General features: G+C 52.5%; 1 long non-coding RNA gene across 3 annotated transcripts; it reads left to right on the top strand.

Moving 5' to 3' along the window:
- The first annotated feature begins 22,262 nt into the window (after window positions 1-22,262).
- On the top strand, window positions 22,263-34,481 carry LOC133340406 (uncharacterized). Of its 3 annotated transcripts, XR_009754900.1 has the most exons (6): window positions 22,263-23,109; window positions 23,619-23,736; window positions 30,287-30,385; window positions 32,028-32,134; window positions 33,889-33,992; window positions 34,231-34,481. It is a non-coding gene; the product is annotated as an uncharacterized LOC133340406 (long non-coding RNA). The 3 variants fall into 3 exon arrangements; XR_009754898.1 differs by having other exon boundaries at window positions 30,287-32,134; XR_009754899.1 differs by lacking the exon at window positions 30,287-30,385 and having other exon boundaries at window positions 22,268-23,109.
- Window positions 34,482-72,089: the final 37,608 nt, after the last annotated feature.

Below are 72,089 nucleotides of genomic sequence, written 5' to 3'. Positions count from 1 at the left end.
CTGGCCTGCCCTGACGCTGTACTCAGGGATGTATGACTTATCACAGCTGACCAGGTAATTTTTTTGCACCCATACACTATTAAGCCAATTCAGGGGTGGTGCGATTTAGACTGCCCTGTTGGGTTGAGGCAAATTCCTGGTGTTAGGAAACCGGTGGACATTCCTCGGAGGAATCCTCGGAGTAAAACCCAACTGTTGGACCCGGTGATCCCAATCAGGACACTATGTGTGTGAGTGTATTTGTAGGAACAGTGCAGAGAGAGAGAGACAGGGCACGTTTGGAGACAGTGCGTGGAGAGGAGACAGTGCGTGGGGGGAGACAGTGCGGGTGCAGTGACAGTGCGTGGCCAAGTGGTCACGAGGGATAATTACAGGAGGGAACCATCGGGGAAGATCGGGATAGGCCGAGACAATTCCAGAAAGGGAGCGTGGCTGGGGGCAAGAGCGAGGCCATGCTGAGGAGAAATATAAGGTGGCGCGCGAGGGAGCTTGGGGCTGCCGTGGGATCGGGGTCGACTGTCTCCACACCTTCGCTGTCTTTGGGCCGTCACTGTCTTCACGTCATCGCTACTTGATGTTATCTGAGCCCAAGTATCTGTGTGGTAACCTAGCTCAAGTATCTGTATATTATACTTGCCAAGTATCTGTATATTATACTAGCCAAGTATCTGCATGTTACTCCTAGCCCAAGTATCCGTAGGACACGAGATCGAGTTATCTGCATGAAGCACCTTAATAAATAAATAAACAAAGACTACAGAAGTTGTACGAGTGGCGGAGGAGGAGGGGGCTGCGGGCCAGCAGCCTCGGGCCACGGAGAGGTGGCGAGAGGTCGCGAGGAGGCTGGACCTGCTCCTCGCGGCCGTCGTGCAGTTCTCCCTGCTACTGGGCATGACGGCGGCGCAAGCAGGAGCCGCGGAGGCCACGTGATGAGGGCCCGTTGAGGAGACGGGTCGGACGACGGTCACCATCGGCCACGTGGCGGGATCTGCGCAGGGGGCGGCCGAGGCCAGGCAATCACTGGCCACCACCTTCCAAGCAGCGAAGCCCGCGCCGTTGCCAGCCGCCACCTTCCACGTGGCAGAGCTCACACAGTTACTGGTCGCCATCTGCCTTGCAGCAGAGCCCGTGTGAGTGGGGACGGCCATTGCCCATGCGCTAGAGACTGCATAGGCAATGGCCGACTCAAGGGGCTGCGGTTTCGGCTCCGTCCCCGATGGCGCAGAGAGGAGCAACGGGCTGACCAAGGAGGCTGCCTCCCGTCAGAGAGTTCGTGGCAGCAGGGGGCAGAAGACGAAGCCTTTCGGGCCCAACCCATGGCCCTCGATGAGGATGCTCTTGTGGCATTCCGAGCCATCCCTCCGGAGAAGCGGGCCACTCTTCGCCAGATATATGGGGAGATGGCAGCTGTCATCAATCCTCCATCTAATGTGCAGAGGAAGTTCCTGCAATGGAGGCGAGGAGAGGCAGAGACGCCCCTTGCTTACCGCAGTGCACTGATGGCGCTGGGGCAGGCAGCATATCTGCGCATGGATCTAGCGGCGATTGACTCTCTAACAATGGATAAGTTGTTGGGGCTGGCACAAGAGAAGAGGATTGTGCTGCTTGTCATCGAACAGAAGATACAGACGTCCCTGTGGGTGTCCAGATGCCTGCAGGCCCACAAAAATATGATCCGGTGGACCCCATTGGAGGCATGGTCGGGTGAGCCTGGTTCGGGCGACAAGCCGACCCGCCAGGCAGCTGGGAGCAACCCAAGGCTGGCGGAAGAGGACCCGGAGCTGGAGAGGGAGATGGCGGGGGCGTTGCAGGGATGGCATCGACAGCGAGGGGACACCCAGTGATGACCTCGGGGTTGTGTCCCCATGGGAGAGGCGACCCCCCCCCCACTGTGAAGTTGGGTCCCCAGGGGAGAGGTGACCCCTCCACTGTGAGGTTGGGTCCCCGTGATAGAGGTGACCCCTCCACCTCAAAGACCTGCTTCCGTTGTGGACTACCGGGATACATCGTGTGGAGATGCCGGGACAACGTCAAGTATCCCCTGTGCGGCTGACGACCCCTTCCCAGCCCCAACAGGCGAGTCGCAACACACCAGACACTCGGCCCTCATCACCTCCACCTCACGCATCCAGGTCGCCCCACATTCCGTCGACGACTCTCACCTCCCCTTCACCGGCTGGGGAACACGAACAAGGGGATCAGAACATGGATCGGTGGCCAAATTATTTTACTCAGTGGAGGAAATTGGCACGTTGAGTGGTAGCAGCTGCGGGATAGAGGTGCGTGTCTTGGTTGACACAGGGGCCTCAGCTACCATCATTTCAAACGTCATTTATAATTTGTTGCCCTTGAGGAATCGTCGTATTATGCTGGTGGAAAATGTGTGTGTTGCGGCTAATGGGGGGAGTATGGGCATTTTGGGATGGATAGCCCATGCTAGTTTCAAAGACACTGGCGGTGCCCTGCCTCTTAGGAACAGACTTTTTGGGCAGGATGCCCTTGAAATCTTAACGGATTAACGTTGTGCTGAGATGCCATCAAAACAGCGGTTGTTCTTTTTGGATTCCCCGCATGGGAAACCCGTGGCGAATGTCATGGTTCAGGCCTTGGCAAAGGAATCTACACTCTGCTGAAACCCTGCAATCTTGTGTCGGCTCTCCTTTACACTTGTATTCACTCTGCTGCTCCGTCTCTCCATCCGCTGTCTCCTCCCAGGCGCGAACTCCCGTCTCCTCCAAAAACCCCTGACTTTATCCCCGAACCAATGAATTCCCAATTAATCAGGGCATCCCCCGCGAAACCACTCGCCCCCAGCCCCCGCTGCCACGTGGCATGTTTTTCCAGACACTGTGGCGCCTTTCTCCGACAACAACCCCTCTCGGCCAATCAGCGCCCTGCACCCTTAATTACCCCCTGCCACCTGCTATCATCCTTAGACATCACGCTACCTCAATTGGGACAACAACAACAACGACCAGCCAATCAGCGCCCTGTGTCCTCATTTTCTCTCACTGTACGCCGCGTGCGTGCACACCGACCCCAGCGCGTGACGCGTATCTCAAGCACTACATCACCCCCCCCCCCCATGCTTAAAGAATTAGCCGTCCCGGCTAAGCATAATGCATCACACGGCAACACAACAACCCTTACACAATCCCCCCCCTTGACAAGGCAACATAATTTCTATGCCACAAAATGTCATGAAAAAGTAACTCTTCGGGAGCAGGTTCCCGCAGCCGGCCCATCACCCCGGCCCGGGTGAACAGGGTACAAGGGCGGGGAGCATCTCTCCGTGGGCGCGGGCCAGCGTCCTGCCCGAAACGTGCACCTCTCCTCGTTGCACCGGTCGCTCCCCGGCGAGACCGCATTCCGTTCCCATGCAACCAAGCCCTGTCTCCCACTTGCCATGGCTCCCACGGAGGCTGTGTACCGTGTAGGCGCTCATTAGCCGCCTGCCTCCACTCCGTATTTCCCAGTGAGGCCTCCCTAGCCTCTTTCAGATGGTCCAATGCCACTTGCATGGGGACAGGCACCGCTGACAACTTTCCTTTAAATTTCGATTTAAAGCTTTCGTGACTGCAGGGATTCATCTTCTGGGTTCTTTCGGTAAAGTCACGTAGAATGGAAATAATAAAATAATAAAATAATAAAATAAAACGCTGTCTCCCCGACAGACCTGATCTTCACCTGAGGACGGCTGCTTGCGTTGTGGCCGAAACGTAGTGAGAATTATTGTATTATGTTTTATTTTATTATTTTATTTTTTCCATTCTACGTGACTTTACCGAAAGAACCAAGAAGAACTTTCCTTTAGTTTTTACCCCCAGCTTGACCAGGGCCGGGGCCTCCGGTTCACGACCATACATCAAATAGAAGGGTAAATACCCCGTTGAGGCGTGCGGGGCTAATCTATAAGCGGCCAGGGCCGCTGGAACATGTAAATCCCAACCTGTTTGAGCCGAATTAACCTGCTAGCACAACATAGATGTCAACGTCCTATGAAAACGCTCAACCATCCCGTCAGTTTGCGGGTGGTACGGGGACGTCTGAATTTTCCTCGTACCCAATGCGTCACACACTTCCTTTAACAGGCGGGAAGAAAATGTTTTGCCCTGATCAGTAAGCAGGTGCTCCGGAGCACCCTTATCAAAAACGTAACCCTGCAGGAAGGCCTTCGCGATCGATCCTGCCAATTGGTCCACTAGCGGCCATGCCATAGGCTACCAAGTGAGGTACTCAACCCCCACCAGCAAATATTTGTGACCCCGCGGGGTAACGGGGAACGGTCCCAAAATATCCAGGGCGACAATTTCGTTTACCCGTGAAACCCGTATCGATTGCAACGGTATTCGATATGGTTGCGCCCGGCGCCTTCCGCCATGCGTACCCTTAACAGGCCTTAATATACAAATGAACATCGTTCTGCAACCCCGGCCAGTAAAAATCGTTACTCAAAGTCAATTCTCACCCAAGTGCATCAAACGCTCGTGCGCATCGCAAATACGTTTTCCCCTCAAGCACAGTGGTACAACAATACAAAATTTCTGCAACACGACATCCCACCTCACTAGGAGGTCGTCTATGAGCTGAAGGAAGGCCCGATCCTCCGACCCTTTGGAACGGGAGGCCCGAAGCCTCATTCTGGTAAGCGAAGAATCGTTCGCCTGTAAGCGCGCCCAACAATCCCGTGGCAATCCAAGCAATCCGGGCTCTTTAACAGCGGCCCTGTCAATTGGGCCTGAATCGGCTGCGGCGGCCATGGCCGGAATGCCCTGCAGCAGTGAACCGCAACGCAGCGATCCTTGGGTACATCTACACGAGCCTGACGGCTGAGGCAATCAGACCTGTTTGATGTAAGGGAAAAAAGTTTAGCTGGAAGCATATTATATTTTTTGCGACATAGAATTGTAATGTATTACTTACTGTTAGTAGCTCAGCTTATTGGAGAGTATATTTAGTATACTGATGATACTATGAAGTTTATACTTTAGTTTTTTACGTGGTTGTTTGGTTGCTGCAGCTGCATATTATTCACATTCCTTCCCTTTCTTGGTGCTGCCCCTGCCCCCTGCCCCCTCCCTTTGATGCTGCTAATCCTGCATAATGCATGGGCATAATATGACTTTGAAAACCCCCCGCCCACCTCCCACGCATTTCACAATTAGCACTATTCGCATTCCTGCATTTCCCATAAATATGCTAAATTCCTCTTCAAATGCAAATTCTTTTGTCAAGGCTCTCTTCCTCCTCCCTCACAGCTTAAATAGACACTCCAAGCCTAAGACGTGTCATTTAGACTCTGTCTTATCGACAGACATGTTCTTCACCTGAGGACGGCTGCTTGCGTTGTGGCCGAAACGTCGTGAGAATTATTTTATTATGTTTTATTTTTATTATTTTATTACTTCCCTTCTACGTGACTTTACCGAAAGAACCAAGAAGATGAATCCCTGCAGTCACGAAAGCTTTAAATCGAAATTTCGTCCACCGTTTTCCGAATGCAATCCTTCTCCAGCGGGCTCACACGGTGAGAATTATGATGCCTCAACAGGGACGTGCGACCGACATCATGTTTCCCCGAGCTTAAATTCCCAAAGCAGACAACGAAGACGAGATTGCTGCTCGGGTGTCAAATCATCATTACAATCGTACAAATCCCGGAACCAGCCCGGTTCTTCATCATCCCGTGGCAGCGCACTTCCTTCCCCTGCTGCCAAGCACGCATCCCCATCTGAGTTCCGCGCCGCCGACGCGTGCGCTAACGTAGTCCCTTCCTGAATAACAACCGACTCGTGCCCCGTATTAACAATCTGAATAAATGGTTCGCAATTTGCCGGCACCATCGTAAAAGCTCCGACCAAGGAGGGCGTCCGTGCCACGTTGTTCGACGGTGTCAACAAAATACCTTCCCCCAGGTTATCCAATGGCAGGCCCTTTTTCAAGCATAACGGCACAAGCATCTGCGTCGCAGGCGGAACGCGTACCATGCGATTAACCACCGCCTGCACCACAGCATTAACATGAGCAAATTTAGATGGAGTTCCCAGAAATTTAAGGCACTTCTCTGATGGCAATTCCAAACGTCCCCTCTCAATTGAAATCTTAATGGGCATCTTTCGCAAAAACTCTGTGCCCAACAAACATGGCACGGCCAGAACAGTCGAAACCAAAATGTATCCCGTTACACACACCTCCCCAACTTGAATCGTTGCAAGCACGCGACCCAAAATTCCCAAACTGCCCCCATTTGCCGCTATACACGGGCCATCCACTGGTTCCAAAGCCTGGGGCGAGGTTGGCAATAACCGAAAAGTTTGCAAAGAAATGAGGGTCGCAGAAGCCCCTGTATCGACACTAACTCTAACCTGTACCCCTTGAACAAGCACCATTACATCCGACGAACCCGTCAGAAGTAATGGTGCTTTTCTGTGCGAATCATACGAAGGGGGATTTACAGTGTGTGGTGTCGCGGATGGGTGAGGTGAAGGATACGGCCGTGTATTAAATGTGTCATGACTCGCCTGTTGGTCCTGGAATGGGGAGAATCCGCAGTTGTAGTCTCCCGACATCCTCGGGAAGACGCCTCTCCGTCTCCAGCAGTCCCGTGCGAAGTGTCCTCGACGCCCGCACTCATAGCATGTCCGTGGGGCGCCACCTCCGTATGTCCCGAGGCGGCGAGGCAGGCTCACGAGCGGCCGTGCGGCCGCTGCTGCCAGCGACCCCGGTTCCTCCAACTCAGACGGGCCCCCGGCCGAGCCGGCGCATACCACCAGAGGCTGTGCCATCACCGCCGCTGGTTCGTCGCGAAGATCCAGGTTGGCTTGGATGTTCCTGGCGATATGCAAAGACGACTCGTCGTCGTCGCTGTTGCTGGGAAGTGAAAGGACGACCCGTAGCTCCTTGGCCATCAGCAACAGCTTCTCCTGGGCCAAGGAGTCAAGGGCGGCATGGTCCATCGCCGGGTAAGCCGCTTGGCCGAGGGTCACCAGCGCACTGCGGTAGGCGAGGGGAGATTCCGTCTCCGCCCGCCGCCTCAACTGAAACTTGTGCTTGGCGACCGATCGCGGCTCGTAAATGTCCTGCATTGCTGCGAATGTCTCCGTCAATGACGAGCGAACTTTCACAGAGAAGCCGTAGAACGCCGCCAGCGCATCGTCGTCCAGGGCCGTCAGCAGGGCCCATAACGTGTCACCTTCTGTCCACCCGAGCGACTCGTACGCTGCCTGAAACCGTCGTGTAAATGCCGTCCAGTCGCCAACTTTCGCATCAAAACGTTCCACGTGCAGCCGGCATCATGAGCTCGGAGTTGGCGATCCCTGTGCCTCATCGGTGTCCAGCTCCGCTCCTGGCATATCGGGAGACACAGCAGCGCCGCCAGCCTCCGCAGGTGTGGCGGGCTCGTGCGGCGGCTGATCCGATCCCGTCGGCACCTCCCGTATCGTTAGCATGAATCGTTCGAACTCCTTTGCAAGCGCCGTCATCCTGGCCTCCCACTCAGCCATTGCAGCCCTCCATACATGAGGCGGGCTTGGTTTATCATCGTCGTCTGGGTCGCCCTCCTCCCGCGGAGGCGCTCCATCAGCCAGGTCCTTCGGGAGCCTCCAGCCCCGACGGGAGTATCATGTCTGCATCGCTGCTGTCAGCCGACAAGCCCGCCGGTACGTTCTTCCTCTTCGTGACTTTCTTTGACATGTCGGCGCGGTTCTTCAATCACTTCTGACGCCAGTTGTAGTACTCGAACCGACACGACAGCTTCTTGTCTTTCCTCGTTACTTTATTTTGCGTATGTCGCTCAACATTCCTTCCTTCAACATCACCCACAACTCGCAAGAAGCCACCGCGATCGCTGAACCATTGGCGGGAGCCCAGTCGATTTCCTCGGAGGAGTCCAGAGATGAGCCTGGCCCTTCAGGGCCTTTATGCAAGCCCCCGTTGCTCGCAGAGGCACGGAAACCCACTACAAGTGATGTACCGGCGTTGAGGACCCGGTCTAAATGTGTTTGGTTCCACTGAACGTGTCTCCCATGCCTCACAGAGGCTGTGACGTCGTACATCAGCTTCTGTGAGGACTGCTGTATTCCAACACGCACCAGGGTGAACTTCAACAACAACAAGCCCTGGTTCTCAGCAAAGCTCAGAAGGTTGAGGTTGGAGAAGGAGGAAGCGTTTAGGAGTAGGGATAGAGACAGATTCAAGGAGTTGAAGAACAGGTTTAGCAAGGCGGTGAGAGAGGCTAAACGACTGTACTCAGAGAGACTAAAACACCAGTTCTCTGCTAACGACTCTGCTTCTGTCTGGAGAGGGCTCAGGCAGATCACCAACTACAAGCCCAGAGCCCCCCACACCACTAACGACTCCCGCCTAGCCAACGACCTGAACGAGTTCTACTGCAGATTTGAAAGACAATTGGACTGTCCTGAACTACCCCTTCCCACCCAAGAGGCCCCTATCCCACCCCACACTACAGAGACAACTATCTCCATTCAGGAGGGAGAAGTTAAAAAACCTTTTCAAGAGGCAGAACCCACACAAAGCAGCTGGGCCGGACTCTGTCTCTCCAGCCACCCTCAGGCACTGCGCGGACCAGCTGTCTCCAGTGTTCACCAACATCTTTACCACCTCCATGGAGACATGTCATGTACCAGCCTGTCTCAAGTCCTCCATCATCATTCCAGTGCCCAAAAAGCCAAGGCCAACAGGATTAAATGATTACAGACCCATCGCCCTTACCTCCGTGGTAATGAAGTCTTTTGAGCGCCTGGTCCTGGCACACCTCAAAGCCATCACAGACCCTCTACTGGACCCCCTTCAGTTTGCCTACAGAGCCAACAGGTCTGTGGATGACGCAGTTAACTATGGCCCTCCACTTCACCCTACAGCATCTGGACTCCACAGCATCCTACGCCAGGATCCTGTTTGTGGACTTTAGCTCGGCTTTTAACACCATCATTCCTAGCCTGCTTCAGGACAAGCTCTCCCTGCTGAACGTGCCAGACTCCACCTGCAGATGGATCACAGACTTCCTGTCTGACAGGAAGCAGTGTGTCAAACTGGGATCACAAGTTTCTGCCGCCAGGTCAATCAGCACCGGATCTCCTCAGGGCTGCGTCCTTTCCCCTCTGCTATTCACCCTGTACACCAACAGCTGCACCTCCAGTCACCAGTCTGTCAAACTCTTGAAGTTTGCGGACGACACCACCCTCATTGGGCTAATCTCTGATGGGGATGAATCTGACTATAGGAGGGAAGCTGACAACCTGGTGACCTGGTGTAGCCAGAACAACCTGGAGCTTAATGCTCTTAAGACCGTGGAGATGGTTGTGGACTTCAGGAAGAATACAGCCCCACTCACCCCCATCACCCTGTGCGACTCCCCAGTCACCAATGTTGAGTCCTTCCGCTTCTTGGGCACTATTCTTTCCCAGGACCTCAAGTGGGAACTGAACATCAGCTCCCTTATCAAGAGAGCTCAACAGAAAATGTACTTCCTACGGCAGCTGAAGAAATTTAATCTGCCAAAGACAATGATGGTGTGCTTCTATACAGCTATCATTCAGTCCATCCTCACCTCCTCCATCACCATCTGGTACGCTGCTGCAACTGCCAAGGACAAGAGCAGACTGCAGCGTATCATCCGCACTGCTGAGAAGGTGATTGGCTGTAATCTACCAACCCTTGAGGACCTGCACACTTTGAGGACCCTGAAGCGAGCGAGGAAGATTGCGGACGATTCCTCGCACCCTGGATACTCTCTGTTCCAGCTACTCCCCTCCGGCAGAAGGCTGCGGTCCATCAAGACCAAAACCTCACGTCATAAAAACAGTTTTTTCCCATCTGCTGTTGGCCTCCTCAACAAGGCCAATGGCTTAAAATGACTTTTACACTTAAAATGACTGTTACACTTACTATAACATTTTATCTACATAATTACACCTTTCCATACTTACAACGTGTAATCTTATTTGTATTTTTGTATTTTAAGATTGTTTAATACGGCTTATTAACATTTTACATTCGCATTTTTTAAGGTCTACTTATTCATAATTTGAAAGATTTTAGCCCTTTGGTATTACTTATACTTTGTAACGTTAGTATAGTTAGAGTGTATACCTTTTATATAAGTTAAGATTCCTACTTGTTCAATGTATGCACCGTCCCGCCATAGTGAATTCCTTGTTTGTGCAAACTTACATGGTGATTAAAACCGTTTCTGATTCTGATTCTATAGCGGGGTGATTTTTTGTATGCGGTGTTCCGCCTTAATGTTCGTCGGTCGTCATGTATTTTTTTTACATGCGATGTGCTGCCTTAACGTGCGTCGGTCGTTGGGTATTTTTTTTTTACATGCGGTGTTCCACCCTATTGTTGTCGGTTGTTTTTTGAGGAGGGGGTGATGTAGGGACAGTGCATGGGGGGAGACAGTGCGGGTGCAGGGACAGTGCATAGCCAAGTTTTAACGAGGGATCATTACAGAGGGAAACATCGGGGAAGATCGGGGGCATGGCCGGGGGCGGAGCGAGGCCACGCTGGGTAGAAATATTAGGCAGCGGTTGAGGGAGGTGGGGCTGCCGTGGGATTGGGGTCGACTGTCTCCATGCCTTCGCTACTTGGTGTTACATATGTAGTGCTCGAACTGACACGACAGCTTCTTGTCTTTCCACGTTACTTTATGTCGCGTATGTCGCTCAACATTCCTTCCTTCAACATCGCTCAATGTTCCTCCGCTCACACCGATCCACAACTCTTCTCCACGCTCGCTCGCCGCGTTCCGCCGGCCTCACTTGCTCCCCTTTACTCCTCTGTCGACTCTCCTCTCCGCTCTCTCCGCCACAGTTCGGCTGCTCTTTATGAGCTCCGCCGTCCCACTCCGTCGTAACAACAGCAGCTTCTCTTCCCACTGCTCCAGCCGCTTCCTACTCTTCGTCGTCTCACTGTTACTCTACACTTCTCCACTGCTACCCTACGCTTCTCCACTGCTACCCTACGCTTCTCCACTGCTACCCTACGCTTCTCCACTGCTACCCTACGCTTCTCCACTGCTACCCTACGCTTGTGTAGGGGTGTCAGGGGAAGGATTGCCACCAATAGGAGGGTTAGTGGGAGGGGTAATCTAGGAGATATAAGGGGAGAACGGGCGGGAAGAGGGGCCTTTGGCGGGAACAAGATTGGGACGGCTGGGGACAGGTGTGGATGGGAGAAAATGATTAAAAGACGAAACCTCTGCAATCTTGTGTCGGCTCTCCTTTACATCTGGTGGCAGCGGTGGGATTTACAATGGCTACGAAGAAGAACCCCCACGGAAAAGAGCCAAGAGAAGAGGAAGCAGGGGCCGGGGATCCTTCCCATCCCGGGCAACAAGAGGGCCTGCTACCAGAAGCAGCAGCAGTGTGGAGAGGGCACTCCGGGAGCTACTGCAGAGGCTCCCTATGGACGGCCCGCCAGCACCGGGACCCCCACGCGTACAATGGGAGGAGAGGCCACGGGACACGGAGGTCGACCAGATGGCCGGGCAGGAGCCGCAACCAACCTCGTCACGCCAGCCACCGCCGCTCCTGCCAAAACCTCCAGGGCTAAACACCCAACACGGAGAGCAGGTGGCAGGACGGGCACGTCGGCTGGGGCTCGTCGACAAGTTCGTGGCCGAGGAAGAAGATTGGGAGGCGTTTGTCCGCCGATTTGAGGCTGCCTTCCACGCTCTCGAGTGGACAGATGAAGAGGCACTCTCCTCTTACACCTCCCTTCCCTCGCACAGCAAGACCACGCTACAGGCAGCCTACGAGGCTTTGGGGGAGATCTACTGCCCGGCGGAAGGAGCCTTTAAACGGTTCCAGGACCGCCAGCGAGGGGCTAGAGAATCCCCTTTAGCCTACAGGGGTGCGCTGCTCATGTTGGCGAGGAGGGCTTTCCCTCGCCTGGCTGAAGAAGCGCTCGAGGACCTCGTGGTCGAGCACCTCATCGCCTACGCTTGCCGCGCTGGCGTTGTAATGCCCGTGGTGTGGGCTGCCTGGACCATCCAAGCCCACGAACAGGTCATGGGCCGGGCGCCACCCGTGGGCCAGGTGGCTGGCGTGGCGGGGGGGAACAGCCGAGACGTTGCCGCGGCGCTACTGGGTCCAGCGACACCAACCGCCGAACCTGCACCGTCGCCGCAGGCTGCCTGTGGGGCAGCTGGGAACGGACCCCCGACGTCTGAGCCGGAGCCGCCGCTGCGGGAGGTCTACGCGGCGATCCGGGGACTGGTGGAGCAGAGGGACCAGGGGCACGACCAGCCGCTGCGTTGCTGGCAGCCGCCTCTACAACACCGCGCCGAGCCACCCCGACGGAACGCCCCATGGGTCTGCCACCATTGTGGTCGAGAGGGGCATGTGGCGAGGGGGTGCCGCACGGAGCCGGAGGTCGCCAACGCCACCTGGAACCCGCCGGGGCCGAACGCCGACAGGATCCAGGTGAGTGACACCGTCCCGCCCGGCCTCTCGGTCGGGCCGAGAAATTACACCCCCGACGCCGCAAACTCACCGGGAGTCTCCTCGGGGTGGGCGCCGTCGGTGTTGTTCCCCGGTCCCCACTGTCCTGGTCGGGGGAAGGGGATCGCGCCGGGGCCGGGAACCACGCCGGGGATCGCGTCGCGACCGAAAGTAACGTCGCGAACGGACGTGATGTCGCGTCCGGAAGTGATGTCGCGGCCGGAAGTGGTGTCGCGGACCGCGCCGGAAATCGCGCCGGGGCCGGGGACCGAGCCGGGGATCGCGCTGGGGCCGGGGACCGGGCCGAGGATCGCGCCGAGGCCGGGGACTGCGCCGGGGCCGGACGTTGCGACCGGACGTGGCGTCGTGGGCGGACGTGATGTCACAACCGGAAGTGACGTCGCGGCCGGACATGCCGTCGCGGGCGGGCGTGGTTTCGCAGGCGGACGTGACGTCGCGACCGGAAGTGACGTCACTAGTTACCTGCGACGCGGGCGAGTTGCCAGGGGCAACGGCCCCTGGGCTGAGGCGGCACACACAACTGCCGTTGCGCCCTGGAGCAGTTCCACGCCCCGCCTCACCACCGCTTTGCGGCGGAGCGAGACGGGACCAGGGGGACCACGCCCCCATGACAAAGGAAGGGGAGGGGAGAAGGGATGGGCTCACGGGAAGGGCCACCCCCTAATCCCCACCGCCCACTACGATGGGGGGCCCCCCCACACCACAAGTCACCAAGGGGGCACAATTTTCACCACATAGAGAGCCCAGCCAGCACCCTAGGGGGAAGCCCACACTATGTAACAAGGGCGCATTCACCCTGCTGCGACACACTCCAAAGGGGGGAACGCCATCTTCGGTCCATTCACATCCATCCCCCATCATCTCACCATGCACCGCAGGATAACGAAACGCCGCCTGGTCAGTGGCCGGACAATGGAGGAAGCTGGCAAGGCGGGTGGTAGCGTCCACGTCAGGAACCTCGGTCCTGGTCGGTGAAATCGCGGGAGTGTCGGCATGTATCTTGGTTGACACGGGGGCATCAGCCACGATCATCTTGAGCACCATGCACGAGATGCTGCCGGATAAAAACCGACCTTTAGTCCCCATCAAGACGACGTTCATTGCAGCAAATGGAGGCAGCATGGGCTTCCTGGGCCAGGTTGAAGCCCCGATACAGATTGGGAATCTTTCGGTAGCAGGACCCATCTTTGTCTCCGCAACGTTGCCCGTACCCTGCCTGTTGGGGACGGACTTTCTGAGGCGGATGCCAATGAAAATCGATCTGGCCAATGGGCAGGTGGAAATCCAGGGAACGCATCTTCATTTCCTAAAGGCAGAGGGGGCCGGCCGGGGTGTACCCTACGTGCAGGCTCTGGTCAGTAAGTCTGTCTCCATTCCCCCGGCAGCCCAGATGCCGATTCCGCTGCGATATCGGTCCCTCCTCGTGACAGCCCGACCGGACTCACCCATCCTGGTGTCTCCGGTGTCAGCTGCCACGGATCGCCATGCGCTGGTGGGAGCCGAAACTATTGTCCAGAGGAACCAGCATCTGTTCATTCAGGTGCTGAACACCTCCGATAGAACAGCGACGGTGCAGGAGGGAACAGTTCTGGCCCACGTTAGTCCCTTGTCACTAGGAGCCCCCGGGACAACGGTTCCAGAGGTATGCCGGTTTGTGGGTTTCGTTTCTTAGTACCGCCGGTTTGTACCCAACTTCGCAACCATTGTCAAGCCCTTGCACGTGTTGACGGCGAAGAACCAGAGGTTTTATTGGGGCCCTCTGGAGGAAGAGGCATCCTAGCAGCTGCGCTCGCGTCTGACAGATGTGTAGTGACATAAGAGGGGAGGGGCTGCTGGGGGCTCTGGGACCCTAGGCAACCCAGACGCTTAAGCCCCTTGGCGCCAGGCGCTGGGATCCCAGACAACCCAGCCAGTTAAGCCCCTTGGCGCCACCAACGGGGGGGGGGGGGGGTCTGTGTGTGCTCTGTGGGATATCTGGGGGCGCACACAACCCCACCCCTCGTTGGGGACGAGGCATAAAAGGGCAGCTCCCTGGCCAATCAGGGCCAGTTGTAGCTCAAGCCCCAAGACCCAAGACCAGCCATCTCAGGACCCTGGGACGCTGTGAGGGCCAGTGGTGGGACTCTGGAACTCCCGGCTCTACGTCCTTGTGAGGGCGAGTTCCAGAGCGTAGCCAGAGTAGTGTATCTAGGCTGTGTACCTAGACTGTGTACCTAGGCTGTAACAGAGTATCAGGACTGTTGGAGTGTTGGATTGTAATAAAGAAGTTACCTCTACAAGTGTCTCTGGAACCCATTATATTTGGTGTCAGAAGTGGCCATGGAGACAAGAAGTAAGCCACGTACCTTCAGTCCTGACGGCGATGTCGAGGAGCAAGCAGCGATGGGGCGGCCAATGCCGGCCGACGACGCCGCACCGCCGGCCGACAACGAAGCCGCACCACCAGCCGACAACGACGCCGCACCGCCAGCCGACAGCGACGCCGCACCGCCGGCCGACAGCGACGCCGCACCGCCGGCCGACAGCAATGCCGCACCGCCGGCCGACAACGACGCCGCACCGCCGGCCGACGGCGACGCCGCACCGCCGGCTGACCAGCTGTCTGCTCCGCCGACCGTCCCCTCTCCAGCGTCGGGAGCAGGGATGGAGGAGGCGCTGCTTCGCCTCACAGAGCTGCTCTGCGCCACCGCCTCCGTCCTGGGCGAGATGCGGCGCTCGCATGCGATGGTGGGAGGGAGAGAGGAGGCGCGGCGCTCGCCGGGCCCGCTGCCGCCGCCACGGACGTGGTGGACGCCACCGCCGTTCCCGCCACGGATGTGGGGGATGCTTCCGCCCGGGGCACAGTGGCCGCTGGGAGTGACATCACTTCCAGCGGGGGAGCAATGACCACTGGGAGCAATGTCACTTCCGGGCCCAGCGCGGTCCAACCAAACAACGCTGCGTCATCAGCGCTGCGACCGGACAGTGAGGGCACCATTCTTACTGTAACCGGCGCCGGGGCCGGCACATCGATCGACACGCTTGTCGCCGCCTTTGCTCTGGCCAAAGGTTGGAGGTCGGGAGACCAGGCCCCTGACACTTCGTCCATTTACGCGCTCCGGGTTAATGATTTTTGTTGACATTTTCTTCGTTGTCGTTGGGGAGTCGTGATTGTTGTTGGGTAAACTGTGTGGAGCTTCGCTCGTTAGTGTTGTCAATGTGTGTGTGAAACTTTGCTTGTGATCGTTAACAATGTATGGTTTGTATGGAGCTTTGTTCGTGATTGTTAATGTATAGCTTGTGCTGTCATTGTTAACGATGTATAGACTGTATGGGGCATTTATCTTGAAATGGTGATATGCTGCCAGGGATTTGGAATTGTCGTGCTGGCTCTCAAATATCTTGGGGTGCAGATCCTGACCAGGATGGCCCAGTGGGTGTTGCATGTCTAACACGAGAGTTGTGGTCCCGTCATGCTATGGCTGACGGCTTGACCTGACAGCCCAGAGATAGAGACACTCCGTGGCATGTCTAGCCTAGTGGGCCGTGCGCTCACATGGCTCGGAGAGTGTGGTCCCGTTATGCAATGGCTGACGGCTTGACCTGACGGCCCGGAGGTTGACACCCTCCGTGGTGCGTCCGGAGCTATAGGCTCGCCCTGACGGCCCGGAGATTGAGACACTCCGAGGCGCGTTGAAACAGTGGGCTGGAGATTCGTAGTGTTCAGGTGTAGTTGTCCCGTTACGTTGGGACTGTATCTCTCAGTTGTTAGGGTGCATGTTGTGCAGTGAGTGAACGATGGGTCATCTCAGCTCGGTCGGTACAGCTATATGCTGCGACGCAAGTCTTGGAGAGGGACTGGGTTGAAGTTCCCCCGATACGGCCGATGCGTGAGGGTCGGAAAGGCGGGGTGTGATGCCGAGTGGCATGAGATGTCCGGGTTGGCCTTCAAGGGAGGGCTGCTGGGTTGTGCGAGCGCGGGAGCCCACGGGGATGCGGTTTGCGCAGGTCAGACCGTGGAGGTGCCATCTCCTGCAGGGATCTGTGCGATGTCTCAGCCATATCATTGGCGAGTCGGGCATTGCTGCGATCCCGAGGAGGGCTAGGTGTGCCGCGGGTCGTTTGTTCACGTGTCATTGCTTCACCTTTTTGTTGATTGACGCTTGTATATAGTGTAAAGTTGTCCAGGTTGGTTAGGATATTTATGGGTGCTTTCTTGTTCTCTTTTCTTTTCCTGTTGAGGCTCGCGTATTTTTTTCTTCCCTTTCGTTAATTTAAACATTCTAATTATTGACAGCCGGGACGGCTGGAGGCTACATAGAGGGTATTGTAGTGACATAAGAGGGGAGGGGCTGCTGGGGGCTCTGGGACCCTAGGCAACCCAGACGCTTAAGCCCCTTGGCGCCAGGTGCTGGGATCCCAGAAAACCCAGCCAGTTAAGCCCCTTGGCGCCACCAACGGGGGGGGGGGGGGAGCTGTGTGTGCTTGTGGGATATCTGGGGGCGCACACAACCCCACCCCTTGTTGGGGACGAGGCATAAAAGGGCAGCTCCCTGGCCGATCAGGGCCAGTTGTAGCTCAAGACCCAAGACCAGCCATCTCAGGACCCTGGGACGCTGTGAGGGCCAGTGGTGGGACTCTGGAACTCCCGGCTCTACGTCCTTGTGAGGGCGAGTTCCAGAGCGTAGCCAGAGTAGTGTATCTAGGCTGTGTACCTAGACTGTGTACCTAGGCTGTAACAGAGTATCAGGACTGTTGGAGTGTTGGAGTGTTGGATTGTAATAAAGAAGTTACCTCTACAAGTGTCTCTGGAACCCAATACAGATGTTGAGTAGTTCCTGACGTACGTACTCGGAGACGGAGGTAAGTTAGGGGCTTTCACCAGGGTTTATTAAAGCTTATCAATACTACACAGGGTACACAACTTCCAGGGGCTAGGGGTCCTACTCTGAGTCCGGGTCCCTGCTGGCTAGCTCCGGTCTCTCTCTCTCGTGTCGGATCGTGGACTCTGCCGACTCCACCGACCGGAGAGAGAAGCACCTCTACGGCTACCACCGGCTTCTCCCCAGACTCACTATTCGATCCCTCTCTCTACCCCTGCTTCCCTCTTCACCCTGTTTACTTTCCCCGTTCCCACAGTGACCCCGCTTACATCACGGGGTATCCCTTAAGTACCCTAGGAGACGTGACGTCATCGCACTGAACGGCACACCTGATGTCACGTCCCCATTTTACGCCTTTCCGGATTTTGGCCTCCCCTTTATCCTGGACACGGACGCCAGTGATGTGGGCATCGGCAGTGTCTTGTCACAAGTCCAGCAGGGTCGGGAGATGGTTATCGCCTACAGTAGTCGCTTGCTTTCATCAGCGGAGCAGCGCTACTGCGTCACACGTAGGGAACTCCTGGCAGTCGTTCACTTCGTGCAGAAATTCCGACCCTACCTGTATGGTCGCAAATTTACGGTCCGCACTGACCACGCGGCCTTGCAGTATTCGTTCCGCATCGACCAGCCTTCGGGCCAGCTGGCCAGGTGGATAGAGCGCCTGCAGGAGTACAGGTACTAAGTGGTGCATCGCAAAGAGACCAGACACGCCAACGCAGACGCATTGTCCCGACTGGCGCCCCAGGGCCCTTGTTCATGCACCACAGGCGGGGAACGCTGCAAGGAGGCGAGGCCGGAGGGGACAGTCATCGCTCCCGTACGCACGGCGGAGGGAGCACAGGGTGAGGTCCAGCTGACCGACCACGACCTGGGGCTGACCTTGGACGATTGGAGACGTCTACAGCTGGAGGAAGCCCCACTGCGAATGCTACGCGCCTCAGCAGAGGCAGGAGGGGAGGAGTACACCGTATGGGAGGACCTCCTCATGCGATGGGACCCGACAGGGCGCCGGCGATGCCTGTTAGTTCCGGAGTCGCTGCGTCAACAATTGGTTATGGACGTACACGGCCGCCAGCTGCTGCACCTGGCGGGCGGAAGACGCTGTACACATTACAGGGTCGGTACTTTTGGCCAGGCATGACCGCTGACGTGCACCGATGGGTCGCTACCTGCGTCGAATGTGCGCGGCGAAAGCCGCCACCCCGGGTAAGCCGGGCACCCCTACAGCCCATCACGGTGACCAGGGTCAACGAATTGGTTGCGTTGGACATCCTGGGACCACTGCCGGTCACGCCACAGGGAAATAAATACCTGTTGGTCGGGGTCGAGTACTGCACGAGGTGGCCGATGGCGTGGGCGCTCCCGGACCAAACGGCACAGACCATCGCCGATGCCTTCGTGGGAGGCTATGTCCTTGATAAGGGGGCACCGGAGCGGTTGCTCACGGATCAGGGCAGGAATTTCTTCTCACGGCTATTGAAGGACGTCTGCTCTATCCTGGGCACTAAAAAGGTCCGAACATCTCCGTATCATCCCCAGACCGATGGGATGGTAGAGCGGCTTAACCGCACCATCGCGGGCATGCTGTCCCAAGTGGTGGACGAAAACCACTCCGACTGGGACCTCCACATTCTATCGGTCTTAGCGGTGTACAGGGTGGCCCCGCACACGGCAACGGGGTTCTCGCCGTTTTTCCTGATGTACATGGACGGGATCCCGTTCCGCCTATTGAGGTGCAGCTGATGGACATTCCCGCAAGAGCTGACGCATGGCCGAAGGCACTAAAGACCTCCCTCAATTATTTGAGAGAGGCCCGCCAAGCAGCCGAGGCCGCATCGGCCACGAGCCAAGAGAGTAATGTACGGATACGGGAGAGGACAGTGACAGCCAAGCCCTTTAAAGTCGGGGACCAGACATGGCTACACCGTCCTCAGGTGCCGGTTGGCCTCTCACCAAAGCTGCACCGACCCTGGAAAGGGCCGGTCGAGGTCATTAAAGCACTCCGACCGCAGTGCGTCCAGGTCCAACTGGGTAAGCGACGATGGTTTGTACACCCCACCCGCCTCAAACCATACATCTCTCCACCATCATCTCCACCAACATCACCGCCAACATCATCATCATCATCATCATCCTTACCCAGGCCAAGGTCGCCGACCACCACACGCCGACCGGCAGGGGGTTCGGTGCCCTATGTTCCCTTGTCACCTACAGCGCCCCATGTGAGGCCTGACGGAGCGGCGGCACGACCGGGGGCCTCGGGGGCCGGAGAGACAGCGGCACCAGGCAAGGCGACACCGGCGCCACCAAACCAGGGACCGCGACGAGAGGGCCTTCGAAGGAGGGAGCCGCCACGGTCATCTGCTGCCTGTGGATGTCCGGGCTGTTACGGGACGCTGGCTGGAGACCCGGGCAGGCCGCGCAATTGATTTTGTTGTGTTATATTGCATTGTATAGTTGTGCCTGTGTGCATTGCTCATGACGTCCCTCCATGTCGACCAGCTCCCCTCATTAATAATCATGCACAGGTTACATCCTCCACATGGACCCCTCCTCATTAATAATCATAAGCAGTGACGTCACTCCACATTGATCACCCTCCCCCCTCATTAATAATCATGAGCAGGTGACGTAACTCCACATCGAACAGCCCCCCTCAATAATCATAATCAGGTGACAACCTCCTAATAATTAGCGGTTGACGTCACTCCACATGGGGGGGCCGAGGTGCCTCCTCCTCCCTCCTCGGCGTCAACTTACAACCCTCACTACAAAGGCAGAACCCTCACGTCACGCGATCTCCGTAATGCTATTGAGACATAGATGTAGAAAGGGCGTCATGATAAACAAGGGATTATATCCTTAAAATGTAATAGGTTTGTGTCACCGCGCCATTAAAAATTTCACACGAATGGATGCAATATGGGCAAAAGGCGAGGTTAATATGTTTATCCAATTCCTTTAAGTACTTTAAGTCTGTTTTTTGGATTGGGTTGGAAAAAGAAGTGTCCTCAGAATTCCATGCATACTGGAGAAAGCTCTTGCAAAAGACATTTAACATACAGCCTGTTCTCCTATAAGGCGTGTTTCCATAACGTGAATGGGATATAACACGATGAATATATTAGGGAACAATTGTTTTTTATAACGCGGATGCGCATTGGATATAACGCGATTGAGTGAACAGAACTACGTCGTGCGTGCGAGCGACTAACCTACAGTATTGTAGTCCCCAAGGCATTCAGACATGGCTAACTCAATTCAATCAGTCTGTATTTTATGTGTCAAAAAAGCAGGCATTAGTGCATATTACAGCAGAACGGGGACAACACTGGAATCCGATTAATTATCTGGGACTAGCTTTACTACCCGTCTTGGATTAATACATGGCCTACGCAGAGGGTTTGGGGGGGATGCATGACGTCAGCAGGCACACTGCGTAACGCTTCTGCATGCGGGTGACATCACAGATGTGACCTCACCGCTCACTTGCCGTGCAAAATATTACATGCATTATTGTGCCCAACCCCCCCCCCCCCCCCCCCAAATATAAAAGTCTACTTTTATACTTTTTTCATTGTGTACAGTCTGGAAGTTACCCACATGCCAAATTTCAAGTTTGTTGAATGTCGAACAGACACACATATTCACAAATTTCCCTTTTATATATATAGATAACATGTGGTTACCATCTGTAGTGGCACGACACACGCCGCTCACACCATCTACAGCACTGCAGTGGGAATGCAGTACCGGCCCTAGCGGGGGCCGGCTGAGATCGAAGATCAAGGATGGATGGCACTGCACTCCATGTGCAGTGCCAGCCTCTGGAGGTTATGGGGCGAGAGTGCCAGGGACGTTGCAGGGGTACATGGGGCCATGGCAGTCCATGTGAACCCGGACGCCTGGTGACTGGAGGTACTGGTCCGGGGGCCCCAAAGAGGGGGCTGGGGGACCACGGGACCAGGACCCTCTCGAAGGCTCGAGAAGGGGGGCGTGGCTAGGGGCGGAGTAAGCCCCGCCACGGGAAATATAAGCCGGAGCCCTGAAGAGGTCCGGCTGGCTGTTGCAAGAATCAAGACCGAAGCCATCACCTGGAGAAGACTTTCCCGACTACAAGACCCGGATGCCACCTGGGGTCCGGTCCGAGATAGAGACCCCGTGTGAGCGAGGGTTAGCTAGCCCGGAGGAGATACCTCCCGAGGGTAGCTGGTGAAGGGGCAGATATACCCCTTCGTGGTTAGGGCTTTATTGTTAAATAAACGTGTTGCCTCTAAGAAGTCTCTGTCTCCCTGATATGAACCATTACACATTTTTTCCACTGTAGCCCAAGCTGGGACATGCTTCTCAGTCAGTCTAGGTCAATCAACACTATGCAGTGTACTGTGACAAAGTACAACAGAATAAAACCAGATCTCAGTACACATGAATACCTATTATTTAGCACAGTTTTCATTTCCCAGATAAAACCCGAAGATGAAATAATCCACAATTTCCCAGGTGAAACATTTGAATTACAAACATCTAATTAAACTGACTAAAGTAGTGAAGTGTTGTAAAACAACCCCCATAACTTACACGTAATGGGGAGGCCTTCATCCAGCAGTGGATTGACAATGGGCTGTAAAAACAACCGGCATGTTTACACACGCGTTGTATTGTACCCATTCATTTTGCCTTCATAACTACTTTTTGTTTTACACCTTGGCAGCATCATTAATTAATCTACAGTATATCTCGCCAAACGGGTTTGGCGCGCAGAGAGACATTTCTCATGGAAGGTCAACCCATACCCCAGGTGTTGTACCTGTAAAAGAGGGTGCGGTTCGACATCACGCACTTGCATTCACAGTCAGGATGGTCAGAGCTTTGCGTCCCCCTCCTCGTGTTCATCGATCTTCTTACCTGAGCATCACCTTACCGGGGGGAACTTGCAGTTGACCCTGGAAGCCAGCAAGGCCGCGCTGCTGAGATGGAGAGGAGGGAGCGCTCTGGGCACTAAGTAGAGTAGTAATGTCTGGACGAACTCCTACATCTTTGTACAGCCTACTACCACAACCACAATTTATTACAAATCGATTCCTCCCACCCGAACACAGATTCAATTTCACAGGTGGCAAACCCGATCTGAAGAGCACAAAATTATCAAATAATTTAGCAGATGAAATATCTCAATTATATCGTAATAATTTAATTGAGTGGTGAAGTATGGCAAAACAACCTCCATGACTCACACGTAACGGGGAGGCCATCATCCAGCAGTAAATAATAAAACACAAAGCGTGTTTGCACAGATGTTATATTAATAATACAATATAACCGTAATAGAGGTTTTTGGGTTAAAGCTGGGAAAGTGAGGTGAGAGGGGAGAGGTAGAGTGAACTGAAAGGAGGCAGTGAGATGATAAGGGATAAGGGAGAGAGGTAGGAGAGTGCAGGAGAGTACAATGAGAGGGGAGAGGTAGAGTGAGATGACAGAGGTAGAGTGCGATGAGAGGAGAGGTAGAGTGATATGAGAATGAGATGAGAGGGGAGCGGTAGAGTGATATGAGAGGTAGGAGAGTGAGATGAGAGGGGAGAGTGAGATGAGAGGGGAGAGTGATATGACAGGGGAGAGGTAGAGTGAGCTGAAAGTAGGCAGAGTGAGATGAGAGGACTGTGCTGCTTCTGTAGAGTTAAACTTATTAAAGTCCTCAACTCTCACCGTTTCGTCCCCGAGTGGCTGCGACTGCCGTCTCCTGCCTCATCACCACCAGCTCTATGGTACACGGCCATACCCGCATACCCACGTTTATTTAAAACCTTTAACAGTTTAATCACCCGAGTGCAGCCATCGCCGCCTCTATTAGCGCGTAAACTTAGTTTTAAGTTAATTTAATTTTGCTTAAAACACAGACCGATGTCTGCGGCCTGGCAGATATCGAGGCCTACCATTGGTACTGTCGCGGTGGCCGCGTTGCCTTTCAACTCGTGCGGCCAAAGCCGCTAGTCGAGGTCGCCCTCGCCGTCTCGGGCCTGCATACGTGGCAGTTTTTACTTAGTATTTTTTTTGTTGTCGTTATAGTTGAATGCTTTAGTTGTTGAAAATTAGTTCAGTAAAATCAGCTCGCGTGCAAGTGTTGATGTTTAAATGTTGGTTATTAGATTGCACACAGATGGTCAGTGCGTGAGAGTTTTCCCAGTCAATAGCTACGGTCGCTGTTATGAAGTCGCGTTAACTGTCAATTGCTTGATTGTGATTGTATTCGCATTCGCCAAACCCCATTGACCAGCGTGGTGAAGTATGGCCAAACATCACCTGCGGCCCGCCCGCAGCAGCGTGGGGAGGCCCTCATCCAGCAGTGGATTGGCAAGTGCTGTACATGTAGGCGATGTCGTGTTCATGAGCTCGTGAGTAACTTTGAAGCTCACATTACGTGCTTACGCTATTAAAATGAATATTCGTGTCTTATATACATCCTTGATCCATATTAGAGGTTTTGTTTTGGGTTAATAATTGACAGCCAATTAGTAAGGTTTGTCATGTAAACAAAATATGCCAATTCGTTACTAGTTCAGCACACCTGTGTGATGGAGAGTAAACCCACAACATTTACAATTCGAGTACGACGTTTCGCCGGTAATTACAACCAGCCTCGTCAAGTAACAGCCAAAGTTGTGGAGGAATCATCCTGTTTCGGTCTTAAAGCCTTGATAATTATATATAAAAAAGCTAGTTTTTTAATGCACACGCTTTTATTTGCACTCCAAAGTAGAAAATACCGTACATAATTTTGACCCCAGACTAATTAAAAGTGAGCTAAGTTTACACTATGGGAACCTCATTTGCCAGCAAAAATATGATAATTGTTTTTTTACCCTTCTATCTGGCAACAAAACTGACACCTTTTTACAAGGAGACATGTTTGCATAGACCTAGTCTCACATGGGTTGGACCAGATGACGCCAAAAGGCGCCTTTTGGCGTCATCTGGTCCAACCCATGTGAGACTAGGCTCTAAGGAAAGCTGTCTCGGGTGTGGACCAATCAACTTCAAGGACAGTGCACATCAGAGTTATGTTCTTTTGTTTGTATTATGACTGCAGGTATTGCGGTCTATGCAAACATGACTCCTTGTAAAAAGGTGTCAGTTTTGTTGCCAGATAGAAGGGTAAAAAACCAATTATGAGCTAAGTTTGTTTTCTCAAACGGCCTATTTCTCATAAATTTACCAGGCTCTCATAGGTCCATTCGCTTTCTCTCGCTCGGTCGCTTCGGGGTGGATTTCCACACAACTCTATCTAAAATGTACCAGTCTTGTTGGGTATTTCATTAACATGCTAATTTCTCTGCTCCAGCAGCTGCTCCAGCAGACCCACCTCTCTCTCTGCCCCCTCCCCCCCTCATTCTATTTAAGGCCTCGACAGAGGCATTGGGTCTCTGTGTGTCGATGTTGAGTGCCTCTCTCTGTGTGTCTCTTGTGTTGTCTCTCTCTGCTTGTGTGTCTGTCTGTGTGTCTCCGTGTCTGTGTTTTGTCTCTCTCAAATTTAGTTCTACCTGATGACGGTTGCTTGTGTTGCAATCGAAACGTCGTATTCTATTATTTAATTTATTTTCTTTCTACATAACTTTACCGAAAGAACCAAAGAGTAAAAGTGGGTGGCTTCCTTTGGATATGTTTACTTTTCTTTATGCAAGCCACCTAATTTTAGAAGATACAATTTGATTAATTCTGTAGTCAAAATGATTAATTTTCAACCTTGTAGTGAAAATAAAAGTGTGTGTATTGAAATACTTATTTTTACCTATTTTTACATTTTAGTCCCATTGTCATTAAATTAATTAATACTTGAACGTAATATCTCGTCATTTGCATTCAATAAGCTTATGTACTGTTACAGTCAAGCAAATTAATTAAAGTAGCATTCGTCTCTTTGTTTATGTATAAACAAAATAAATATCAGATTTGCAGGGGAAGAACATACAAACAGAAATATGTTTACTGTTAAGAACAGCAAGACTATAACCCCTAAGGCCTATGAACAAATTATCCGGACTTGGAACGTGGCCGATCTGTTTGGACCACCTCAAGTGAATGCAGTGTGAAGTTAAATTAACAAATGAGGGGGGGTGTCAAGGATAAACTCAGTAATCCACGTCGCTGCCTGATAATGCTGGTTGTAACTACCAACGAAACGTCGTAACCAATTGTTAAATGTTGTGAGCTGCTCTCCAGCATCCTCGTGTGCTGAAGCAGTAATAAAGTGGCAAGTTTGTTCACATATTAATTAGCTGTATCGGGTGGAAGAGGGTGTACGACACACATTTTACTTTCACGATCTTATCCAAACATCCATTATGAATCATACTAGCAGGAACCCGTGGAATTTCCCTGAGGATTTGGGCAGTTTCCAATTTATGAAAGGGGTCTGTTCAGAAGATATACAGACACACTTATTTTCACACGCGCACAAAAAGACAAAGATCGCCCGTTTAATCTTAACAGACTGTTGTGGAAAGTGCTGTTAGCAAGCAGGACATCTGAAGGCCAGAATGGCGCCTTTGTATTGCCAGTGGCGTTGTTTACACACCACAGCAGGTATGCAATTGAGCCTAAGTCGACCTAGGTCCTAGGGGATAATTGTCATAGCTGTTAAGGCACACACACTTTAACATGCACACAAATACAAACATCCCCCATATAGCCTTAACAGACTGTTGGAGCAAGTGCTATTAGCGAGTAGCATCTAATGAAGGCCAGCACTGCACACAAAAGTGGGTGGCCAGCACCAAGCCTGACCACCTTTGTCTCCCCAGTGGTGATGTTTATACACCGCACCAGGTACTTACTTGAGGCTGAGTCGACTTAGGGGAGGCCCAGGACCTATTCAGATAATCATCTCTGGTGGTGGTCGTGTGCGGGAATGTAACTCGGCTTGGCAGGTTTTTAACTCAGTGTAGCACTAACCGCTACACTACCGCTCCTGACGCAAGTGCTGTTAGCGAGCAGCACATCTGAAGGCAGGAATGGCACACACGGGGGGGGTGAGTGGCCAGCACCACGCTCAGCCGCCTTTGTCTCTCTAGGGACAATGTTTACACACTGCACCAGGTATTCATTTTAGGCTGAGTGGGCCTCGGGGAGGCCCAGGACCGGTTTAGATAGTCGTCACTGGGGTTGGGCGTGGGGGGGAATCGAACTCGGGTGGCTGGGTTCGTAGCGCAGCGCACTAACTGCTACACTATCGTTCTTAGCACACATACATAAACAGCAACAACAACCGCTGTTCGCCACTAATTGCCCGTGACATCACTACGGCGCTTGTGCCAGGCTATGTGCATGTTGAAGCCACGTGAAGTGTCGAACGCCCGTTAAAAGGAGGTGACGGAGCAGACCCCCCAGGTGCCATGGGTCGACTGACTAAGATGACTGGCCGATGCACCACTTGTGCCCCCTACTGTGCCAACTTGCTGTGTTTTAGCCACCCCGTCGCTCTGCTCGTTGTTGTGAGCGTCGTTCCTCTGCCCTCCATTGTTGTTGGAGGGCGACTGCCTCCAACTGCCCAGTAGCATCCTTTACGAGTTTCCTCAACAGAGGCCGATCTTGACACTGCTGGTACCAGTCATCGGCAAGTCCCCTTTATCTGGCCGAACAAAAGCTGCTTATGCATGCGATGGCTGGGCATGTAGGCGACATGACCCAGCTAACGCAGCCTTGCCTTCCGGAGGAGCTCACTGATAGGACTTGGTCCAGATCTTTCAAGAATTTTTTAGCTCCTCACACAATCCAGCCTGGTTAAACCCAGGATCAACCGTCGGCAGGCCAGCCTAAATATTTCAAACCGGCGAAGATGTTCCATTAGGGGGTTCTCACTTCGCAAGCGTAGAGAAGGGAGGGCATGACTATGGCCGAGAAGATCTGAAGTTTTGTGTGGAGCAACAGACCATGTAGCTTCCACACAGTTTTGCGCAACCGAAGAAAAGAATGCTGCTCAACTGATTCGGAGTGAGACCTCTGCTATCAAACCAGGGCCGGTCATGAGCACACTATCCAGGTATGGGAAACTCTCCACTCTCTCCACAACTGCCCCATCACCAATTGGGAGTTGTGGGGGTGGAGTGTCTGATGATACAAAAAACCCAGGCAGGTGCTAGTTTTGGTTGGGCTGATGGTAAGGTCCCACCTCTTAGTGGCACGCTCCAGGTTCAGCAGCAGCACCTCCAAATACTCCTCTGAGTGAGCAGCAATTACCAGATCACCGGCATATGTAACATGTTTGACCAATAGGGAGCCATCCCTAGACCGCATCTGGGCATTGATCAGCCTTCCATTGTATCTGTACCAGATGTAAATTTCTCTGGTACAACCATCAAAGGCTTCATGAACTACGTGGTCGAAATAGATTTTTTAAAATGTGGGAGCCAGAGGACATCCCTGTCGCACCCCAAGGTGAACAGGGAATGGCTTCAACTCGCGGCCATGTAGTTTACCTGGGCCCACTAACCATCATGAAGGTCCTTAATGATCGGGAGCAGAGAGTCAGGGACTCCGAAAGCACAAAGAACAACCCAGAGCCCAGGCCGACTGATGGTATCATAGGTCTTGAGCAGGTCAATAAAGCAGAGATGTAGGTCTTGTTGGAATTTCCTACACCTCTGCTGCAGCAGACGTACAGAAATATTGCATCAGTGCAGGACCGCCCTTTCCTGAAACCACATTGGGGCTCTGCAAGCCTCTCCTCAGTGTGCCTGGCAAGGCGATGTTGAATAATCTCTGCCAGGAATCTTTCCCGGCACACTGAGGAGTGAGATGCTCCTGTAGTTATTGCAGTCTGTATGGTCCCCCTTCTTAAAGAGGGGGACCAACAGGGTATCCTTCCAATCCTGCGGAACCCATCCAGTGGTCCAGACTTATTATGATGTAATGTAGGGCAGTCTGTGCACAAACACCACCCTCCATCAGCATTTCGCTTGGGAGATCATCTCTGCCTGGTGCCTTTCCTGGTCTCAGACTCTGGATCGCCTTCAGCACTTCCTCAAAAGATGGCACCTCAGCCAGTCACTGACAGGGGGTGACTACTTCTTCCAATATTTGAGGCACTGCAGCTTCAGCAGGGTCATCCCCACGTTGCCCCATGATGTTTTCCAGGCTGAGGGATTTCCCCTCCCCCAAGACCTCACAGAAATGCTCAGCAAATCTGCAAACCTGTGTCTGGGGGTCAGAGATTGGATCACTGTTCTTTCCCCTGATGATGGTAATAGGTGTGGTGCTGCAAGTTACTTTTTTGATGGAATTAAAGAGCGATTTTTGATCGCGGGCCACTGGGGCAGATTCCATCTCCTCAGCAATCCACGACCACCACCCATCCTTGTAGCATCTCATGGCTCTCCGAACCCCCTAGCGAAGGCTGTGGTCAGCCTCCTCATTCTCTGACGTGGGATGCTGTAGACAATGAGTGGGCCTGTTGCTTTTTCTCAGCCAGCCTTAACACCTCTGTCAGCCAGGGTCTCTGGGGAGGTCTGGACCATGTACCCAACGCAGCCATTGCAGCTGCATGAGCCACAGTCCGAAACCTCGCCCATATCCCCTCGACATCAGGAGGAGTGGGGGACGATGCTAACCTCAGCTGCAAGCAATGACGATATTCTCGCTTGCAACTTTCATCAGCTAGCTGAGACCAGGCCAATATGGGTTTGAATGGGGTCCTGGTTGTACACCCACCACCGGAGTGGAAGAATGGCAGGCACATCTTACAGATGACAAGTCGTTGGTCAGTGGGCAGATCAGCTCCACGGTAGGTCCTGGTGTCAAGGACATGGGCCCGCATCCACTGTTCCATCACTATATAGTCCTGCAGATGTTCTTGCTTGGACTCGGCATGCATCCATGATGTTGTATGGATGTGCCGATGCCGGAACAGCGTGTTGGTAATTTCAAGCCCATGGGCTGCCCAAAAATCTAGCAGCTTCCTACCATTGTTATTGAGCTGATCTGGCCCATGCATTCACCCAACAGGATTACTCTATCTTGAGGGGCCACTTTAGCTAGCATCTGAAACAGGATGTCATAGAATCCCTCTACTGATGTTTATCTTCAGTGGTGGCATAAGTAACCACGACCACCACTCCTCGCCTCTGGTTAATGGGAAGGCAAACCCAAAATATCCTGAGGATTACAGCTACCCACACCTCACCCTGATGCTCCCACACCGCCTTTATTCTATTGTTCAGAAAAAGAGCCACTCCCTGTTATTTGGCAGTCTCCAGCCCCGAGTAGAGGACTGTCCACCCCTCATAGTGGCAGGAGCCAGAGCCAGTCCACCGGACCTCTAGAAGATCACAGAGGTCCAGGCGGTACCAGTCCAGCTCCCGACAGAGGAGTGGCAGCCTCTCCTCCGCAGTGAGCATTCAAACATTCAACTGGGTTACCCGTAGTGACTTTTTGTTGTTTCTGGAGGAACCCCAAGGGTATTCAATCTCTTGGCTCCGCCAAATGGGGTTTGGCCAGGAGACGTCATAGATGCCTGTCCCCCCAGGGCCTCCAGCACAAGCTTAGTTGGAGATTGTTTTTGTAGAAATTAATTGAATGTGGAGGGGTTACCAGCACTGTCCAGAGCCCCCTTTGGCCGCTGTGGTTGCTACAAATGCCATGAGGGTAATGGTCAATTGAAATTGGCCCTCCCCCATAGCACTGCTCACCACAGCATTCCCATCCGGTACCAACGAGGAGGTAGGGCGTTGTTTTGCCGGACGTACACAAAACACATACACACACACGCATGTGCATACACACAGTCTTAACACACACCCCCAGCGGTGATCTTAGGACTCATTACAGCTGGCGGAGGATCGCTCAGCCAAACCAAGTAGTTCGGCAGTTCATTTCGCCAGTGTGAGTAGGCGTTTGCAAGTTGTATTGAACATTTTTTCACGAAATGTGTAATCTACGTGTTTTTGTAAGTGGGGATTTAGTGCAATGAGTGTGTCAACGTACGATCAGTTGGACCAATGGACGGGCCTCTGGAACAGAACCCGTTCGTAAGGCGGGGACTGGCTGACGGTGAGTTGCAAATAATGTAGCATTATGCAGCACAGGATTATTAATTATTGCACGGATAAGGTGTCTAATCTTTATTTTATTATGATAAATTTGTATCATCACGTTTACAGGGCATGGAAACGTGCCGTACTGCTCAGCAAGCAGCGACCCAGCCTGTGTGATGATGCTAAGTATAAAATTACGTAAAAAAATTATACTGGTAGGAACGAAGTGGACCAGCCTACAATAGATTATATCGTCCGTCCGTCCGTGTAGCAACATCGCCCCCTACTGCAAACACTTGGCATGACCCTACAAAAACCTTTAGACTCAGTGACGCTTTCCTGGCTAAACAAGTGTAACATTCCCTTATAATTCCCTCAGATAGCTTTTAATTAAAACATTTAAATTAATGAGGCTTTCCTGGCTAAACAAGTGTAACATTCCCTTATAATTCCCTGAGATAGCTTTTAATTAAAACTTTTAAATGAAAATTTAACTCACAGCGCCCTAAAGCCTACAGCTAGGCCTAAAGCCTAGACCTAGGCCTCAAACTCTTCCTTCGTATCGTACCCCCGCGTGTGTGAAAGGGAGTTAATGTTTAACAATGTTACATTCCCTGATGTTTTTAAATAGAAACATTTTCATTTAAAGCTTTTACATAAATAATTAAAACATTTAAATTAAAAATAAACTCACAGCGGCCTAACGCCTACAGCTAGGCCTAAAGCCTAGAACTAGGCCTCACACTGTCCCTTCGTATCGTCTGATTCGGTGTAGCAACATCGCCCCCTACTGCAAACACTTGGCAGGACCCTACAAAAACCTTTAGACTCAATGGGGCTTTCCTGGCTAAACAAGTGTAATAATACATTATGTTTATATTCTTTGGTTATTCGGTCCTACCAGCCCACCCCGCAGGGTCCTGTTGTTAACGAGTCCCATCGAACACGCCGATTGGTTGCAGTGCGTGATGTCACAGCGACCAAGCAACCAATCAGAGGGAATTCTATAAAATTGGTCGTGAAAGACAAGTAAAAATAATAACAAACCTTATTCACTTTTTATTATCCACTTAATTTACTATAAACGGTGGACTTGCAAATCCACCGCTTAGATTTACTGAATCCATCTACTATTAACACAAGCCTCTACTTTCTGGATGTTGTGGTGTATCACGTCTTTTTTCAAAACAGTCCTCAAATGGTCATATACATACTGTTGGTCACTGTTTGAGTGTTGCAATGAATAATAATTCAGTACATTTTGTATTGGTGCTTTCATAGCACAAGGCAAGCAACACAAAGTTAGGTGCTGCTGTTTTCCACACAGTCTCCAGTAGTTTCACAGTAGGGGGCAATGTTGCTTTGTGTTCGAGGTAAGTTTACTAAAATGGTAAATTTTCACTATGATGCTGGCACTCATTGGCCTACTAATTTCAAATGATGTCAGTTGAATCTGAAACCTCCACTGTAAAGCAAACGGCGCGTAGCAGTTCGGGATTATAATGCCTGCAGCGTTAAACAGGGTGGCCTGCCAGATTTGAACCATTAAATATTTTTCAACAAGTGACTGACATGCTTCTGCCTGACCGTTTTGCCACCACCCGATTTAACAAGTGAAATTCCTCGTGTCTCTCCCATCTGCCCCTCCTTCCCTCCAGTTAGCCATGTTTAACTTCTCGGTGCTGCTGACGATGCTGCTGCTAGTGTGCACATGCGCGTACGTGCAGGCGCTCTTCCCCTCCATGCTCGACCACAACAAGACCGGGTGAGCAGCAGGGGGATATAAATCTATTATTACATTTCTGCAAGGGGGATTTTGGTCGTCGCGAAGCCATTCCCACCCCCTCCCCACTGTCCCTGCCCAAAACTTCCCAAACAAGCCCAATTGTGTGTCCGGAGGAGGGAATTGGGCCAAAACAAAAATAGGCGGGGCCTAACGAAGAAGGGGGCATGTCCTAAAAAGGAAATGAGCGGAGCTATAAAGGGGCTTTACCCCCTTTCTACCCGCCCTGCTTATAGAGAGTAACGTGTCTTAATGTGACAGTCATACCAATATTTAGATTCTCAGAGCTGGAGTTTAACCAAACTAAATGCGGAAAATTTTGCGTTATGGGTTTTTTTTGTGTGTGTCTGTGGCCGTTGGTGATCGGGCTGAGACCATCAATAAGTGAGAAGGTCTAAATAAAAACAGCAATAACGAGACGACCCCAATTACCACGGATAGCTCGAGCTCCCTCTTTCACCCCCTTTTATCCTTCCAGCGGGGCCTGGCCCCACCCTGGCCATGCCCCCCTTCTGGAACCATCTAGCTGGTTCTGGGAGCATAAAGATGGATCGCTTCCATGACCCTTGGCCCAGTTATTCATGCTCGTGTGTGTGTGTGCGTGCATGTGCCTGCGTGCGTGCATGTGTGCGAGTATGTGCGTGCATATAAGTGCTTGCATCTGTAGTGTTCTGCATGCAAGTCTGTGACTACGCGTGCATTTGCGTGCCTGTGTGTGCTTGCACATGTGTGTGTTTGTACTTGTGGGTATCGGTGGTGTAGTGGTTACCACGCTGCGCTACGAACCTGGCAAACCCGGGTTCGATTCCCATGAGCGGGAATCGAACCCAGGTCGACTCAGCCTCAAATGAGGACCCGGTGCGATGTGTCAACATTGCCACGAGGGAGAAAAAGGCGGCCGGGCATGGTGTTGGCCACCCACCCCCTCGTGTGCCGTGCCGGCCTTTATAGGTGCTCGCTAACAGCACTTGCCCCTACAATCTGTTATAGGCTATACAGGGATATTAGTTTTTTTCTTTGTTGTACTTATGGGTAGCGGTAGTATAGTGATTAGTACTGTGCTACAAACCCAGCGACCCGAGTTCGATTCCCGCTCACCGCCAACACCATTGACGATTATCTGAACCGATCCTGGGCCTCCCCTGGGTCGACTCAGCCTCAAATAAGTACTTGGTGTGATGTGTAAGCATCACCACTAGGGAGACAAAGGCGGCTGGGTGTGGTGTTGATCACTCACCCCCTCATGTGCCGTGCCAGCCTTAATAGGTGCTCGCTATAACACTTGACCCAACAGTCTTTTAAAGCTATAGGGGGATATTTTTCTTTAGTGCTTGTGAGGAGTGGTTGTGTAGTGGTTAGCGTGATGTGCTATGAACGCGGCGACTTGATTTAAATTCCTGCCCATGGCCAACATCATTGACGATTATATGAACTGGTCTTGGGCCTCTCCTAGGTCGACTCAACCTCAAATGAGTACCTGGTGCAGGGAGTAAAGATCACCACTAGGGAGAAAAAGGGAGCCGGGCGTGGTGCTGGCCACCCACTCTCTCCTGTATCGTCCCGACCTTCATAGGGGCTTGCTAACACCACTTGCTCCTACAGTCTGTTAAAACTATACGGGGGATCTTTTTGGTGTGCGTACTTGCATTTGTGCATTCAAGCACGTGTCTGTGCATGTGTGCTGGCACGCACATGTGTGTATGTATGTACGTACGTGTATGTGTGCGTGTGTGCAGGTGAGCGGAAGAGCGCTTATGTGGGAGTGGCATGCATTGCCATGGCATTCAGCATCCTCTTCCTCCAGTAGCACAGTGCGAAGGGCCAGTCACTACGGCTGGAGGTAGGGGGGAAGGTTTGGGGGGGAGGGAAAAAAGAGTAGGGAGATAAGGTGCATTCACCGGGAAGTGGGGAGCTGAGTTCCATTCTGAGTTTACACCGAATTGGAAATTTTTCGCTCATCATGGATCTTCACACCTAAACGACTTCAAATTATCAGCACCATCGCCATCATTATCGTGGCACCATTGCCTCATTGGCATTATCAATGTTGCATTATCACTTTTATCATTTATCATCAGGTACATGCCGTGGCACGCTGGTCATTGATGCAGTTTTGGAAGACGGGAAAGCGTATACGTTGGGAGCATATTACAGCACAGCAATGCAGGTTATTGTGCTGCCTCCTGCTGGTGTCCATAGTGCCGCATCGTCATCACTTCACACATTTTTTCAACATCCCTGCCACATAATTCTATCGTCATCACTTCACAATCACATCATCAATCGCGATGATGATGTCATCATAATATAAAGAACATTGCAAACATCACCTACCTCGTGTCAACGTGAGCGGCTTTTTCAACTGCGTCTCTCGCTGTTGAGAACACCACTGTGACGGGAAACAGCGTCATCCATACACACATTCCATCATCATTGCTGCAGTAGTCATAGTCCTGAGTTAGTGGTGTCACTGGAGTTAGAAACACTCTCTCTGTGTGCCATGACGAACACCACTCTCACCTCCCCCGTGCATTTCCGGGGTCATACCGTGCTGGAGGAGTTTCTTCAAGAATTGAATTTCCTTGACTGAATAAACTGAAGTTTTAACCGACAGAGAGTCACACAACCCGCAAACAAGTCGGAGAGCTGCGCTGTACAACCGCAAAAACCTATGCAGAAGTACCACTTCCACCAATCGGCACAAGTTGTGCTACTCACAGGGCATGTTAGTGATATGCGCAATAGCCATGTATGGTCAAAATGGGGAAGGTAGGGTTTGGATCATGCCTCGAAATTACCTCCAGCATTGTATTTCAATGCAGCAGTATTTAACCTCAAAACTATCTACAATTCAACAAGGGCCCTGCCCAAAGCGCAAAGGAAGGCGCCCTCATGTATTGCATTGGCAGTCATAAAGAATGCATTGGATTGAAAGTTTTTAACTTGTTTGTGAGACACGAAATTTTCCGCAAAACGATGAGGTTTTTAGGTTATTAATGGTTCGGGGTTTGTATCACGGCGACATTTGAGGTGCCTAAGCGTCTGGTTTTTGAATTTGTTTTCTTTCTCCCGTCCGAGATGTGTTTTCCTCATCCATGTGGGTTCGCAAATGCTCACGAGGCTCGAGGTGCATGCTGTCTTCCCCCCCCTCGGCACAGAAGAAGAGCCATGTGACCCAGCGATTGGATCGTTAAGGAATCGGTGATCATTGTTTCTTGGCAGAGACTGCTTGCGTTTCATTTGATTATAAGAAATCGCTCGTAGATAACACAGCTTTCGATGTTGACCACCGCATGTCCAGGATTTGTGTCCCAATTGACCAGGACAATTTGAAGGTAATCATCGCCATGAGTGTGCATTTACGCTGAACGACTATGGAAACACGTTCGACAGAAATGACTTGGCACGGCAGAAGTGTCTGAGCAATACATACAGTGAGGGGAAAAAGTATTTGATCCCCTGCTGATTTTGTACGTTTGCCCACTGAAAAAGAAATGATCAGTCTATAATTTTAATGGTAGGTTTATTTGAACAGTGAGAGACCGAATAACAACAAAAAAATCCAGGAAAACGCATGTCAAAAATGTTGTAAATTGATTTGCATTTTAATGAGGGAAATAAGTATTTGACCCCCTCAATCAGAAAGATTTCTGGCTCCCAGGTGTCTTTTATACAGGTAACGAGCTGAGATTAGGAGCACACTCTTAAACGGAGTGCTCCTAATCTCAGCTTTTTAACATCCCAGTTGAATGTGCACACATTGAGGCCTTAGTAGATCCGCAATGTTCACATGCCCTTTCCCAGGGCGATGCAACTTTGGCGACGTGCCTATCGGAATCTGAGGACAATGGAGCCATGCGAGGTCCCCCACCTTGAAGGGAACCGGAGTAGCACAGGCCAACCTCCGACACTCATGACGCGAGAGCCGCCGTATGAGCCTCCTGCAGTCTCTGCAAGCGCAGGCGAAGAGCAACCGGCCAAAAAACAGACTTGCTTGGAAGTTGGACTAATTTACTGTCAATTGATGGCTCTGGCTCTCTGCAGTACATTAAGTAGAACGGCGAGAATCATGTGGATGCATGTGGAGACAGGCGGTAAACCGCCAGTACCCCTGGTATGTGCATGTCCCAATTTTTTGGTAATCTGAAACAACATACTGGACAAGGTGCGATTCAGTCTTTCCACCATGCTATCCGTTTGAGGATGGTAAGGGGATGTTCGGACCTTCTTGGTACCCTGTATGTTACAAATGTCCTCTAGTAGTTTAGAGGAAAATGTTTTCCTTGGTCTGTAAGGAGCCGGTGATCTCTTGTCCAACACATACCCCTGGATAAAGGCTTCCACAATCGAAGCAGCAGTCTGATTAGGTAAGCGCCACGCCATGGGCCAGCGGGTAGCTTATTCCACACCAACCAACAAATATTTGTTCCCCTTGTGGTGCATTGAAACGGGCCCAATATGTCCAATGCAACGAGCTCGTTTACCCATTTTACTGCAATGGACTGCAAGAGTGGTCTATGGGTTGAGCAGGTGGCTTTCGGCAAATGAACTCCCAGCATCCCACTACCCATTTCTGCAAATCTGCCGACATGCGCCACCAATAGTCCTGTCTGAAGGTTAAGAGTGTCTTTCGGTGACCCAGATGTGCCATGCGGTTAAAATGGATTTCATAGAATAGTTATTGACACAGAGCTTCTGGTACTACAAGACAAAACCTCTGAGCCTTGCTATCCCAATATATCAACAATCCGTGCCACACAATGAAGTACGGCTCTGATAACACCTCCCCTTGCGGTGTGTTCGCCCCAAGGAACTGTCAGCTAATTCTAGCATGATCCACTCTCCCCATGTAAGTGCTACGTGACAATCATAGTGTGACCGTCCCCTATAGACTACACCGGCGCAAGCACAGCAGAACTCCCAGAGGACTACTGTCTATAACGACCTGCCCCCGACTCACATGAGCAGGATTCCAAAGGTGGCAGCCGTGATAGTGCGTCTGCATTATTGTGTCGCAATCATTTCAGGTGTACAATATCGTACTTGAACTGGAGTTGTTTCATCCAGCAACCGACCTGACCCGATGGATGGTCCATGCATAATGAATGTTAAAGTGCAGCATGGTCTGTGTGTACTGTGAATAGTCGTCCATAGAGATACGGCCTGAACTGCTGTACAAAGTGGACAACCATCAGTAGTTCCCTGTGGGTTACGCATTAGCGTTGCTGGGTCAGAGACAGCGCGTGACTGCGATAGGCAATGACCACTTCTGCTCCATTCTGCAATTGTGACAAAACCGCCTCGATGCCTACATCACTCACATCAGTGTCAAGAATGAACGAGAAATAAAAATTACGGTATGCTAGAGGCTGAGCCTTGGTCAGCTGATCATGCAAGGTAGTGAAAGCCTTCTCCTTGGCCTCCCTCCAGTTAAACCTTTGGTTTTTGGCAGTCTGTGCATGCAGTGGCTTGGCAATGCTCGCAAACTGCAGGACGAAGCGGCGGTAATACGACACAAAGCCAACAAACCTCCTGACCTCGGAAACTGAAGTTGGTGTCGGCCATTCCCTGACGGAAAGTGTTTTCTTCAGGTCTGTGGCAAATCCTGCAGCACTAACGAAATGTCCCAAATAACGAACGAATGACTGAACTAAGTGACATTTGGATGATTTGAGCTTAAGCCAGGCAGCACGCACTCTAAGGAAAACCTGTCTCAGTCTAAGTGCTCCTTGAAGGAGGAACCAAAACTGACGTCATCCAAATAATAAGACATTTCCCATTGTAGTACTGCTATCAACCAATTCCACGAGTCTCTGAAATGTCGCCAGCGCTGTAAGTAAACCCATGAGTAATACATTAAAATGGCAAAGTCCCTGAGGTGTCCTAAATGCTATATTTAATTTAGAACTATCAAAGGATATTTGCCAAAACCCTGATGACATCCAAAATTGAGGAGAATGTTGCCCCTCCTAACGCATCCAAAGAGTCGTAAATGCGAGTAAGGGATATGTGTAAAGTAGTAACTCGGCAGGAGACGACTTCACGGGTAGCACACTCTTTATTTTCACCAACTTGTAGTTTCACGGATGACTAACACCCTACTTCGTTACACGGGTGACCAACACCCACTTAGCTACACGGGTGACGGACACCCACTCAGCTACAACTTCGTTACACGGGTGACCAACACCCACTTAGCTACACGGGTGACCAACACCCACTCAGCTACACGGGTGACCAACACCCACTCAGCTACACGGGTGACTAACACCCACTCAGCTACACGGGTGACCAACACCCACTCAGCTACACGGGTGACTAACACCCACTCAGCTACACGGGTGACCAACACCCACTCAGCTGTACTGACACGGGCTCTTACGCCCCGTAGCCTTCCGGGACACACCCAGCCGGGGTGCCCGTCTCGGCTCTGGGTACCACCGTCCCGACCCACACGGGCGTCGGACTACGGTCCCCCCAGTCTCGGCTCCGAGCCACACAGGGCCCCGGTCCCCACAAGGACGGCGGGACTAGGGGTCTCGGGCCCCTACCTCCTCCACCCCGTCTTCGGTCTTCAACTGGTTAACACTGACCACGAGTGCTCTCGCGCGTCCCCCTTTATACCCCTCCTGCGGACGTCGCTGAGAGTACCCACTTATCTGACCAATCACTGCGCACTCGCTACGATCCTCTTTTCCCAGCTTGTGTGAGCGCGCCTCACCACCGGCGCGCGCGTCCATGCCACGCCCACACCGCGTGCCCAACCCCGCGCCCCGTGATCCATCACTGCCGGCGCACGTCAATACCACCACTACATCACCCCCTACCACATAGCTCGCAGCCGACCCGGCTGCTAATAAAACATACAACACCCCTTCACTCCCATGTGTGCCCCGTAACATAACACAAACCCTAACAACACAACATGAACACCGCAATCCGCAAAACCCAGCAACCCCCACACCCGCAACAAGAACAACATGCACAATCCGGCGAGTGGCAACGATACTGTGTATGCGGAAAGAGTAACAATAAAAAAAAAAATTCTTTAATCATTTTCTCTTCTTTTCTCTCCGACTCATGCAGCATCCCAATGTCCGAGCGTCCCTTGAACGGGACATTACCCCGGCAGAGGGGGAAGCCGGCAACGAAGTCGGGCTTTAACAAAAAAAGAAATTTTTTTTTTTTTTTTCATGAAAAGTGTTGCGTCCTTGCCCGAGTCCGCTTTGCCGGACCGTCGTACGGCACAGGACGCAGTTGGCCATCCGGCGGCGCCGGCAGTTCAGGAAGGCATGGGCCAGGCATCGGGGCTCCGTGCGAGCCGCGGGGTTCCGGTTCCCGACGGTCAACAGCCGTCAGGTCCGAGACACCTGGGGGTGGGTCAGGTGGAGACACGTGAGGATCAGCCTGCGACACATCCCTCCCCGAGTCGACGGTCACATCACACGCTCGGTCGTCACGGCACAACCCGGGGTCACGCGGCGCCGCGTAGGGTTTCAGTCGGGAGGGGTGCACGTACCAACGGCGTTTTCCCCATTTAATCTGTATACTCTGGGGTCGTGCAACCCGCACAATTTCCACCGGTCCCCTCCATGGTCTCAACAGTTTGGGGGACGTAGCCAACGGTGCGTGTGGACAATGCAGCCAGGCCTTATCGCCCGGTTCCCAATTGTGCGTATGCACTTTCCGTTCATGCAATCGCTCGTTCGCGATCTGCCGAGAGCGTGAATTCAATCTCGCAGCCTCTCGCGCCTCAGCCAATTTGGCGATGTTAAACTTAATGTGGTCTGCCAATTTAGATTTTGCCCGTGGCTGTGAAATCCCCAGTTGGACGTCCATGGCCGGATCAGCCTCCCGCCCATACATCAGAAAAAATGGAGAAAACCCCGTCGCCGCATGGGGTGCCATCCGATAGGCCGCTAGTACCCCCGGTACCTGTAAGTCCCAATCCACCTGGTCGTCGCATACCTGTTGGCACAGCATAGACGTAATCGTCCTGTTCAGACGTTCAACCATACCGTCAGTCTGCGGGTGGTACGGGGAGGTACGTACTTTCTTTGTACCCAACAGGTCGCACACCTCGCGCAACAAAACACTCGAAAAGTTTTTCCCTTGATCCGTCAGCAAGCGTTCGGGGGCGCCTTTGTCCAAAACGTAACCTTGGACAAAGGCGTCCGCCACTGCCGCAGCCGACTGGTTGGCGAGTGGCCACGCCATGGGCCAGCGGGTGAAGTACTCTACGCCAACCAGCAGGAACTTATTTCCCCGAGGTGTAGTGGGAAAGGGCCCCAAGATGTCTAGCGCGACCAATTCGTTCGTGCGCGAAACTTGAATGGATTGAAGCGGTGGATTAGCCGCTATTGGTGGCGGTTTTCTTTTAGCGCACCCTACACACCCCTTAAGAATGTTCGCCACGTCACTGCCCATCCCAGGCCAATAGTAGTCTCGCTGAATGAGGGCGAGCGTTTTGTGAAACCCCAGATGCATGAGTCGTTCATGGGCAGCCAGGACGACCTTACCCCGTACAGCAACCGGCACCACAAGCATGTGACGCCGGGACATGGAGTCCCACTTCATCAAGAGGCCCTGTCTGCACACCCAGGAACCGACCCGCATTTCCCCGCCCTCGGGAACGTTAACCTTCCGACGTAGCGCGAGTAGGGAGCTGTCGGCCATTTGCAGACGGCCCCACTCGATGAGAGGCAATGCTAACAGCGAGTCCCTCCCCGTGGGGGCGTCGACCCCCGTAGTATCCGTGGCGGCTAGCACCACTTCCGCGGGGACATTGACAGAAGGTTTACACCGCGCCGATCCCAACTGACATGCGCATTCCGTACGCGTCGGCAACCGTGACAATGCATCCGCATTCGAGTGGCGCAACCCCTTGCGGTAAATCGTCGTGAATTGGTAGTCCTGAAGGACCTCCAACCATCGGGATAATTGGCCGGATGGCTGCGCAACCCGCATAGCGTACTGGAGAGCCGCATGGTCCGTGCGAACCGTAAAGTGACGGCCATACAGATACGGCCTGAATTGCTGTATAAAAAACACAATCGCCAGCAATTCACGCCGTGTCACGCAGTAGCGTTGTTCCGCGGGGGACAGAACCCTGCTACCGTAGGCGACCACCCGTTCGACCCCCCCGACCACCTGTGAGAGCACTCCCCCGATACCCGTGTTACTGGCATCCGTGTCGAGCACAAACGGTTGCGTGAAATCGGGGTAACACAAGGGGGGAGCCTGCACCAAGGCGTCACGAAGGGAGCAGAACGCGGCCTCCTCCTCCGGCCCCCAGTGAAACCGCACCCCTTTAGCCGTCAAGGCGTGCAGGGGCCTGGCTATGGTGGCAAACTGTTTGACAAAACTACGGTAATAGGAGGCAAATCCTATGAAGCTGCGGACTTCAGTAACAGAGGTCGGTGTTGGCCATGAGCCGACGCATTGCGTCTTAGCAGGGTCCGTCGAGATCCCCGAACGGCTAACGATATGGCCCAAATACCTGACCGATTCCCGAAGCAGAAAACATTTAGCCGGTTTAAATTTAAGCTTCGCGGAACGCATCCTGAGAAACACTGCCCTCAGTCGCTGGAGGTGCTCCTCAAAAGTTCGGCTGAAAACGATGATATCATCGAGGTAAATCAAACAGGTGTCCCATTGAAGGCCTGACAAAACCAATTCCATGAGCCTCTGGAACGTGGCAGGAGCGGAATGTAAACCCATGGGCAATCGGTTGAACTCAAATAGGCCTCCCGGTGTCCGGAAAGCGGTTTTAGGTTTTGATTCGTCATCGAGGGGCAATTGCCAAAATCCCGAAAGCAAATCGAGCGTCGAAAAAAACTGTGCTCCTGCCAAGGCATCCAGCGACTCATCCATCCTGGGGAGCTGATACGCATCGGCTATTGATATTTTGTTTAGGCGGCGGAAATCAACACAGAACCGCAGGGATCCATCCTGTTTTTTAACCAAGACGATAGGAGCACCCCACGGACTGGAAGAGGGCGCAATGATGTCGGCCGCCAACATGTCATTTACTGCCGACTGCACATGCTCCTTCTCGGCTGGACTGAGCCGGAAGGGATTCTGTCGAATAGGGGCCGCGTCCCCAGTCTCTATGTGGTGGCGCAACAGGTCTGTGCAGCCAATGTCGTACTTGTGCCTGCTAAACACGTCAGCGAACTCGAGCAGCAAGCCCCTCAATGCACCCAACTGCACACTGGACAAGGTACTGGACCCGGCACACAACGAGTCCAACCACTCCGTCCCCTCCTCACTTTGGGGATGCGTATCGACATGTGAATCGGCGTGAGCAACGATCTGTTCCTCGACGGGTAGCGGCGCGGCGTGAGCGAGCACCGTTCCCTGCGTAATCACGGCCGGCCGCGACCCCGTATTCAGGACCACAACGAACGGCTCACTGTCCCCCCTCACCATGGTCTGGGCCACCGCTAAGTCGAGGTCCCCTTTAGCCCTGTTAGACGGCCCCAATAGAACTCCCTGCGCCCCCGCATCCGCCCCAAGGGGTTTTCTCAACCGAAGGGGTACCAACATTTGCGATCCCGGGGGCACCCGTACAGTCCGGGTTGCCAGCGCCTGCACCGTCGCACAAGCCGTGCGTATCTTATTTGGACTCTTCAAAAACTCAACCCGCCGACCCGACGGAAGCTCAATGCAGGCCTGGTCTATGAGAATTTTTATGGGCATTTTAGACAGAAAGTCCGTGCCTAGTAAACAAGGAACGGCCAACGATGATGATACAAAAATAGGACCCGCCAATTTAATGTCGCCAATACAAATATTCGCCCGAATCTGGCCGATGATTCCCAAAGATCCCCCGTTTGCCGCGTAAAATGGTACGTCCACCGGCAGAAGTGGTCGACATTGTACGGGAAGAATATTATAAATAAGGTCCGAAATAATAGTGGCCGACGCACCCGTGTCCACGAGCACCCGGACCTCAACCCCGTCAATGTACCCCGTTACCACGGACGACCCGGCCGACGCAGCCACAATCCTGTGGGCCAATTCGGACCACTCGACTGCCTTCGGGCCGTACGCGGACCCCTCTCGCCGAACCGAACCCCCGGCGCCCATACACGGTCCCCCCACCGCTAAGCGGCGACCCGAACGTGCCGTGCGTGTGGACCGAACGTGTGAGGTGCCGCGACTTGCCGGGTTCAGTTGGGATGTCTTGAGTCCCTGGTCGTCGTCCGGACGTGGTCCCGCGGTGCGTTGACGCGGGGCCCGGCACCCGGACGCGACGTGGCCCCGAAGGCCGCAGTTGTAGCAGACGACGAGGGACGTCGTAGGTTTCGGTTGCTCCAGCTTGCGGGAGGAGCGTGTGGGCGAACGACCTCCCGTTCTCCACTCCCCCGGCCTCGAACCAGCGAAGGCCTCCTCCCGAGGCACAGCAGGCTGAGGTCCGATGATCGTGGCGGCCGGTGCCCCGTTCTCCACCGATGCGCAGACGACCGTCGGCTTCCGCTGTAGGACCTCGTAAGCGTGGATACTCGTGGCAATCCCCAGGGAGCAGATGTCCATCTCGTCCGCCGTATTAATGGGAACTCCCAATCCGTGAGCCAGCGCCAGCAGCTGCTCCGTCACCATGGCGTCCTTCCCCTCCTTGTCCATGCGGGGAAAAGCTGAATCCGCCAGGGCGAGCAGCGCCGTGCGATAGGCGAGCGTTGTTTCTCCAACCACCTTCCGCCGATCGTAGAACTGGTGGCGACAGGTCGAGGGCGGCCCGAACACCTTGGCCAACAGGTGCAGCGCGGCCTGGAGCGTTGAGCGGGACGACCTCGGGGCAGACGTGAAGGCCGCAAGCGCGTCGTCGTCGAGCATCGCTGGCAGCGCGCGCAGGGCAGTGGTGTCGGACCACCCCGACATTTCTTGATGCGCGATGAACCGTCGCTGGAAGGCTCCCCAGTCGCCCCCGTCCGCCTTGAACACCGACAGCGCGGGCAATCGTTGCTGGAGAACTCGATCGTCGTCGTCGTCGTTGGAACGATTTTCCCGCGCGCCGCTGTGGTTGTAGAAAATGTCGGCTCCCTCTGCAGGCGCAAAATGGAGAGCTCCGGCGCTCGCCGATGACGCGGGCTGCGCTGTGTGGAGACCTCTGGCCACGTGGTGTCCGCGTTTCCCGCCAACCGGAGGCGGACCCTCAAAAATGGCGCCAACTCCCAAACTTTTGGCGCGAAACGCCTTATGGCGGGAACCCTCCAGCCGCGCCGCCTCTTCCAACCCCGCAGGCGTTCCACCGGCCGCTGGAACGGAGATCTCCGCCAAGATCGCAGCGGCGGCGAGCAGCAACTCCGCCAGGCGGGAGTGTGCGTCCTGCAGGCTGGTGTCGGAGGCGGGCGGAGCATCGGCCATTTCCGCGAAGTGCTGCATCGGCGGCAACTCCTCGTCCTCTCCTCCCGAGGGTGGTGTCACCGGTACGTCGTCGTCTCCCCGGTCTTGCACGTGGGAACGAGAAGTCTTCCTTGTGTCCATTCTCCTTGAAGACAGGTTTACTTCTGACGCCAGTTGTAAAGTAACTCGGCAGGAGACGACTTCACGGGTAGCACACTCTTTATTTTCACCAACTTGTAGTTACACGGATGACTAACACCCTACTTCGTTACACGGGTGACCAACACCCACTTAGCTACACGGGTGACGGACACCCACTCAGCTACAACTTCGTTACACGGGTGACCAACACCCACTTAGCTACACGGGTGACCAACACCCACTCAGCTACACGGGTGACCAACACCCACTCAGCTACACGGGTGACTAACACCCACTCAGCTACACGGGTGACCAACACCCACTCAGCTACACGGGTGACTAACACCCACTCAGCTACACGGGTGACCAACACCCACTCAGCTGTACTGACACGGGCTCTTACGGCCCCGTAGCCTTCCGGGACACACCCAGCCGGGGTGCCCGTCTCGGCTCTGGGTACCACCGTCCCGACCCACACGGGCGTCGGACTACGGTCCCCCCAGTCTCGGCTCCGAGCCACACAGGGCCCCGGTCCCCACAAGGACGGCGGGACTAGGGGTCTCGGGCCCCTACCTCCTCCACCCCGTCTTCGGTCTTCAACTGGTTAACACTGACCACGAGTGCTCTCGTGCGTCCCCCTTTATACCCCTCCTGCGGACGTCGCTGAGAGTACCCACTTATCTGACCAATCACTGCGCACTCGCTACGATCCTCTTTTCCCAGCTTGTGTGAGCGCGCCTCACCACCGGCGCGCGCGTCCATGCCACGCCCACACCGCGTGCCCAACCCCGCGCCCCGTGATCCATCACTGCCGGCGCACGTCAATACCACCACTACATATGCATCGGCCAGTGTCACCTTATTCAGGCGGTGGAAGTCAACACAAAAACATAATGAGCCATTTGGTTTCTTCAACACAACACGTGCTCCCCAGGAGCTTGTCGATGGAGAGATGATATCTGCCTGCAACATTTTTTCCACTAGATTTGAAGCTTTCTTGACTGCAGGAATTACTCTATGGTTCTCTCGGTAAAGTCACGTAGAAATAAAATAAATTAAATACGAATTCTTATAATTCAATTATACCCTAATTTATTTTAGCTCTTCCACTGCCTGCTGAACGTGTGCTCTTTACGCTGGCCCCATCCTATAATAATTCAAGCGAATTAGCCGTGCGTCACCCATATCAATGTGCTGTTACATGAGGTTTGTATGGCCTAAGTCACACGGACGCTGCGAGCGGCTGGAGATGGCAGGACGGGCAGGGGGGGGGTCTTGATGGCCAGGATGTTGAAGAACAACTGTTCGAATTGCCCCCTGGCTTCCCTTTTTATCCCGGTGACTTCAAACGCCCGAGGTCGCATTGTACCACGCGGCCAAATGTGCGCCTACCTATGGTTACTGCTCGGGTTTGTCCCTTTTTTTTGCCTTTACATGTGTTGTGTGTCTAACTAACTACATGGAGACGGCTTCTGGAGGCAACGCGTTTATTGACCAACAGACTCAACTGACAAGACTGTAACACGAAGGGGTTCGGCCCCTTCAACCCGATAGCCTAAGGGAGGTACAGCCTCCCTTCTAGCGTGTCTTACACACCCCGACTATGCTACACACAGGTCCCTTGCCACGGCCGCTAAGGGAGGCGAGACTGACCCGACCCAGCCAGGGTACGGGTCCCACCACCGGTCCGCTACAACCCGGCTCTGGCGAGAGCCTCGGTTGAGGGTCCCAGGGTGCTGGTCCAGTCTTCAGCCACCACCGGTCCGCTACAACCTGGCTCTGACAAGAGCCTTGGTTCAGGGTCCCAGGGTGCTGGTCCAGTCTTCAGGTCTTCGAACGTCTTCAGGCGAACACTGCCGTCAGAGGGCCGGCTTTTTATCCCCAGGTCGGGGCTTACCCTTCCCCTAATGACCCCCCCTCCAGAACCTTCTGGAAGGTCTTAAAGGGTCTAACATCTTAAAGGGTCTTAAAATCGTTAGGCGGTCTCTATCCCCCCCAGCCCCCAGCCCTTGGGGGTCTGAGGTGTCAACCTCTGGTCACGGGCCACCTGAGAGGGGTTTTACCCCGTGACCGTGGTGGCAGGTAAAGCGACCTATAGCGCCTTGTTATGGTGCAACACATGTGTAGTGACATGGAATGGGTCACTACGGCACGTAGCGTTCGTTGCTGGCAGAGAAGGGGATCTGCTGTTGTAGCAGCCCTGTCTGCCAGCGGGTCATGTGATTTGCCGGAGAGAGGGAAGTGGGGCAAAGGTGACAGAGGGGGCACGTGGGATAAAGCCGAGAACCTTCAGGTAGGTTCTATAAGGGGGTCATGGCCGAGGGCGGAGCGAGGCCACGCTGGGTGGATTAAAGGGGGACCCCGAGCAAGGTTCGAGGCTGTTTGGAGTGGAACCCGTCGTGCTACAGGAGTCTTCGTCACCATCTTCACCTCCTCGACGTTGTTCGTCAGGCAGCCTGTTAATTGTCCTGACCATAGTGTAGTTATTCCCTGTGCCTGTGAAGGTTATAATAAATAGAGTGCCTCCTACTATTAGTGTCTCTGAGTGACTCACTACATTTCGAGTCAAAGATGTTAAATACATTTTTTATTTATAATTTTTTTATATATAAAATGTTGAAGTCAGCTAGGAAGAAGGCTCCTACCGTTGTGTCCTCGGGCGAAAAGGACAACGGCGAAGTGATTCCCCCGACAGCCCCAGAATCCAGAACCCCAAAGACTGGTCCTGAAGAAGCAATCTCGGTGGAGCAAAGTGCTAGGGATGGCGACTTCTCGCTGCCGCCGTCTGGAGGAGGATGGCGCGTGCACAACGCGCGCCTCGCAGACTTACTTTCCTCGGCAGCAGTGCTGGTTGCCTAGATTGAGGTGGAGGAGCCGGAGAAAGATGCTGCATGAGAGAAGCGAGCGGGCAGCTCCACCGTCACCGTTGTCCACGTGCGGGAAACGCTCAAGGTAGCCCGATGCATCCAGGCTCATTTCAACCTGCAACGGCGAGCCGGGGTGGCCATCTGCGTAGGATGTTCAGAGGAGAACGATGAGCCGGAGCGCCAGGAGCCGGCTCAAGCCTGCACTTTGCTCGCCTGGAGTCCATGCAGGAGAGGCGGCACACGACAGCGGCGGGAGTGGGAGCGGGAGCGGCGGAGCGGGATCCCCCCCCCCTTCCATCGTGGAGGTCACCCGTCACTTGCTTTAAGTGCGGCCTGCGGGGCCACATCTTCAAAGGATGCCGCACTGATCCTGGACCGTTCTTCCCGCCTTATCCATCTCAGACCGTATCGGGTTCACACACCATCGTCCCTCATCGTGTCGTGGCACGCGAAAATCGGACTTCGGCGTTTAATGGATGGCCATGGGGGCCTGGGCAGTGGACCGCATTGGCGCACCATATTGTGGTGGTGGCAGCGGGATCGTCCACGGTTATTGGGATTGTGCAGGGTGTCGAGTTGTGGGTGCTCATTGACACGGGAGCATCCGCTACCATTATTTCGGAATTTATTTATGAATCTTTACTGCCGAAATTGTGTTGTCTCAGTCTGGTGAATAAACCGTGTGTCGCCGCTAATGGTGGGAGTTTGGGCATTATTGGCCAGATATCAGCGACAGTACTTATCGGGGATATTAAATTGACAGGTCCAGTCTAAGTTGATAATTGTTTTTTTACCCTTTTATCTGGCAACAAAACTGACACTTTTGTACAAGGAGTCATGTTTGCATTGACCACAATACCTGCGGTCGGAATGCAAACAAAAAACACAACTCTGATAATGTATGCACTGTCCTTGAGGTGTCAGTTTTGTTGCCAGATAAAAGGGTAAAAAAACAATGATCATATTTTGCTACTGGCAAAGGAGGTTCCAGTCTTAGTTTCGAAGACGCTGGCTGTGCCTTGTCTGTTGGGGACTGATTTCCTGGGAAGAATGCCCCTTAAGATTCTGGTGGACCAAGGATGCATTGAGCTGCCATCGGGGCGTCGATTGTCATTTTTAACATCCCCTACTCGATTACATATTGCCAACGCCACGGTTCAGGCCCTCGTGAAGGAGACCGTCATGGTCCCTCCTGTCGTTCAGATGTTGGTGCTCTTGTGGCTGTGGAAGCAGCTTAATCGCGAAGACGCCATGGGAGGGTTTTTTTTAACCCCTTCAAACCGAGCAATTCGAGGTCTCGCATTGGTGGGGGCCCAGACGATCGCAAGGGGGGACCAGGAACCCTTCTTACAGGTGTTGAACGTCGGCCTGGGTGCCGCGGTTGTCCAGGGGGTTACGGTTCTGGCCAACACAACGGCCGCGTGTTGTGAGGAGGCCAGCGATGTGACCACGGAGGTTGTTGCCACGGGGAGGCGAGCCTGATGAATCCTGGATGAATTTTGCTGTGCTCCAAAAATTCTGATTTATCCGGCGAGCAGCGGGGTGAGTTGCGTGCACTGCTCCGGGAATTTTCGGACATTTTTAGTCAGAGTAAATATGACATCGGCCATACGTCCTTGATGCAGCACCACATTGATACGGGTAACGCTGCTCCCATATGCCAGAATTCATATAGACTCAGTCCCAAGGAGAAGGACCAAGTTCGCCAGGCGGTCGACGAGATGTTGGCCACCAATACATCTCTCCTTCCACCAGTCCGTGGGGAGCTCCCACTGTTCTTGTTAATAAACACGATGAGAGTCTGCGGTTTTGCGTAGATTTCCACAAGTTGAACAAAGTCTCCGTGGCAGATGCATACCCACTCCCACGGATGGACGATTCATTAGACACCCTGTCAGGTTTGCGGGTTTTCTCCACCCTCGACTTGTCAGGGTTATGGAAGTTGCCTCTGAATGACAGCTCCAAACCAAAAACTGCATTCCGAACACCTCAGGATCTGTTCCAGTTTAATTGTTTCCCGATGCGACTCCACTTGACTCCGGCCATGTTCCAGCGACTTATAGAGCTGGTTTTAGCAGGCCTCCAATGGGACTCGTGCCCTATTTATTTGGACGACGTGATTGTTTTTGAACACATGTTCCAGGAGCACCTGCAGCGGTTGTGATCGGTGTTTGTCATAGTGCAGACAGCCAATCTTAAGTTCAAACCGCAGAAGTGTCATCTCCTGCAAACATCGGTTCGCTACTTGGGTCACATTCTCAGTGAGTCCGGGATAGCCACGGACCCCGACAAAACTGTGTGTGTGCGCACATGGCCAACTCCCACGTCGGTGGGTGAAGTTTGCAGTTTTGTTGGGTTCGCAACGTATTACCGCCGCTTTGTGCCCAAGTTTGCAAAAATCGCAAAACCACTCCACGCTCTCACTGCGAAAGGTCAAAGATTTTGGTGGGGGGAGGGGGAGGCTGCGTTTGTCGCGCTGCATGACGGCCTCATTAATGCACCTCCTCTTTACCGTTTGTGCTGGACATAGATGCCAGTGGCAACGGAATTGGCGCTTTACTATCACAGGTAGTAAACGGGGTAGAGGATCGTTGCTTATGGAAGCCATGTATTGTCCCCCGCAGAGCAGCGTTATTGTGTGACGCACCGCAAATTATTGTCCATAGTAAATTTCGTACAACAGTACCGTCCGTACCTTTACGGTAGGCAGTTTGTTGTACGCACAGATCATGCGGCTCTTCAATATGCGCTGCAAGTTGACCAGCTGTCTGGGCAGCTCTCCTGCTGTTTGGAAATTTTACAGGATTATTTATTTACGGTCACCTACAGGAAAGGTACACGCCACTGTAATGCGGATGCACTATCGCGATTGCCGCCAAAAGGCCAATGTGCGTGTTTGTTGGGTGCGTCGGTTGACGTTTTACCATCCGCAGCAACCGATTTCCACGATAACATGATTGGTCTCACGCACGCGGAATGGGGATGCCTCCAAGTGGAGGACGCTTCCCTGTTAAAATTGCGGCATCGCGTCGGAGTGAATGGTGGTAGATAGGTACTAGCGGGTATGTCCCTCGTGGTCCTCTGTGATGAGTTGCTGATGAGGTGATATGAGGAGGTGCAGCGTTACTGCATCGTTGTGCCGACTGGTCTGCAGGGTAGAGTGACGTGGGTTGTCCGTGAGAGGTTGATGCACCTTGGGGTGTGAAAAACCTTATCAAACCCTGAAGCGCGATTTCTTTTGGGCCGGAATGTCGGAGGATGTCCACAACATGCTTAAGGGTTGTGTTGAGTGCGCTCGCCGAAAGCCCCCGCTAAGGCAGGCCCGGCCACCATTGCAGTCCATCGAGGTATCCCGTCTTAATCGACATCCTCGGGCCATTTCCCACCACCCCGAGGGGAAACAGATTTTTGCTCGTAGGGGAGGAGTACCTATGGCTGGTGGCATGGCCTTTGCTGGATCAGTCGGCCGCAATCAGTCTGCCGCGTCCATCATGGACACAATCTTGCACCGCTATGTTTTAGATAAGGGAGCCCCAGAACGTCTCCTTACAGACCAAGGTCGAAAATTTTCTTCAAAATTATTAAAGGAGGTGTGCGACTTCCTGGGCACTAAAAGATCCAGACATCACCCTACCATCCCCAGACTGACGGGATGGTAGAGCGCTTGCACAGGACTCTCATGTCCATGCTTTGCCAACAGGTCAATAAGGCGCAGTCCGATTGGGATTTGCATGTTCCGGGTGTTCTTGCCGTGTACAGAATGGCCCCTCACGCCTCAACTGGGTTCTCCCCCTTTTTACTCATGTATGGGAAGGAATGTGACCCCCCCCCCCCCCCCATGGAGGCTCAATTGAACATGGATCTGGGAAAAAAGAGGCCCACGTCCATGCTCCTTACCCTCAAGCGACTGGCAGAAGCACGGGAAATGTCTCGAGGTAATTCCGCCAAATGGCAAGCCGCCAATCAGAAGCTTGTGGGACTCCGTGTATCCGGAAACCCATGGAACCCTGGGGACAAGGCGTGGCTGCATTGCTCCCAGGTGCCCCTGGGCACATCCCCAAAATTGCACAGACCATGGCAGGGCCCGGTTGAGGTGATTGAGGTCAGTAGGCAGCAGTGCGTGCGCATCCAGGTCGGTCACAGGCGTTGGTATGTGCACCCGTCATGGCTGAAACCCTATTTCCCACCTTGCAATGCTGCTTCATCCCCACTACCTGACAGCCGGGTGTCTGATGTGTCCGACGAGCCTGGGCGTTCGGTTACAGAGGGTATGCCCTAGCGAGATTCAGTTTTTTTGCCTACAGGATCCCAGCACCTGACACCCATGGTACCACTGGCGGCGCCGTCCACAGACGAGCCAGGGGGGACGGAACAACCGCCACCCGCCTCTTCTTCCCCTTCATCTTCTTCCTGGGAGGGGCCGTGCCCATTTATAAGTCGTCCCCATGGTCCCCAGGAAACTCATTCTTGTCCCGCCTGGGGGCTCGGCAAAAAGGACCCATTCCAAAACTGTCCGGTTTAAATTACCCACCCCTTCCCGTTATTCTGTTTATTCCAACGCCGTCTGGCGGGTAGTTGCAGACGTGAGCTGGGCTGTGGCTGTCGGTTGACCTGAGGTCTTTCCCTTGCTTGCGGGCTGCGGCACGCTGACGATCATTGGGTGTTGTCGTATCCCTGGGGGCCGGGTTTATTGCCGTGTGTTCGCGATTGTTATCTATTCTGGTTATTTATTGTTCTTGTCAATTCGATTCACGGGCGGGATAATTATTGTTGTTATATTTGTTGTCCTGCTATGCGAGGTATGGAGGTTAGCCGGCATGGTTGTGTTTTTTCACAGGAGGGGGGGGGGGGTGATGTAGTGACATTAAATGGGTCACTATGGCACATAGCCCTGGTTGCTAGGAGAGTAGGGGATCTGCTATTGTAGCAGCCCTGTCTGCCAGTGGGTCATGTAATAAGCCGGAGAGAGGAAAGTGGGGCAAAGGTGACGGAGGGGGCACGTGGGTTCAAGCTGAGAACCTTCTGGTAGGTTCTAGAAGGGGGCGTGGCTGAGGGCGGAGCGAGGCCACGCTGGGTGGAAAAAAAGGAGAACCCCAGCAAGGTTCCAGGCTGTTGTTTGGAGTGGAATCCATCGTGCTACAGGAGTCTTCATCACCGTCTTCACCTCCTCGGCATTGTTGGTCAGCCTGTTAACTGTCCTGACCATTGTGTAGTTATTCCTTGTGCCTGTGAAGGCTATAATAAATAGAGTGCCTCCTACTATTGGTGTCTTTGAGTGACTCTACACATGGATCGCCACGGCTGGTGCTTCTGCGATCCATTGTCAGCCCTTCCATACTGAAGAATGCATTACTCACCCTAGTTAATCCGGACTAACACCCGACTGACAAATTACACACCCTACGGATGTGTATTCGGTTTGGAGGTCAGGGGAGGGGGGTTGTGGCGCTGCGCTCCCCTGACCTCTTCGTCTGCCTTTCTCGCTTTTTCCACCCCGGCTTCTCCCGATGTCGTGAATGACTCATCGTGGCTGGCCAGGTAACCTTTTTGCGCCTATACACTATTAAGTGAACTTAGGGGCGCCGTGATGTAAAATTGTCCTGAGGGGGTCGGCCAATCCCCTGGCACGAGAAAACTGTGGGACTTTCCTCATAGGGACCCTTCGGATTAAAACCCGTTGTGCCAAGTAATCCCATGCCAGGACATTACGTGTGTGCGCTGCGTGTGTGTACTCAGTGTGGGTCCGGGGGGGGGGGGGGGTGGTCGCAGCGCTTGCAGAGTGGCTTCGAGATCGTGGCACCACCCTCTAACGAATTCCGACCATCGCCTCTAGGTTCCACTCTGTTTGCCGCCTATTCTCTTTTAAACCTTTTTTTCAAATCCCTTCAAAAGCTGCCTCCCAATCACTCAATGTGAAGTGGAGGACACTTTCTGACAATCGGGGACCTTGGCCTCATTTGAATAACCATTAGGCTGCACATTGGCTTGGGGTCAATTTCGATCATTAGTTCACCCCACCCCCCCCCCCTTTGAAAAAAACGAGCCCTCCTGGCTAACTGCAGGGAGGAATGACCGACCTATAGAGCATGGGGAGTCAAGGGGAATTTAAAACCTATACCAGGGTGATATCATTAAACCATTTCTATGTCAACAATGTGGCAATAAACAATGTGTGAACAATAATGTGTAGTGTGAATACATTTTTGCAGCGCAGACTTTGCACCTCCCACAATTAGGAATTATAAAAATTATAGTAGGATTTCTTTTCGATTTAAAGCTTTCGTGACTGCAGAGATTCATCTTCTTGGTTCTTTCGGTAAAGTCACGTAGAATGGAAACAATAAAAATAATAAAATAAAACAATAAAATAATTCTCACGACGTTTCGGCCACAACGCAAGCAGCCCTCATCAGGTGAAGACCAGGTCTGTCGGGGAGACAGCGTCTGACGCTGATGCGTTGTGGCCGAAACGTCGTGAGAATTATTTTATTATGTTTTTTTTATTGTTTCCATTCTACGTGACTTTACCGAAAGACCCAAGAAGATATAGTAGGATTGTGGGAACAAGGGGTGCAACGGTCTGCTGCGTCGACCAGTCGAGCGTCAGCACCATCGTGTGCTTTTAGCACGGGTTCTTGTAGCTGGACCGGTATCCGATGCAGGGTCCCGCGCCAAGGCTTTCCGAATCACGCTCGGTTATGTGGGCGGTACAGGGTCATGTACGTGTACAGCTGGCAGCTTTAGCAGCTCGTCTTGGACACCCCATACTCCGGTGAAACAGGGCATGGTGATGAGATGGTTGGGTGATGATGAGAATAGGGCTTTAGGTGCAACAGGTGAACGTACGACAGGGCCCTACCACGATCGATGCAATTTAGGGGAGGTATTCAATGGGACATGTGAACAATGTAGCCATGCCTTGTTACCAACTGACCAAGAAAGTGCATGATTCTGTGGCATTTTTTGTCGCTCATTTGCGGTCTGGGCATTCGAGGTGTTTGCCATTGCCGCTGCCCGTGCCTCATGTAGTTGGTCCAGCGTGACCTGCAAGGGCTGACCTGACACGCCTTTGGGAGTCTTACCTAGCTGTGTGTCTATGAGAGGTTCATTCTCCCTGCTGTGGAGGCATGTGACGACAGTCTATATGCTGCCAAGACCCCTGGAATGTGGAGATCCCAGTCAGTTTGTCTCATTAACAACTTGGCAGAGCATCGCTGCCAATGTCCTGTTCAGCCATTCGACCATACCATCCGTTTGAGGGTGGTATGGAGAAGTATGCACTTGCTTTGTACCCAATGCCTCGCATACCTCTTTTAAGAGTTTAGGGGGGAAATGTCATCCCTGATCAGTGAGGAGCTGCTCAGGAGGGCCTTTGTCCATAACGTATCCATGAATGAACGCATCAGTAATTGATGCTGCCGTTTGGTCAGGCAGCGGCCACCTTGTAAGATATTCTGCCCTTACCAGGAGAAATGTATTTCCCCTTCCACGAGAATATCGAGCGCGACCAATTCGTTGACTCTCGATACAATGATCGGTTGTAAGTGAGGATGTGACCTGTTTGCAGATTATTTCTGTTGCCCACACTCCATGCACCCCGCGACTAAGTCATTTACATCCATGGACATGCACGGCCAATAATAATCGCGTTAGAAAGTCAAGAGCGTGTTTCGACATCCCAAGTGCAACAACTTATTTGCGTAAACCTCCCGCATCAACTTGCCTCGCATGGATGTGGGTACCACCAGACATTGTTGTTGAGTGATCGCATCCCACTCCATCAATAATCCGTCGTGCAACAGCAAGTGAGACCATTTTTGGGAGTTTGATACGGGCAGTTTAGCGTTTACATTTTGGCGCCAGGGTAGCAGGGTAGCGTCATCCGCTTGCAGCTGCCCCATTCCATATGGGTCAGACCCAACGCGTAGTCCCTGCACGGTTGCCTTGATGGTGGCTCCGCGGGCTGAACCGCTGTTATCATCGCCAGTGTTTCTGGGACGATTGGTTTACATTGGCCCACACCCGATGTACACGCACACAGGTCCCTTTGAGGCAGGCTCGACAATGCGTCAGCATTTCCGTGTTTCAGGCCCTTCCGATGTACAATTTTATAAGAGGTCTCCTGCAATTTTTCTAGCCAGCGTGCCAGCTATCCCGATGGCTGGTCTATGTACATGGAGTACTGTAGGGCGGCATGATCGATGCGGACTGTATACTTTATGCCATATAGGTAGGGTCTATACAGCTGGACAAAGTACACAATCGCCAGCAATTCTTGGCGAGTTACACTTCAATCCCATCCTTCAGTTTAGAAAGGACAGCCCCTATCCCCAGATCACTAGCATCCATGTCTAAGATGAAGGGCAGGGAGAAGTCTTGGTACGCTTGTGGCAGAGCATCCGCGAGCTGAACGCACAGTGTGACAAAGGCCGTTTCTTCCTCTAACCCTCAATTCAACTTGTGGTTTTTGGCTGACAACGCGTGCAGGGGCTTCGCGATTGTGGCAAAATTTGGGACAATCCAGCGATAATAAGACATGAACCTAACAAAATTGCACACATCACCCATGGACTTTGGGGTTGGCCAATTCTGCACACATGCAGTTTTTTCAGGATCCATGGCAACACCCGACTCGCTCACCACGTGACCAAAATTGTACACCCACATTTGCATTAGATGTAATTTAGAGGGCTTTAATTGAAAGTTGGATGAGCATACTCGAGACAACACCGCGAAATCGCTGTAGCTGTTCGTTAAACTAGTCAATTAAACTCGTACAGGTCTTGAGGTGTACGGAATACTGCTTTGGGTCTCGAGGCCTCGTCCAAGGGAAGCTGCCAAAATCCCGAAAGCAAATCCAAAATTCAGAAAAATGTCGCCCCTGACAGTGCATGCAATGAGTCGTCAATGCAACTCATTAGACACACCAGCCAATGTTACCTTGTATAGGTTGCTGAAATTTATGCCTAACTGCCATCAAGTTTTTTAACGAGTACCACAGGAGCCCCCAAGGGCTGGTGTATGGAAAAATGATGTCGGCTGCTAACATCTCATTCACTGCCTGCTGTACGTGTAATTTTTCTAAGGGGCTCATGCAATACGAATTTTGCCAAATATGGGGTGAATATCCTGTGCCCATGTGATGTTTAGCTAGAGTGCGTGCAATGTAATACTGCTGAACATTGTATAAGTAGTTCTCTCAGTTGGTCTCTGCACTCCTGATAACTCTGCGTTCTCGTCACATCAGTTGGTTTAACCAATTTTCCTCCATTGACGCAACATAATTAGCAACTTCCGCTATTATTTTGCCTGTTGAGGTCCTACATATCCATGGATAGAGGCCTCACATGTGCCATTACGGTTCCTGCTTATACAGTGATTCGCCGCTCCCCGACATTCAACACTTGTATAAACGGTTTATGGTCCGCTCATACAACCGTTTGTGCTGCCATTAACATCAATGTGCGAGTCGTAGCATTTGATGGGGAAATTAAAATCGATGAGTTGGCGCGCGTTGTGATGATTTGTTTTCATACTCTTTATTTTCGGTTCCTCAGTGGTATTAATATTTGCGCGCTTAGAGGTACACTCATGGACTTGTTGACCAATGTCTGCATTTATCATGCCCATCTCGGTATATTTTTCTGTTGGTTTTAGAAAAAAAATGGGAGTCCCGGATGGCGTCTCTATGCAGCGTTGGTCAGTAAGTATACATAGCGGCAATTGTCTCAAGAAATCGGTTCCTAGCAGCCATGGAACCGCCAGCATGTTCGAAACCAATATGGGCCCCGCCAAGGCGAGTTCCCCAATTTGCACTTGTGCAGCGATTTTCCCTATGATCCCCATATTACCGCGGTTTGTCGCTATATACATATTTGTAGCCGGCGCTAAAAAACGACCACTGGATGATAATAGGTCAAATATAAGTTGTGAAATAATAGTGGCCGAGGCCACTTCTCCCACTGAACCCGTCACAACCTAGGTTCCCGTAGCTCCCGCTACAACCCGCCAAGCCAGCTTCTTCCACCGGTTGCCCGACTCGGGTCATCTGTAATTCATTCACCTAAATGGCTGTTAGCATTCCAGTGTCGAATGCAGTACAGTAATGTCTTGGCCTCCTTGATGCTAAGCTGTCATTCGCCGGCTCACATCAGGCGCTCGACCAGACGTTTTTTTTTATTAGCTTCGATAATTACGCACTGTCCGTCGTGCATTGACCGTGGAGACTGTTCGAGGAAGCGTGTTTCACCAGTCGCGCGGAGACTATCGCCAACGGCATCTTCGGCTGCGCCAGTGATTTGAATCTGCGTCTGCTGAAGTAGGTATTGACTGCTGCGGATCGCCTGATAGTTCGCAAGTGGAAGTTTAATCTGACCACGACATCGATCTGATCACGACGAGTTACATTGGCTGCCTATCAAACAGAAGATTACTTACAAACGCTGCCTATTTCTCTACAAGGGTCTGCACCAGTCCACACTGTCCTATCTCACAGAGCAGTGCGTGTAGCAGCCTCAATGGACCCCAATCGACACCGTTTGCAATCCACAGTCCACGGTGTGCAATCAGCTGCTGCATGTGCGCGCAAATCTCGTGTGATAGCCAGCGCAATGTCGCGGTCTCTGGCCTGAAGAACGTGAGCCAGTTTACTGGCAGATTTTTGAGATCCGTCGTCGAGTTTTAGCAAGTTTTGCGACAGGCATAACACTTTTTTTCTTTCCACGTGTGATCAGCACGCGTGTGTGATGGACACGACTCATCGGGCACGTGCGGTGTGAAAATAGTTTTTTTGAATGGGAGTTAATTAGTAAACGCCGAAAAGATGTAGCATGCAGAGTGGGTCGTGAAGAACTGGAGTTCGGCACACTCCGGAAAAGAGGTTGTGAATTTGTGGCCAAACGGGATCGCTCAGAATTGAGGTTCTGCGCACGACAACAGGAAGTATGTGGCAACCGTAAAAACAAACTGAAAGCAGAAGTTGACTGTGAACCTGCTGCAGGGTGAATATTTCAATACCGGAAGGAGGCAAAACAGGAGACAAAGCACACGCTTTGTCTCCTGAAGGTGGTCTTGTTATCTACGAGGCAACTGACAATGCCGGTTAATGTACCAGGAAGGCCTACAGATTTCTCAGATGGGAAAGAAAGGAGCGATGCTGGAAAAACCTGGAACAAGGTGGCAACCCGAGTGCGAAGTGTGGCCAATCAAGTCACCCTCCACGAGCCTCATAGCCTGGAGTGGCCCTCAACCAGTAGTGGATTGACAACACGGGACTGGAGTGCATGTACATGTGACGCGGGTGTTGGTGGGAGCGGTGGTGTAGTCAGTGGCGGAGCCAGGATATACTTACAACTTTAGTGACTGCAGAAATAAATTAAAAATAAAAGCAAAAAAACCACGACGACTATTTATTTATTTATTTGTTTATTCTATCTACGTGACTTTACCGAAAGAACCAAGAATATAAAGTGAGTGTGTTGTGACCTGTGTGTGAGTAGGTAAGTGCATTATTGACTCGAGTATGTGTATAAGTGTTTTTTGTCTTGTTGTGACCTGCAGTGCTGTGGGTTAGTGAGTGAATGAGTGTGTTGTTATGACCTGAATTAAACACATGGACGAGATGAAAGAGTCTGGGAGACCGAGTGCTCGGCGTGGGTGAACGAATCAATAATTCACGCGAACAAAAAACATGGTAGTAGCGATATAAGAGCGACACCGAGATGACTGGCAGCCGGTGAGTGAGGGGCCGTCCATAAATGACGTCACGCGATTTTGGCCGATTTTTGACCCCCCCTCGTCACACGGCGTAACAAAAAGTCAGACCCCCCTCAAATATGACGTCACAAAGCTCTGCCCCCCCCCCAACCACATTTCCATTTTGAAAATAAAACATGCTTTAAATCACTTTAAACTATTGCCATTGTAGTGTGTATTTAATATGGCGCTGCACTCTGATATTGTAGGAGAAAACATGTATTAAAAAGGAGGCGTTGGAAAGCTGAAATTTAGCATAAAATTCACTTGAAAATATTCAACGTACAACTAAAACTGCAGATGTTCAGAATATTATATTGAAATTCTCTTATAATTATTAAATATGAAAAGTAATTATAACTATAAAAAATACTTGAAACTTTGTAGTAGAACGAAGCAAAATGGAGAGTTCAATTATAACTATAACATATTCATTCCACAGAATGAAAATCCCTGGTAGAATCATTAAAATAAAAATGTTTATAACAATAATTTACAAAAATTACAAAAGTTATGCTTCTCCATTCTCATATGGAGAAGAAAAATGCTCCTTCATGGAATAAATAAAAGGAGACCTTAGTAAATTAAAATATACAAATAGTTAATAATGAAAATGTATCAAAATAAGTGTGGTTATAACAATTATGTTCTTTATATTTATTTAAAGTTGCGCATTTTGATGTGACGTCACATTTCTCAAACCCTCCCCCCCACGTCACACATCGTCACAAATGTCTGACCCCCTCCCCCCCTAGGTGTGTGACGTTATTTATAGACGGCCCCTGAGTGTTTCAAGTTTCATTTATTAGGTATAGCCCTGTGAGCCATGCGGTTATTGAGTCGGGTGCAACCGCAACAAACAAAATATGAACAAAGAACATCTTAAAGCGACGACGTGCAACAAAAACATGCTGGATAAACCAGCAAATCTTCCAGAAAAAAACCCACCGTATTACAACGCTGTGTGCAAAAATCCCAGTGTGATGCAAGTCAAACAATAACAACCATAAGACAATTTAGATTAAAGTTATCAGGCCAACTCCACACTTCCGCAAGAAACATGGCTTAACCATATGTTTTCGAAATCACCAAAATAAAGCTATAAAAACAATGTAACAACAGTAATCATAGGAACTGTCTCGGCCTCGCTGTGCGCTGCGTTGTACCCCTAGCGGAGTAGTTAACCTCGCGCCCAATAAACCCTCAGAGCCAGGATGAACGTCCGACTCCAAACGTCATTTATTGAATTTAACGAGGTAAAACTGGTGAGAAAACAGTACAGATACAGCATCTGTTATAACCCGGAAACACCAACACAATTGTAGAGGTGATACGCGCTGGGATTAGAGATCGTATGCCAGCGCGTAATGATTGGCTGTGTAGGTGGTGACGTGCGCTGACGGTGGAGGATCAGGGGTCAGCGCGGGGTCGTGGGTTACGGGGTACTGATTGGCTGTGGACCGGTGACGTGCTGAGAGGGAGTGATCGGGTGGCAGCGCGGTGTGATTGGTGGAGGAGTGTTAACACGCGCTGGGGAAAACGGATCGTAGAGAGAGTGCGTCGTGATTGGTTCATTAAGGAGCGATGCTCACGTTGAAGTACGCATCAGCTCCGCCTCTCGTGAGCAGGGGCTATAAAAGGGGATGCACACAGGCGTGAGGGCAGTGTGTAACCAGCGAAGAATGAAGACGGGGATGAAGACCTAGGGCCCTGCGGTACCTAGTCCCGCTGTCCTAACGGGACCGGGACTCTGTGTAACCCAGAGGCGAGTGTAGTGTGTGTAGCCATAGGCATAAGGTCTACACGAGCCGAATGCAGTGTGTGTAGCCAGGGACATAGGGTCTACACGAGTCGAGTGTATTGTGTAGCCAGGGACATAGGGTCTACACGAGTCGAGTGTATTGTGTAGCCAGAGGCGTAGGGTCTACACGAGTGAAGGGTATCGTGTGTAGCCAGAGGCCTAGAGTTTACACGAGAGTAGTGGAGTGTGAAGTCGGAAGAAAGGAGACTACACGTTGTATTTTGACACGTAAAGATTTAATAAAAAGTGTGTTCCCGTCAAGAAGTTCCTGCCGTCAATTCCCATACTTCAACTGGCGTCAGAAGTGAAACGGTCTTCCAAGCATGGATACAAGGAGGAACCGTCGGACCCACGGGATTGACCACGGGGACAACCTCGACGACGCGGGTCAACTGGCATCGGGGGGTGAGGAAGAGGAGTTGCCCACGGGGCAGGATCCGCCGACGGCGCCGGACGAGCCACGGGGGACTGACGCCGTGCTTCGCGAAGCGCACTCCCGTCTGGCGGAGCTGCTGCTCGCCGCCGCGTCCATCTTGGCGGAGATCAGCTCGTCGGGAGGAGCGGGAACGGCGGCCGACGTTCTGCAGGATCGCCCTGCAGATTCCCGCAAAAACGATTTGGCGATGGCCGCCATTTCATCTGCACCGACTTTTGGCGGGAACGGCCATCACCACATGGCAGCGGTTCTCCATGCGCGCCCGCTGACGTCACCAACGCGCGCGGCGGACCGCCATCACACACCCGCCGATGGGGCCGCCATCTTACACACCGGCGGGGCGGCAGAGAGGAAGCACGAGGAGGAGGACGACTTCATTTTTCAGCAGCGCCTTCCCACGTTGTCAGCCTTCAAGGCGGAAGGCGGGGATTGGAGCCAATTTCAGCGCAGATTTTTGGCGCATCAGGAGATGTCCGCCTGGTCCGACGCTACGGCACTGCGGGCACTGCCTGCCATGCTGGATGACAACGCGCTCGCGGCCTTCACGTCCGCACGCAGGTCGGACCGCTCCACGCTCAAAGATGCGCTGGCTCTCATGGCCAAGGTCTATGGTCCTCCCTCCGCGTGCCGCCATCATTTTCATGCAAGACGGAAGGCGGACACGGAGACCGTGCTCGCCTACCGCACGGCGTTGCTTGCTCTCGCCGACGCCGCGTTCCCTCGTATGGACGAGGAGGGCCAAGATGCCATGGTTTTGGAGCAGCTGCTCAAGTTGGCGCAGGACCTGGGGGTCCCCATCAACACGGCCGATGAGACCGATATTTCATCCTTACGGGTCGCCACAAGCATACAAGCGCACGAGGTCCTTCAACGTAAACAGGGAGTCGTCTGCAACGCTGCCGTGGCCTCAACTCCGGGCCCAGTTGTCACCGTGCCCCAAGTCGTCAGCCCACGAGAGGAGGCGTTCATCGCGGGACGACCGGGGGACTGGAGATCGGGGGGTCGTTCGCCTCTGCGAGCGGCCCGCAAGCTGGAGCAACCGAGATCTCCGACGACTGTCATCACCTGCTATAACTGCGGCCTCCGGGGCCACGTGGCCTCCGGTTGCCGCGCCCCACGTCAGCGCGCCATGGGACCTCGGCTGGACGACGACCAAGGCCCCAAGTCGTCCCTGCAAACCCCGGCAAGTCGCGGCACCTCACATGCTCGGCCCGCATACTCGGCACATATGGGTCGTCGCGTTGCGGCGGGGGAGAGCCGAGTAGAGTTCGGGGATTCGGTTCAGAGAGGGCGATTCGGCCGGGACCGGGGAGACATTAAATGGTCGGAGTTGGAGCACAGAATAGTGGCTGCCTCAGCGGGTTCATCCGTAGTTACTGGATCTATTGATGGGGTCGAGGTCAGGGTGTTAGTGGACACGGGGGCATCGGCGACTATTATATCGGATCTCATTTATAATATTCTCCCTGTACAATGTCGTCCGCTTCTTCCGGTGGATGTGCCATTTTACGCCGCTAACGGGGGATCGTTGGGCATTATCGGTCAGATTAGGGCATCCATTTGCATTGGTGATATCAAATTGTCGGGACCCGTTTTTGTTTCGTCCTCCCTAGCGGTCCCTTGTCTATTGGGCACTGATTTTTTGGCAAAAATGCCCATCAAAATTCTCATTGATCAGCGTTGCATTGAACTACCATCGGGTCGCCGTATTTCATTTTTGACGAGCCCTAATGAAATTCGGACGGCGTGCGCTACCATACAGGCGTTAGCGACACAGACCGTGCACGTGCCTCCGGGTTCACAAATGTTAATTCCCCTCCGGTTGCGGAAGCCATGGGTGAAGGAGGCCTCGGAACAGGGCATGCTTTTGGGTCCTTCTAATAGGGCTGTTGGAGGTCTCGATTTGTCGGTGGCTCACACTTTGGTGGGGGCTGACAGGGATCCGTTTGTGATGGTTTTAAACGCGGGGGCGCGGCCGGCCGTCATTCAGCAGGGCACCGTGCTAGCTCACGCGGCGCGGGTCCCTGCGGAGGAGAGGCTGGTTGCGCAGGCGGATCCGAGTCCCACGAAAAACGTTACATTGAAGGAGGACCTCGATTGGGTTGATTCGCTGTGCGCGGACTCTGACGATTTATCAGCGGTACAGTTGGGTGCGCTGCGCGGGTTGCTCATTGAATTTTCGGATGTCTTCAGTAAACATAAGTATGACATTGGGTGCACGGACCTGCTACGCCACCACATTGAAACGGGCGATGCGGCACCGGTCAGGCAAAATCCCTTCCGACTGAGTCCTGCTGAGAAGGAACATGTTCAGTCGGCAGTTAACGATATGCTAGAAGCCGACATTATTTCGCCTTCCTCCAGTCCTTGGGGAGCGCCTATTGTGCTCGTTAAAAAGCAGGACGGGTCCCTGCGATTTTGCGTCGATTTCCGTCGCCTGAATAAGATCTCTGTGGCCGACGCGTATCCGCTCCCCAGGATGGACGAGTCTCTCGACGCATTGTCTGGTGCGCGATACTTTTCGACTCTTGATTTATTATCCGGATTCTGGCAGTTGCCACTCGACGAAGAGTCTAAGCCTAAGACCGCATTTCGGACTCCAGGGGGCCTGTTTCAGTTTAACCGGTTACCCATGGGACTTCACTCCTCTCCGGCGACGTTTCAGCGTCTTATGGAATTGGTTTTGTCGGGCTTGCAGTGGGATACATGCCTCATTTACCTTGACGATGTCATTGTTTTCGGTAAAACGTTTGAAGAACACCTCCAGCGATTGAGGGGGGTGTTCTTGCGAATGCGATTGGCTAAATTAAAGTTTAAACCGGCCAAATGCCACCTTTTTCGTAAATCCGTGAGGTACTTGGGTCACATTGTCGACTCTTCGGGGATTTCTACCGATCCTGCGAAGACGGACTGTGTCAGTTCGTGGCCAACGCCCACGTCAGTGTCAGACGTACGCAGTTTCATCGGTTTTGCTTCGTATTATCGCCGATTCGTTGAGCACTTTGCCACCATTGCAAAACCCTTGCACGCTCTAATGGCGAAAGGAGTGAAGTTCCGATGGGGACCGGAGGAGGAGGCTGCATTCTGCTCCCTCCGGGACGCCTTGGTTAGGGCCCCACCCTTGCGCTATCTGGACTTCGCGAGTCCCTTCTTGCTAGACACGGACGCTAGCAACACGGGCATTGGGGGAGTGCTGTCCCAAGTCGTTGGAGGGGTCGAACGAGTGGTCGCCTATGGTAGCAGGGTGTTGTCGCCGGCAGAGCAGCGCTACTGCGTCACCCGTCGCGAACTGCTTGCCATTGTTTTTTTTGTACAACAATTCAGGCCATATCTCTATGGTCGTCATTTCACGGTCCGGACGGACCACGCGGCGCTCCAGTATTCATTGCGGGTCGCCCAGCCCTCGGGCCAATTGTCGCGGTGGTTGGAAGTCCTCCAGGACTATCAGTTCACGACTACGTACCGTAAAGCCTTGCGACACACAAATGCCGATGCCCTGTCGCGGTTGTTGCCTTGTCACAAATGTGCGTGCTTATCGGGATCGGCGCGCTGTAAACCGCCGGTTACAGAAGGTAGGGAGGCGTTGGTTGCGGCCGCGAGCACACCAATTGGGGATGGTCCCGCTACCCCTGGGGGTCAGGACTCGCTGCTCTCAATGTCATTGATTGAGTGGGGCCGTCTCCAAATGGCGGACAGCTCCCTGCTGGCATTGCGCCGCAAGACGGGGGGTTCCGAAGGTAACCACGACCGAACTGGCTCCTACGAGCTTAAGCAAGGCCTATTGATGAGATGGGACAGTTTGTCCCGGCGGCATGCGATTGTGGTGCCTGCTGCTGTGAGGGGGAAGGTTGTCTTGGCCGCACACGAACGCCTCTTGCATTTGGGAGTTAACAAAACGCTTGCCCTGCTTCAGCGTGACTATTATTGGCCGGGAATGGGGGGTGACGTGGGGAATATTCTGAAGGGTTGTGTTGAGTGCGCCAGACGGAAACCACCGCCTGTGCCAGCTAATCCACCGCTGCAATCCATCCAGGTCTCGCGCACTAACGAGCTCGTTGCACTCGATATTCTGGGGCCTTTTCCGGTCACGCCTAGGGGTAATAAGTACCTGTTGGTGGGGGTCGAATATTTTACCCGGTGGCCTATGGCGTGGCCACTCGCCAACCAGTCGGCGGCGGCTGTGACGGACGCCTTTGTCCAGGGCTACGTCCTGGACAAGGGGGCTCCCGAACGCTTGCTGACTGACCAAGGGAAGAATTTTTCGAGTAAATTACTGCAAGAGGTGTGCGACCTGTTGGGTACCAAGAAGGTGCGTACCTCACTGTACCACCCGCAAACGGACGGGATGGTGGAGAGGCTTAACAGGACATTGACTTCTATGTTGTGCCAGCAGGTGTGTGAGGCGCATGTTGATTGGGACCTGCAGGTCCCTGGGGTCCTCGCCGCGTATAGAATGGCCCCCCATGCAGCTACAGGGATTTTCCCCGTTTTATCTGATGTACGGTCGGGAAGCCGACCCGCCCATGGAAACGCAGCTGGGTCTGTCCGCACCACGAGCAAATTCGAAATTGGCAGAGCATATTAAATTTAATATTCATAAGCTGACAGAGGCAAGGGAGGCCGCACGGCTTAATTCACGGGCTCGCCAAATTGCAAACGAGCGGTTGCGGGCACGGAAGGTGTCCGTGCACAATTGGGAACCAGGTGACAGGGCCTGGCTGCATTGCCCGCAGGCACCTTTGGCTACGTCGCCTAAATTGTTGAAGCCGTGGCGGGGACCCGTGGAGGTCGTGCGGGTTGCACGCCCCCAGTGCGTTCAGATAAAATGGGGAAAACGCCGTTGGTACGTCCACCCCTCCCGACTGAAACCGTTCTCGCCTCCGTATGGCCTCCCCTTGTGTCATGAGGGCCGAGCATGTGACGTGACCAGCGACCCTGAGGGGGAATTGTCTTTGCCTGCTCCTCACATGTCTCCGCCTGATCCGCTCCCAGGTGTCTCGGAACTGACAGCTGCCGACCACCGGCGGCCGGATCTTGAGCGGCCGGAGCCACCGGACGGTCGCCAACGTCCCGTCCCATATGACGGACCGGCCAGACGGACTCGCGCTAGGTCGCGCTACTTTGTGTGACCTGCCACGTGAGGAGTCGAGGCAGCCGGAGCGCCTCGGCACTGCGTTTAGTCACAGAGACACTTGGCGCGTTCGTTTTCCGGTGTTCGCTTTTATTGTGTTCGTTTTCCGGTGTTCGCTTTTATTGTGTTGTTCGTCGGGCTGTATATTGCTTCATATTTAAGTGTTGTGTTGTGTTGTTGTTGTTGCGTTACGGGGCACACTGAGAGGTGGAGTTTCTTTGTTACTGCATTGACGTTAGGTTGTGTTGTTGGTTAACAGCCGGGCCGGCTGCAAGCTATGTGGGAGGGGGTGATGTAGAGGTGATACGCGCTGGGATTAGAGATCGTATGCCAGCGCGTAATGATTGGCTGTGTAGGTGGTGACGTGTGCTGACGGTGGAGGATCAGGGGTCAGCGCGGGGTCGTGGGTTACGGGGTACTGATTGGCTGTGGACCGGTGACGTGCTGAGAGGGAGTGATCGGGTGGCAGCGCGGTGTGATTGGTGGAGGAGTGTTAACACGCGCTGGGGAAAACGGATCGTAGAGAGAGTGCGTCGTGATTGGTTCATTAAGGAGCGATGCTCACGTTGAAGTACGCATCAGCTCCGCCTCTCGTGAGCAGGGGCTATAAAAGGGGATGCACACAGGCGTGAGGGCAGTGTGTAACCAGCGAAGAATGAAGACGGGGATGAAGACCTAGGGCCCTGCGGTACCTAGTCCCGCTGTCCTAACGGGACCGGGACTCTGTGTAACCCAGAGGCGAGTGTAGTGTGTGTAGCCATAGGCATAAGGTCTACACGAGCTGAATGCAGTGTGTGTAGCCAGGGACATAGGGTCTACACGAGTCGAGTGTATTGTGTAGCCAGGGACATAGGGTCTACACGAGTCGAGTGTATTGTGTAGCCAGAGGCGTAGGGTCTACACGAGTGAAGGGTATCGTGTGTAGCCAGAGGCCTAGAGTTTACACGAGAGTAGTGGAGTGTGAAGTCGGAAGAAAGGAGACTACACGTTGTATTTTGACACGTAAAGATTTAATAAAAAGTGTGTTCCCGTCAAGAAGTTCCTGCCGTCAATTCCCATACTTCACAATGAACACCACAGCATGAAAACATTGTCTTAGATAACATGTTTCTCAACAATAGACCCTGGATGGACCATGCCCCTACATTATCACTGAATAACTATACAAGAGCAGAAGCTGCTGTGTTACATAAAGGCACATTGTGTATTTATCACATGCACCCCAAATGTACAGTATTACACATAACACTAAATTGTGGATGAGATATTTCATCATCCTTGCTCTCAGGATCGCAATATAGTTACTTGGGTATAAGTTTGACTCGACTTATTAAATTACAAGTAACATTCACAATAAGGAAAGTTGCAAGCTTCGTTGTTAACTAGGCCTCGTATTCATCATAACAATTTAACAGCATTATAAAGGCATTTACATCATTATAACGGCCATTCTAACATTTTATAACAGCATTGCCAATATTTTAAGAACATAAACGAACTTACAGACAATGCTTCTTAAAGTCCCACAATGGACAGTTGCGGCTGGCTTCACTAGGACGCGATGTGTGCCGCCATCTTGAATTATGTGTGTAATGGCCGACGACCGCGTGGATGAGCGGGAATCTTAAATCGCAACTTCCTGGTCACGTGACCAAAATTAGCATAAAAAATTCCTGTGTACATACGCCCCTCCCCCCACCATCTGCCTTGAGGCAAAACCCCTGCTGTGAGGAAGAACACTCCCCGTCTGGTATCTAAGAGATACCACCATTTATTTCCTATCTCATAAACAAATGTATAACAACTTCAACGGGTCAACTTATTTGTCCATATCTTTGCGAGAGAGAAGTAGTACTGTCTCGACTATGGGCCTGACGAAAGTTCTTGCAACACCTTGCTTCGCAATCATAACCTCGACTTTTCGAACTTTTCCATCGGCGCTTGGAATCGATGGGAGATGACTGTCCATGGTCCGAACACATCGATCCCTACAGAGGTGAAGGGAGGTTCCACACTGAGTCGATCGTCTGGGAGGTCTGCCATTTTCTGTTCTTCCTGTTTTCCACGTAGCTTGCGACACTTGATACACTTGTGGATTGTGCTGGCGATGCACCTCTTTGCTCCAACGATCCACAGCCCTGCAGATCGGATTGCTCCTTCTGTGAAGTGCCGACCTTGGTGCTTGACCTTCTCGTGGTAGTGGCGCACAAGTAAAATTGCGATGTGGCTCTGGCTTGGGATTATGATGGGGTTTCATTCATTCTCATCTAATTTTGCATTCCCTAGCCGACCACCGATCCTGAGCAAGTCGTCTTTGTCAATTCTGGGGTTTAGCTTCCTGAGGGTGCTGACCCTAGGAAGGTCTTCTCCTTTGTTGATGGCCTTGATCTCGCTTGCATAAGCTGCCTGTTGCACACAGCAGAAGATTGATTTCCTTGCTCTAGAAAGCTCATCTTCAGTGCGTGGCACTGTGCAGTGATGCCATTCATTGCAGCTACCAGTGGTGCCTCTCATCGGGCGATAGAAGCAGTCTGCGATATGCGTTAGATGTGCTATCGCTGGCACGAGCGTCGTTCATTTCGAGAAATGTTCTAATTGGTGTGGACTCAGTGGACCTCTTGGTCGCACATTTGTTACAAAAGTTGTCACTTGAGGACGAATCTCCTTGTCTGACTCGGGCTCTACGAGTCCAAAGGTCTCTTTGGTAGTACATGGGCCACCGTCACATCGTAAGAGGAACGCTGGACCCGTCAGCCAGATGGTTTGCTTCAGTAGAGATGCAGAGACGGACCTAGTTGCGAGATCTGCTGGATTCTGGTCAGTTGGAACGTAATTCCATTGCTCCGGCTGCGTCGATCTTCTGATACGTTCCACCCGGTTGCTGATGTAGGTGTAGAACTCTCTGGTTTGGTTGTTTATGTAGCCTAGTACGACCTTACTGTCCGTGTAGAACTTGACCACGTCCAGTTTGACGTCCAATTCGTCTAAGATCAGTTCCGCCACCTCTGTGGCAAGAACGGCTCCACACAGCTCGAGCCTTGGGATGGTATGTTCCGGTTGTGGGGCCAGTTTGGCTTTGGCCAATATGAACCCAACATGCTGGATCCCTTCTGCGCTTGTGGTTTTTAGGTAAGCTACGGCTGCTACGGCCATCATAGAAACATCTGCAAACACATGTAACTCCTTCTGTTGGGTTACGGAAAGGGATGTGGGCATGTAGGAACATGGAATCTGCAGCTGCTCAAGTGCCTGTAAGGAATTTCTCCAAGTTTCCCATTCTTGTCGCCGTTCCTCTGGCAACGGGCTATCCCAGTCTTGTGTATCAGCACAAAGGTCTCTGAGTATCCTAGTGGATCGTACAGGCTGTTTACCATCGACAAGATGCCACGTCGCGTGTAAGGTTTCTCTCCAATTGATACTCGTAACGTGAACGTATCCGCTTTCAGGTCCCAACTCAGTCCAAGGCTACGTTGGATTGGTGGTGTTTCGATGTTAAGGTCCAAGTCTTTCAAGTCTTAAGAGTGATCATCTGAAGGAAACGCTTTTATTACTTCTGCACTGCTGGACGCTATCTTGTGAAGTCTCAGGTTAGCAGTTGCTAACATTCCTTGCATCGTTTGGAGCAGATCGATGGCTTCTGAGGCCGTGGGCATTGATTTAAGTGCATCGTCAACGTAGAAATCTCGCTCTACAAATCGCTTGGCGTCTTTCCCAAATTCCCCTTCTCCTGCCTGCACGGTCCTCCTCAGTCCATAAGGTGGCTACCGCTGGGGATGGGCTGTTGCCGAAGACATGCACCTTCATTCTGTATTCAACAATTCGATCATTGACGTTGTTATTGCGGTACCACAGAAACCTGAGGAAATTTCTGTCGTCTTCTCGGACAATTAAACAGTGGAACATTTGTTGAATGTCAGCTGTTACGGCGATTGACTTCTTTCTGAAACGGGTGAGTAACCCTAGGAGACTGTTGGTCAAGTCCGGTCTGGTGAGCATTACGTTGTTCAAGGAAATTCCCTTAAATTGAGCACTGGAATCGAACACCACTCTGATCTGATCCGGCTTCTTTGGGTGATACATGCCAAAGATTGGTAAGTACCAGCATTCCTGTCCTTCTTCTAGAGGAGGGGCTGCTTCAGCGTGACCACTATCAAATATGTTTTTCATGAAGGACACAAAATGATTCTTCATCTCTGGTTTCTTGTCCAAGGTGTGGCGCAATGAGTTGAGCCGTGAGAGGGCTTGCTCTCTATTGTTGGGTAGCCGGCATCTGGGATTACAAAATGGCAGAGGGGCAACCCAACTGTTTGACTCATCTTGGAAGAACTCTGTCCATTATTTTCAAGAATTCTTTATCCTCTAGCGATGGAGCAGGTTTGTCGTCGTCCTTCATTGTCACGAACACCGTATGTCCAACATCATCTTTCAGCATAGAGGTTTCTTCGTTGGCCTGCATGGTACAGCCTTGACTTCTATCGTCGAATTTCTCTTTCAGTGTGAAGTGGTTGGGGCACGGTTTGAAGAGTGACGTGCTTCCATTCATGATCACACTCATTCTGAATGTGCTAATGTGGTCTGGTTTGTGTGTTCCATCGAGACAAACTTCACCTACGATGACCCATCCTAGGTCGAGTCTCTGGGCGTAGGGAGTGTCGTGAGGTCCGTTGCGTTGATCACGAACCTTGTGGACTCTCAGCATGTCCCTGCCAAGCAGAAGTAAAATCTGTGCCGCGTGATCCAATGGCGGGATGAACTCTGCTATGGGTTCCAGGTGTGGGTGTTGACGTGCGACTTCAGGCGTGGGAATCTCACTCCTGTCGTCCGGTATCTCATTGCACTCTCACCGTAGGAAGGGCTAGCTTCATGGTGCTATCCATGGTTTCCACCATGAGGCCGCTCGCTCTTCTTCCCGCTGTCTCCATCAGTCCTGAGCATGTTCTGAGCGTGTATGGAAAGGAATTCCCACCTACGCTTAGCTGATCAAAGAACTCTGACCTTGCCAAACACTTGTTGCTCTGGTCGTCCATTATGGCGTACATCCTTACTGCCCTTTCAGGATGTCCTTTGGGATACACTTGGACGAGGCATATCTTTGAGCAAGATCTTCCTTTGAAGCCTTCTCCGCAGACTTCTGTGCATTTGGTTGTGATTGAGGAAGTGAGTGCGGCGGTCTCGCCTTGCTCCCCGCCGTGCTCTGCTTCGGGATCGGAAGCCTTAGTGCCACTGGGTTTCGAGTAAAATGTGTGCAGAGCAGTTGCGTGTTTGTCGCTGCCACATTCCTCGCACTTGATATTTGCCTTGCAATTCCTTGCGAGGTGCTTTGTAGAAGCACAGCATTTGAAGCACTCTCCAAATTCTGTCAGCATGTTCTTCCGCTCTTCCAATGGCTTCCTCCTGAACTCACGGCATTTCTGGAGGGAGTGGGGTTTATCATGCAATGGGCATTGCTTTTCTGGATC

This window comes from Lethenteron reissneri, chromosome 2 (assembly GCF_015708825.2).
Source record: "Lethenteron reissneri isolate LAM-NWPU_2019-01 chromosome 2, ASM1570882v1, whole genome shotgun sequence".
In the NCBI taxonomy this organism is placed as follows: domain Eukaryota; kingdom Metazoa; phylum Chordata; class Hyperoartia; order Petromyzontiformes; family Petromyzontidae; genus Lethenteron; species Lethenteron reissneri.
Note: the sequence above shows the minus strand (reverse complement) of the source record. Positions and strands in the feature narration are given on the sequence as shown.